Source organism: Mobula birostris, chromosome 2 (genome assembly GCF_030028105.1).
Source record: "Mobula birostris isolate sMobBir1 chromosome 2, sMobBir1.hap1, whole genome shotgun sequence".
NCBI classification, from domain to species: Eukaryota; Metazoa; Chordata; class Chondrichthyes; order Myliobatiformes; family Myliobatidae; genus Mobula; species Mobula birostris.
The window spans coordinates 109,830,634-109,902,722 of NC_092371.1; the positions used below are offsets into that span (position 1 = coordinate 109,830,634).

Sequence of the window (72,089 nt, forward strand, 5' to 3'; positions counted from 1 at the left end):
TTATGAGTCTGATTGAATTATTTGAGGATGTAACAAAACACATTGATGAAGGTAGAGCAGTGTATGTAGTGTATATGGATTTCAGCAAGGCCTTTGATAAGATTCCCCATGCAAGGTTCATTCAGAAAGTAAGGAGGCATGGGATCCATGGAGACATTGCTTTGTGGATCTGGTATTGGCTTGCCCACAGACGGCAAAGGGTGGTTGTAGATGAATCGTATTCTGCATGGAGGTTGGTGACCAGTGATGTTCCACAGGGATCTGTTCTGGGACCCCTTCTTTTTTGTGATTTTTGTAAATGACCTAGATGAGCAAGTAGAAAGGTGTGTTAGTAAGTTTACTGGTGACTCAAAAGTTGGGGGTGTTGTGGATAGTCTGGAGGTTGTCAAAGGTTACAATGAGACATCGATAGGATGCAGAACTGGGCTGAGAAGTGGCAGATGGAGTTCAACCCAGATGAGTGAAGTCTTTCATTTCAGCAGGTCAAATTTGAAGACAGAATATAGTATTAATAGTCAGACTCTGGGCAGTGTGGAGGATCAGAGAGATCTTGGGGTCCATGTTCACAGGACACTCAAAGCTGCTGTGCAGGTTGACAGAGTTAAGAAGGCGTATGGTGTATTGGCATTCATCATCTGTGGGATTGGGTTCAAGAGCAGTGAGGTCATGTTACAGCTATATAAGAATTTAGTTAGAGCCCACTTGGGGTACTGTGCTCAGTTCTGGTCCCCTCACTACAGCAAGGATGTGGATACTACAGAGAAAGTGCAGAGGAGATTTACAAGGATGTTGCCTGGATTGGAGAGTGTGCCTTATGTGAATAAGTTGAGTGAACTTAGCCTTTTCTCCTTGAAGTGACAGAGGATGAGAGGTGACCTGATAGAGATGTACAAGATGACAAGAGGCATTGATCATGTGGATAGCCAGAGGCTTTTTTCCCAGGGCTGAAAAAGCTACCATGAGGGGGCATAGTTTTAAGGTGCTTGGAAGTGGGTACAGGGGGATGTCAGTGACAGAGAAGAAGAGAACTGTCATAAGGTGGGCGTTGATGGAGCAGACCCAAATGCAAGACACAGACACTGAAGTACTAGGAACAGGACTAGGATTATCGAGATAGCAAGGTGAGTCAGGAAGAAACGACACTGGACATTAACACAGGCCCTGGACGAGACTAGGATACAGGGACTGGGCTAGGACTTGGGCTAGAAGCACAGGACCCAGACATGGAACTAGGAACAAGGGACTAGGAGCCTGGACTAGGACAGAGACGGACAGGAACCCAGAATATGGGTCTTGACGCAGGCTTGGAACCCGGATCCAGGCGAGGACACGGCATGGCTACAGGACAGGACGAGGTACCCCAGCACAGGATGAGGAATCTCCAGCACTGGGCTGAGCAAGGAACCAGAACTAGATGAGGACACGAAGCTCAGATTTGTACAGGGCGGAACATGGCACCTGGACTTGGTCTTGGAACACAGGAACACAGAGCCTTGGACTAGAACTCAGGAACACAGAACCTTGGACTTGGAACACAGAGCCAGGACCCCTCCTTGGGAACAGGACGTAGGGCCAGGACTCATTTTAGACACAGACACTAAACACAGGGGCACAAAGAGACAGTTCCAAACTCAATGATAGATAGTTTCTTATCTTGGCGTGGCAAGGCTCCGGTCTCACTCCAGTGGTTGAACTTGACAGGGATATTGATGAGGTTTCAGAAGGAAGGGAGAGGGAAGGGAACAGTCCAGCAAACAATCCCTGGTTTACAGAGATGTGCCAGCCCGAAATGAGAATCAGGTGCCTCAACTGAGGCACCCAGCAGAACAAGGGAGAAAACAGGAAAACCCGGAGCAAGGATCGATGGACCGGACCATGAACTGGAATGCAGACTTCAAGGACCGGACCATGACAGAACAAGGAAGAGAGAGGAAATGGGAGAGTAGGAGAACGAACTTCATAAACTAGTGGAGGGGTGGGACAGGCAACAGGGTTTCTTCGGTGAGGGGTATTTGTCATTAACTCACACGCAGCCACTCCCTCGGCTCGCCCTGGGCTGTAGCCGCCCCCGTTTGCAGAGGATGGGAGGCTCTTAAATCCTGAAGAAGTTTTAACGTGATCCGTGACCATCGCGTCACGGGCTCCCTCTTCATATAAAAATGCTCCCATACACAACTCAACCATTATTTGAGGCGGAGAGCTACCATCGCGTTGAGACCTCTGTTGTCGCGACTACAGCCTGCTCCGGGGGGGGGGGAAACAGAGGAATTACATTTTTAGCCAAAACTCGATCCCACCCACAACAAGATGATTAAATTCTTGATCGTGTTTTTGATGGTTGTTGGAATTGCTGTGACGGAAAACACGGTATGTACAAATTCCCGATCTCTCTGCTCTACATGTCCGTCTGTGAATCACAATGGTACAGTATTGATTTCCGACAGGTTTCAGCAATAGAAAGGACGCGAGGTCGTCTTCGGACTCTAACCCAGCGTACGCGACAAGGTTTCAGAAGTTGGTATGATACCGGCTCATTGTCTTACACAATGATAGCCTGCTTGAATTTCGGAGGGGTCGGCTTCGTGTAATTAACTCTAAATTAACAAGTCTGCTACGATAATGTACCATTGTCCGGAGTTGTTCCCTCCTCGCTTTCTAAATCGGAATTGTTAACTTATCCCAGCCGGACTGACGGGGTTTTGCCCTTCGCTGAGCTGTTCCTGACTTTTGTTGGCGGTGGGGTATAACTTTTCGAGTTTGCCGTGCTCTGATAGTGTTTTAGACGGTGAGTTGTCCTCGCCAGGCGAGGAGGGGAGCTCGCTGCTCCCGAACAGAGCCGAACCTCCAGTGACTTTCCTCCCTGCTCTACTCCGATCTTTCCCACACCGGATAACTCAGATTCCAGGGCCGATCCTGACTGGCGACAAAGGGGATGCTGACCAGCCCAGCGGAGCGGTGGCCGCCTCTCCCGTTTTGTCAATTTTAAAGCAAAATCGGAAGCGATGCGAAGTGAACTAGAAACCCGGCTCTAAGATCACAGCACAGAATTAAAAATCATTGCACCCAGAACCTCGCCCATTCACTTGCACTGATCCAGCAATAAGCATTTGAGGTGGCGGTGCGGGGATACGTCTCTACCAATTTTTTTTAATTTCAAAATATACTTTATTCAAAAATAAATATATACAATAAACCATTCAATAACTTTTCCTCCTTTACATACGTTTCCATTATACTCAGTAAAATATCCGTATTAATAGCCACCCACGTGGTTCAGCTTAGCATATCATTGTTGAGGGGTATACTCCTCGCCCACCGACCCCTCCCGCTCCCACGGGTGGAGAAACCTATACTGTGGTCCTTCCCCACCAAGTTTCAGTGCGTCCCTCAGCACGTACTCCTGCAGCCGAGAGTGTGCCAGTCGGCAGCATTCTCCCACGGACATCTCCATGTGCTGGTAGATCATCAAGTTTCGGGCTGACCAAAGAGCGTCTTTCACCGAGTTGATGATCTGCCAGCAGCACCGGATGTTGGTCTCCGTGTGCGTCCCGGGAACAGCCCGTAGATCAGAGAGTCCTCTGTTACGCAGCTGCTGGGGATAAAACGTGACACTAGCCCGTTCATCCTCCTCCACACCCTCTCTGCGAACTGACAGTGTGCAAAGAGGTGGGTCACAGACTCCTCCTCACTGCAGTCCTCCCGTGGGCAGTGGGGTGCGGGGACGACATTCCGGGCGTACAGGAGGGCTCTGACTGGGAGGGCCCCTCTCACCGCCAGCCAGGCGAGGTCTTGGTGCCTGTTGGTGAGATCTGGCGATGAGGCATTTTGCCAGATGAACTGGACAGTCTGCTCAGGGAACCACCCCACTGTGTCCATCACGTCCTTCTCCTGCAGTGCCTGCAGGACACTTCGTGCCGACCACTGCCTGATGGCCCTGTGGTCAAAGGCGTTCTCCTGGAAGAACTTAGCTACGTAGGACAGGTATGCCGGCAACGACCAGCTGACTGGGGCGTTGCGCGGGAGTGGGGCCAGACCCATCCTTTGTAGCCAGGGCGACAAGTAGAACCTGGGCACATAGTGGTACTTGGTGCCCACATACCTGGGCTCTACACACAACCTGATGCAGCCACATACGAAGCTGGCCATCAGGGTGAGGGCGACATTGGGGACGTTCTTGCTCCCGTTGTCCAGGGACTTGTGCATGACGGTCCGTCTTACCCGCTCCATCTTGGATCCCCAGACGAATCTGAAGACAGCCCGGGTGATTTCCGAGCTGTAGGAGCGGGGGACGGGCCAGACCTGCGCCAAGTACAGCAGCCCTGAGAGCACCTCACACCTGATGACCAGGTTCTTGCCCGTTATCGACAGGGAGCGCCCTCCCCACAGTCCCAGTTTCTGTTTCACCTTGGCAGTCCGCTCCTGCCAGTTCTTGTTGCACGCCTCAGCCCCTCCGAACCAGATCCCCAACACCTTCACGTGGTCAGACCTGATGGTGAAGGGGACGCTGGATCGGTCGGGCCAGTTGCCGAAGAGCGTGGCTTCGCTCTTCGTGCGGTTGACCCTGGCCCCCGACGCTTGCTCGAACTGTTCGCAGGTGCCAATCAACCTGCGAACTGACCTCGGATCAGAGCAGAAGACGGTGACGTCGTCCATGTACAGGGAGGTTTTCACTTGGGTCCCTCCACTGCCTGGCAGCGTCACCCCTCTTATGCCCTCATCCCTCCTGATGGCTTCCGCAAAGGGTTCTATGCAGCAGACAAACAAGACAGGGGAGAGGGGACAACCCTGCCTGACTCCAGACCTGATGGGGAAGCTGTCTGTTTCCCACCCGTTGACCTGGACTGCACTACGGATGTCTGTGTAGAGCAGTCTGATCCAATTCCGGATACCCTCCCCAAATCCCATTTTGGAGAGCACGTCCGCCATGTACGTGTGCGATATCCTGTCGAAGGCTTTCTCCTGGTCCAAGCTGACCAGGCAGGCGTCCACCCCCCTGTCCTGCACGTAGGCGATGGTGTCCCTCAGCAGCGCGAGGCTGTCTGAGATCTTCCTGCCCGGTACAGCACAGGTTTGGTCCGGGTGGATCACCTGTCCCAGAGCAGATTTGACCCTGTTGGCGATAGCCTTGGACAGGATCTTGTAGTCCACATTCAGGAGAGAGATGGGTCTCCAATTTCTAATGTCCTCCCTTTCCCCCTTCTGCTTGTAGATGAGGGTGATGATGCCCTTCCTCATGGACTCAGACATACTGCCGGCCAGAAGCATAGCGTTGTACACTTCCAGCAGGTCTGGGCCCATCCAGTTCCACAGAGCCGAGTACAACTCAGCTGGTAAGCCATCGCTTCCGGGAGTCTTACCCGACCCAAAGGAACAGATGGAGCCTGTCAGCTCGTCCAGGGTCAGTGGCTGATCCAGACTCTCCCGCTTGCCGTCGTCTAAGACCTGCGTGATAGACGACAGGAAGTTGCGGGAGGCTGTGGATTCTGTGGCCTTTTCGTCGTACAGACCGGCATAGAAGGACTTGCAGATCCTCAGTATGTCGGTCTGCGAGGACGCGACTGAGCCGTCCTCTTCCTTAAGGTTGTGGATCACAGAGCTCCCCCTGTGCACCTTTTGGAAGAAGAAGCGTGAGCACGTCTCGTCCTGCTCCACGGTTTGGACCCTTGACCGGAAGATGATCTTGGAGGATTCAGCGGCGAGGTGCTGGGCTTGCCGGCCCTTCACCTCTCGCAATTCCTCCCTGACATCCACCCCCTTCGACTGCAGAAGGAGAAGTTGCTGCAAATCTGTCTGGAGTTTACGCAGTTCCCTCTGCTCCTGCCTTGCCTTCTGGATACCCTTGCGGATGAAGAACCTCTTAATGTTCTCCTTGGTGGCTTCCCACCAGTGAACCGGGGAATCAAAGAAGGCTTTCAAGGTTCTCCAACCTGTGTACTCCCTCTCTAGTTCCTCGATGTTCTCTGGGGTCAGCAGCTTTACGTTCAGCTTCCACGTCCCCCTGCCTGCCTTCTGGTCCTCCCGTAAGCAACAGGTGGCTCTCAGAAGGCAGTGGTCAGGGAAGAACACCGGCGTGACGTCGGTGGACCTGACCGTGAGGGACTCAGACAGGAAGAGGAAGTCGATCCGGGAGCGGGCTGAGCCGTCCGATCGTGTCCAGGTGGCTTGCGGCTGTGCTCCACCTGTGGGGGTGCCAAAGGCGTCGCGCAGCTTGGCTGTCTTCACCGTTTCCCTCAGGAGTCTAAAGGTACTGTCCAGCCTGCCGGGTCCTCCAGCTGCATCAATGGTGCAGTTGAAGTCTCCGGCCAGAACGACCGGCTGGGACGTCACCAGCAGCTGTCGAGCTGTCGGAGCTGCTCGAAGACGGCCAGCCGCTCGCTCCGCACGGGGGAGTTGTACACGTTGATCAGCCGGAGCGGAGTGCCCCGGTACTTGACGTCTGCTACCAGGAGGCGCCCCGCAACCACCTCTTTAACTTGGGTGATTGAGAAGTTGCCTCCCCGCAGCAGAATCCCCAGGCCGGAAGCGCGACAATCGTTGCCCCCCGACCACACAGACAAACCTTTTTTCCCACCACCGTGACCACCTCCGGTAGTTACGGAGATGTGGTAGTCCACACTCCTGGAGGAAGGTCACGTCGGCCTTTACAGTGTCCAGGTACTGGAGCGTGCTGACGCATCGCCCAGTACTCTTCAAACTTCGCACATTCAAGCACGCCAATTTAAGGTCTGCCATCGTTGTAAGTCCTTTATTTTGGCTGCTCTCCGTCCTCACCCTTGCCATCCTGAGCCTTCATTCCCACCGCCTTTGTGAAGTTTTCCACCTCCTGTGGGCTCAGGTACTGCTGGTAGTACTCCTCCGTGTGTGGCCGTTCTGGTTCTGGGCCCAGGGGGTTGTTGACTTCCTGGGCTGCTTCCCCTTCCGGCTGCTGGGTGCCAGCCGTGGCTCTGCTCCCGGATTCCCGGAGCTGTGTCTGTCGGCTGCTCACCGCCTCCTGTACTTGGGGGGTGGCCAGCAGACTTTCTTCCTCCTCTCTCCTCCTCTCCACCTGTTCTGCCAGCCGCTTCTTCCGCTGGGGCTGCTGGCCTCCCCCAACTCCTTCCTCCTCTGAAGAGGACAGGGTACCAGAGGCTGTGTGGTTCCCTGCCCTTTTCTTGCTTTGCTCTGCCTTCTGTTGCTTGGCCGCCGCCTTTTGGGTCTTTTTGCGTTTTACGACCTTCCATTCCGTTTCCACCTCAGCTCTCCCCTCCTCCATGGACTCCTGCTCATCATTTGCCTGGTCCTGGAGGGTCTGCAGTGGGGTGGCAGGTCTTGGGGTGCTTGCACCTTCCTCCCTGGTCTCGTCATCCGTCCTGTCGGGTGCCTCATCTGCAGCGCTGGCGGGTACGTCTGCAGCTGCCTGGGCCCTTTCAGGGCCAGCACCTCCCCTGGTTGCCTGTGCGTAGGTGCCCCCACGCTTCGGGCAGGCTCTGTACAGGTGGCCAGCCTGTCCACAAAGGTTGCAGGACTTGGCCTGCGTGCAGTCTTTGGTCAGGTGGCCTTCCATTTTACAGTTCTTGCACATCACCACCCTGCACTGGGCTGCGATGTGCCCTTCCTTGCCGCAGTTTCGGCACACCCTGGGTTGTCCCGCGTACACCATGTACCCTCGGTTCCCTCCGATGGCGAAGACAGGGGGGGGGGGGTGGATGACGCCGCCATTGGAATCCAACCTCAGCTTCACCTTCACCTGCCGTTTGCTGGTCCAGATTCCCAGTCCGTCCTTCACGTCCGCTGGTGTTCCTACGCTCTCCACATACCAAGCGAGGAATCTACCAATGGACGTGTAAGACGCTCCTTCCCTCTGGTAGTCTGCAGGTCACCCACGGGCAAGGTGTAGCCTCCCCTCCCCTCTCTTCAGGGTCACGGGAGGCCATGGGATCTGGTGGTGGATGGTCGTATGAGCAGCTGGTGCATATCACAGGTCCTGGTTAAGCGACCACTGATGCCAGGCAGACAATCTCTGAAGGGTTTTGATAAAGCTGGTGTTAAAAGTTCATGCAAAGTCACAAATAGAAGGGTTGTGTGTGGTGGTTGTAATCTTCTGAGGTGTGTCTATTTCAATGCAAGGAGTATTGTGGGGAAGGCTGATGAGCTGAGGGCGTGGATTGACACATGGAATTACGACATTATAGCCATTAGTGAAACTTGGCTACAGGAGGGGCAGGACTAGGCAGCTTAATGTTCCAGGGTTCCGATGTTTCAGACGTGACAGAGGCAGAGGAATAAAGGGTGGGGCGGGGGGTGGCATTGCTAGTCAGAGAAAATGTTACAGCAGTGCTCAGGCAGGACAGATTAGAGGGCTTGTCTACTGAGTCCTTATGGGTGGAGCTGGGAAACAAGAAAGGTATGACCACATTAATAGAGTTGTATTATAGACCACCCAATAGTCAGTGAGAATTGGAGGAGCAAATCTGCAGAGAGACAGCAGACAACTGCAGGAAACATAAAGTTGTGATAGTAGGGGATTTTAATTTTCCACATACTGATTGGGACTCCCATACTGTTAAAGGTCTAGACAGGTTAGAGTTTATAAAATGTGTTCAGGAAAGTTTCCTGGATCAATATATAGAGGTACCAACTAGAGAGGATGCAATATTAGATCTCCTATTAGGAAACGAGTTAGGACAGGTGACGGAAGTGTGTGTAGGGGAACACTTAGGCTCCAGTGATCATAACACCATTAGTTTCAACTTGATCATGGATAAAGATAGATCTGGTCCTCGGGTTGAGGTCTGAAACTGGTAAAAGGCCAAATTTGAAGAAATGAGAAAGGATCTAAAAAGCATGAATTGGGACAGGGTGTTCTCTGGCAAGGATGTGATTGGGAAGTGGGAGGCTTTCAAAGGAGAAATTTTGAGAGTGCAGAGTTTGTATGTTTCTGTCAGGATTAAAGGCAAAGCGATTAAGTCCATGGTCCACGTTCCGGTTCACGGTCCGGTCCGTGGACTCCAGACTCCAGGTCTTCTGGCTGTCCCTTGTTTCAGTTGGGCTTAATCATAGGCACCTGATGCTCGTCTTGGGGCTGGGAATGTAAGTGGCCCTGGGATCAAGTGTGGGTGCTGTGTCTTCACAAAGGTACCAGTAGATATAGGTAGGTCACTGTTTGCAGTTGATGGGGCCTTGTGGAAAAGAGGCAGGAACATGGAGCATATAATCAGGAAACTACAAGGAGCAATTGATGAAGTGGTGGAGTGGGGTTATGATTGGGGATGTAGATTTTCAGTAGAAAAAACTCAAATTGTATTTCTCACCAGGAAAAGAATTGAGGTAGGGATGAAGTTAAGGATGTATGAGATTGAATTAGAAAGGGTTGGATCATTTAAATTTCTGGGAGTTATATTTGATTTACGATTAACATGGGCAGACCATAATCGGGAAGGTTGAGCAGAAATGTAAAAAGGTAATAAATGTGATGAGATGTTTGACTGGTATGGAATGGGGAGCAAGTTGTTCGGTGTTGAAGAGAGTGTATGTGGCTTTAGTAAAATTGTGTTGGACTATGGAAATTTGGCATATGGATCAGCAGCTAGGTCTTTTATAAGGAAACTGGATGTGATTCAGGCTCAGGCTTTGAGAGCGTGCAATGGGGCTTTTAAAACATCACCAGTATCAGCCCTACAGGTAGAAATGGGAGTAATGCCTTTGGAACTAAGAAGGATGCAATTGATGGCAAACTACTGGGCTAATTTGCAGGGGCACAATGATTCTCACTCTGCTAAAGGAGTGTTGCAGGAGTGCTGGGAAAATGGGAGGTTTCAGAGGGATGACTTTAGTCGAGTAGGGAATGATATTGCTAAACAATGCAAAGTGTTTTATCTAAGGATAAGTCCTTCAGTAGTTTATCCGGTTGTAGCTCCGTAGAAGCTTATATGGCCTGACATAGACTGGCATTTGTTAGAGGTAAAAAGGAAAGGAAAATATAAAACTGATTTGGTAAGTGCATTTAACTGTCATGTGATGGAAAAGTACAGTGATTATACTCTGATTTATATGGATCAGAGATTTATAAGGAACCTGAAACAGGAGTGACAGGGTTTGGGGTGCCTATACCGGCAAAAGAAATTGGAATCAGCAGAAGAACATCTAATAAGTTAGGGGTGTATACAGTGGAGATGCTGGCAGTGTTGGTTGCGTTGCAATGGGTGCAGAAAGCCGGACAAGTCAAAGTGTTGATATGCTCAGATTCATCCTCAGTTCTAGCAAGTTTAAGGTCTTTTCACTCAAACAGTCGACAAGATGTACTTTATGAAGTCCTTCAGTCAGTCACAAGAATTGCAAATCAGGGAGGTCAGGTAAAATTTCTATGGGTTCCAGCACAAGTTGGGGTGAAGGGGAATGAGAGGGTGGATGAGTTGGCAAAGAGGGCGTTAAAGAAAGAAAATATAGAAATGCACATTAGTATCAGTAAAGCAGAGGTTAAGTGTGTAATCTGAGGAAAAAATCAACCAAATGTGGCAAGAAAGATGGGACGGAGGGGAAAGGGAGGCATTTATATCAAATACAATAAAAGGGTTGCAGGTACTAGGGTAGGTAGTGGATACAGAAGAGAAGAAACTGTGTGGACTAGGTTAAGGCTGGGGCACTCTGCATTAAACAAAACATTGAAAATGATAGGGAAACACCAGACAGGATTGTGTAGGAATGTCAGGAAGATGAGTCAGTAGAACATGTAGTTCTGAGTTGCAGGAAGTATGGGATACAGAGAGAGATGATGAGAATTAATCCAAGGGAATTGGGGGTGCAGGAATTCACATTAAAAGGGTTGCTAGACATGGGTGAGAGAGCACAGGTTAGGGTATTTTTTAGCTGTCTTAAGGGGTACGGGGGTTTTTTATAGGATATGACGGATAAACGGGAATAGGGTACTAGGATGGCCAAAGATGGGAGGATAAAGTGTAGGTTAGGGTATGTGTGGGTGTGTGATTGGGTGAGGGGATTTAGAATGTAAGTCTATTGCACACTCTGGAGCAGAAGGTGGCAGTAATGCACCATTAAGCTGGGTGCCAACCGCTGTAAAACAAGATGGAGAGAGAGAGTGTGGGTGCTGGTTCATCTCGTCAGTATCCCCTTGGAGCAACCCGCCGGTGGAAGGCTAGAGCAGTCCTTCGTGATCTCTAGGCCTGGATGGAAGACCACCCTTTCATGAAGCCTTGTTGTCTCTAGTTGGAGCAGTCATCGTGGTATGGATTCGGCCGTTTCTGGGGCCAGCTAAGTGGCCATCTGCCGCTCCGAGCTGGATAAGGATTCGGCAGTTTCTGTAGCCAAGTTGCTGGCTGCACCGAGACTCGGAGCCACCCCGGATTGAGCTCCCTTCCTGTCCTTTGCCTCCGTTGGGTAAGCCAGGCCATCTTTGCAGTTACCCTGAGGCTGGTCTATGCCCTTCCCCTCTCCATCTGAATCCCTGACAGTTTCCTCTGTGGTTTACCTTGACAGTCATCCCAGTCCCACACCCTAGTAAGCATTTCGGCCCGGTGTCCAAGGAAGGGGTCCGGCCCTGCGAAAGCATCCCGGCCCCGTGTTCCAAGAAGGAGTACCTCGTCTTGCCCAGGAGTGTTGTAGCCAAGCCTTGAAGAACCCAAGCCTCACCCAGTCCTGTAGCCACGTCATGTCCTTGCCTAGTTCTGGGGTCCGAGCCTGAGTCAAGACCCAGGTTCTGGGTCCTTATCCAGTATCTGGTTCAGAGTCCAAGCCCAGGCTCCTAGTTCCCAGTTCCTTGTCCTGGTCCCGCTTTCCCAGCCAAAGTCCTAGCCCAAGTCTGTGTTCCTGTCCCAGCTCCTAGTCTGTGGCCAGTCCCGTCACTAACTCTAGTCCAGTGCAATTCCCAGTTCTTCAGTGTCTGTGTCGTGCATTTGGATACGGCCTTCAACGTCCCCTTATAACAGAACCTTGGTTCTCAAGGGATATTGGAACTCTGATAAAGAAGAAGAGAGAGATGTATGACATGTATAGGAAACAGGGAGCAAATAAGGTGCTTGAGGAGTATAAAAAGTGCAAAAAAATACTTAAGAAAGAAATCAGGAGGGATAAAAGAAGACATGAGGTTGCTTTGGCAGTCAAGGTGAAGGATAATCCAAAGAGCTTTTACAGGTATATTAAGAGCAAAAGGATAGTCCTCAAAAATTGGTCCTCTTGAAGGTCAGAGTGGTCGGCTATGTATGGAACCAAAAGAAACGGGGGAGATCTGAGATGGGTTTTTTGCTTCTGTATTTACTAAGGAAACTGGCATGGAGTCAATGGAAATAAGGCAAACAAGTAGTGAGGTCATGGAACCTATATGGATTGAAGAAGAGGAGGTGCTTGCTATCTTGAGGCAAATCAGAGTAGATAAATCCCCAGGACCTGACAGGGTGTTCCCTCGGACCTTGAAGGAGACTAGTGTTGAAATTGCAGGGGCCCTGGCAGATGTATTTAAAATGTCGGTATCTACGGGTGAGGTGCCGGAGGATTGTTGTTCCGTTGTTTAAAAAAGGCTCTAGAAGTAATCCGGGAAATTATAGGCCGGTAAGTTTGATGTCGGTAGTAGGTAAATTATTGGAAGGAGTACTAAGAGACAGGATCTACAAATATTTGGATAGACAGGGACTTATTAGGGAGAGTCAACATGGCTATGTGCATGTAAGGTCATGTTTAACCAATCTATTGGAGTTGTTCGAGGAGGTTACCAGGATGAAGGGAAGGCAGTGGATATTGTCTACATGGACTTCAGTTAGGCCTTTGACAAGGTCCCGCACGGGAGGTTAGTTAGGAAGATTCAGTTGCTAGGTATACATGGAGAGGTAGTCAATTGGATTCGATATTGGCTCAATGGAAGAAGCCAGAGAGTGGTAGTGGAGGATTGCTTCTCTGAGTAGAGGCCTGTGACTAGTGGTGTGCCACAGGGATCAGTGCTGGGTCCACTGTTATTTGTCATCTATATCAATGATCTGGATGGTAATATGGTAAATTGGATCAGCAAATTTGCTGATGATACAAAGATTGAAGGTGTAGTGGACAGTGAGGAAGGTTTTCAAAGCTTGCAGAGGGTTATGGACCAGCTGGGAAAATGGGCTGAAAAATGGCAGATGGAGTTTAATACAGATAAGTGTGAGGTATTGCACTTTGGAAGGACAAACCAAAGTAGAACATACAAGGTAAACGGCAGGGCACTGAGGAGTGCAGTAGAACAGAGGGATCTGGGAATACAGATACAAAATTCCCTAAAAGTGGCGTCACAGGTAGCTAGGGTTGTAAAGAGAGCTTTTGGTACATTGGCCTTTATAAATCAAAGTATTGAGTATAAGAGTTGGAATGTTATGATGAGGTTGTATAAGGCATTGCTGAGGCCGAATTTGGAGTATTGTCTGCAGTTTTGGTCACCAAATTACAGGAAGGATATTAATAAGGTTGAAAGAGTGCAGAGAAGATTTACAAGGAAGTTGCTGGGACTTGAGAAACTCAGTTACAGAGAAAGGTTGAATAGGTTAGACTTTATTCCCTGGAGCATAGAAGAATGAGGGGAGATTTGATACAGATATATAAAATTATGATGGGTATAGATAGAGTGAATGCAAGCAGGCTTTTTCCACTGAGGCTAGGGGAGAAAAAAAACAGAGGACATGGGTTAAGGGTGAAGGAGGAGAAGTTTAAGCAAACAATAGGAGGGGCTTCTTCACACAGAGGTGGGAGTGTGGAATGAGCTGCCAGATGAAGTGGTAAATGCGGGCTCACTTTTAACATTTCAGAAAAACTTGGACAGGTACATGGATGAGAGGTGTATGAAGGGATATGGTCCAGGTGCAGGTCAGTGACTCCAGGCAGAAAAATGGTTCGGCACAGCCAAGAAGGGCCAAAAGGCCTGTTTCTGTGCTGTAATGTTCTATGGTTCTATGGTTCTATCTGTCTTGTAAAGACACTGCCCAGAAGAAGGTAATGGCAAACCTCTTCTGTCGAAAAATTTATACCCTTGGATAAGACCATGATCGCCCATGTAATACACAGGGCAGATAATGATGATGATGCTGATACTATATAGAACCTTGAGGTTCATCTTTCTACAGGTAGCCACTAAACAAAGAGACCCAAAAGAACCCATTAGAAAAATATCTGGCCACTTTGTGAGGTGTCCATACATTAGTGTGTGTTCCCCATGTGGATTGATTATTTACCTACATCTGCCCATTGTGTGTGTGTGTGTGTGTTTGTGTGTGTGTGTGTGTGTGTGAGAGAGAGAGAGAGAGATTTCCATTTCCCCTTTTAATATCTATTATCCACATGCTATGTGTCACCATAGATATCGGTAGCGTAGTGGTTAGCACAACGCTTTATGGTGCAGGTGATCCGGGTTCAATTCCCACTGCTGCCTGTAAGAAGTTTTGAACATTCTCTCGATGATTGTATTTCTCCCGCAGTCTGAACATGCACTGGTCGGTAGGTTAATTAGTGGTTGTAAATTGTCCTGTGGTTAGGCTAGGGTTAAATTGGAGGTTGCTGATTGGCATGGCTCGAGGGGCCAGGACAGCCTATTTCACACTGTATAAATAAATATGCCTTCTATATACATTTACGTATAACACTGATTCTGTGAATTGAGTACATTCTCCTGTGCAATATTTACATGCTGGTGCCCATTCCCTGCATGGACTGTTTTTTAAATTATTTGTGTCCATTCCCACATAGTTAATGGGGTATGTGTGTTTGTTCTCTTTTGCAGAAGACCACGAGCATGTCCACCACTCAAACACCCACTATGTCCACCCATCAAGCATCCACTATGACCAACACGGGCACCACTAGTGGCACTGGTACAGGAGGCTTCAGACTGCATTCGTTCAACTGGCTGTTCCTCCCCCTCACCATCACTGCCACCATATTCTACCTCTCCTGCTAAAGGCTGCTTTGGCCTCACTTGGCTACGAGGCAGCACATCATTCAAACATCAGCTCAACACCATGGAGCTCATGATGGGTGTACAGCTCAGCAACTGGATTTCAAACGTTATTCTGTTGTTCCTCTCGTTTCCTGAAGACCAAATCATCATTGGTGAATATCACCTTTGAGTTCACTTCGCTGGTGTGAAGTGATCACGTTGAACTGAAATGAATTTGTTAGTCCCTTCTCTCACTCTCTGTCTCTGTTTCTCTCTGCCGCTCTCTGCCTCTCTCTCTCTCTCTCTCTCTCTTTCCTTCTTTATCTCTTTGCTGCTGAACTGAGCTGCCCTGATAGTTACCAGGAAGAATGATTCGAAGAGCTTTCTGTCGACACTCTGCCCATGTACTGCATCTCTCTTTTTGTTCTGTGTAAATAATTTGACTAATTAACCAGCAATTTTCTGTTGAAACGAGGCCTGGTGAGACCTTTAATTCTCCAGGAAGCCACTCATTCGATAATAATAATAATGGACACTTAGAGAAAGCATGCTGAAGATCAGTGGGGCTGTAGAGAGAACCAGACCCGTCAAACTTCAGTGCGAGGATACGCTCCTGGCTGATGCCAAGATTGGATTTTACCAACACACACACACACACACATACAGAGTCACACACACTTACTGCTAGAGAATGTTCAATTCTGTTATAAGTTTAATTTTTTAATATTTTAGGACTTTTAGGGAGGTAATGGATCACATATTTATTGGATATAAATATTTAGAGCTACCTCTTTATCATCTGGTTTTTAAAATTGAAAACTAAAATGATACAGTATTGTGCAAAAGTCTTAGGTACCCATATATAGCTGAGTTGCCCAAAACCTTCGCACAGAACTATAGTAATTTTATGTATTGCACTGTACTACTGCCGCAAAAAAAATTCATGACACATGTGAGTGATGATAAATCTGATTCTGATACGGTCTCTATTGTGTACTGAGATTGAAGGGGGAATCATGGTTGGGAAAAGGAGGAGGGAGTGGGAAGCACCAGAGAGACATTTCATAATGACCAATTGTTTGGAAGCAAATAACCTTGATGGTGTCCCAGGGCTGGGCACGTCTGCAGCTGCACCATTGCCCCCACCGTTTCTGCTCCATGTTGACAGACAGTACTGTGCAAAAGCCTTGGGCACCCTAAGAAAGTGTGTGTTTGTGTGTGAAATTCTGAATTCGTAAGGAAATGAGAACTACAGATTCTGAATGCCACCATCCCTTTAAATGACTGTAGTCAGTGAGTTTGGCTCCTCGGACTGACACGGACCCATGGTTCCATGGTACTGAAATGTCCAAATAAAATTTCTGGTAATGTCTTAAAAGACAACTTTGTTTCATATCTGGTTCATTTTTAGTTGCACTAATGGCATTTGGCAAGTATGGAATTTGCTGATTACACTTCTGATAACATTTACTTCTGCTGTAACCAATTTCTAGATGTGGTAATTCATAGCATTTTGTTTTGGAACAAAATCTACAAGTTTATTGTGTGTATAATTAACTGTTGTGATTGCCGATTTAAAAGTAAATATTGCATTAAAGGGGACTTTAATGATCTCTCTGCTGTATATAAAAGGTACTGGAAATCATTTAAAGAATCAGATATTTAAGCTTTGCCTCAAGCTAATTTGGAAAATTAAAAAAAGGATTCTTGAATTATTTCAATAAACTAATTAATTATAAAAATAAACTATGTGCTGTGAGATGGTGTAGGTCATTATACCGACTGCCTTGACTGGAAAATGCATTCTTCAATTCCAAGATGAGTACGTCAAAAGTAAGGACAGATTCTGAACACCCTGTCATAGAACATAGAATAGTATGGCACAGTACAGGGCCTTTGGCCCACATTGTTGTGCTGACCCTCAAATCCTGCCTCCCATATAAGCCCCCACCTTAAATTCCTCCATATACCTGTCTAGTAGTCTCTTAAACTTCACTAGTGTATCTGCCTCCACCACTGACTCAGGCAGTGCATTCCACGCACCAACCACTCTCTGAGCAAAAAACTTTCCTCTAATATCCCCCTTGAACTTCCCACCCCTTACCTTAAAGCCATGTCCTCTTGTATTGAGCAGTGGTGCCCTGGGGAAGAGGTGCTGGCTATCCACTCTATCTATTCCTCTTAATATCTTGTACACCTCTATCATGTTTCCTCTCATCCTCCTTCTCTCTCTGATCATAATCCATACTCTCTAAACCAGTCAACATCTTGGTAAATCTCCTCTGTACCCTTTCCAATGCTTCCACATCCTTCCTATAGTGAAGCGACTAGAACTGGACACAGTACTCCAAGTGTGGCCTAACCAGAGTTTTATAGAGCTGCATCATTACATCGCGACTCTTAAACTCTATCCCTCAACTTATGAAAGCTAACACCCCATAAGCTTTCTTAACTACCCTATCTACCTGTGAGGCAACTTTCAGGGATCTGTGGACATGTACCCCCAGATCCTTCTGCTCCTCCACACTACCAAGTATCCTGCCATTTACTTTGTACTCTGCCTTGGAGTTTGTCCTTCCAAAGTGTACCACCTCACACTTCTCCGGGTTGAACTCCATCTGCCACTTCTCAGCCCACTTCTGCAACCTATCAATGTCTCTCTGCAATCTTCGACAATCCTCTACACTATCTACAACACCAACAACCTTTGTGTCATCTGCAAACTTGCCAACCCACCCTTCTACCCCCACATCCAGGTCATTAATAAAAATCACGAAAAGTAGAGGTCCCAGTACCGATCCTTGTGGGACACCACTAGTCACGACCCTCCAATCCGAATGTACTCTCTCCACCACAACCCTCTGCCTTCTGCAGGCAGGCTAATTCTGAATCCACCTGGCCAAACTTCCCTGGATCCCATGCCTTCTGACTTTCTGAATAAGCCTACCGTGTGGAACCTTGTCAAATGCCTTACTAAAATGCATATAGATCACATCCACTGCACTACCCTCATCTATATGCCTGGTCACCTCCTCAAAGAACTCTATTAGGCTTGTTAGACACGATCTGCCCTTCACATAGCCATGTTGACTGTCCCCGATCAGACCATGATTCTCTAAATGCCCATAGATCCCATCTCTAAGAATCTTTTCCAACAGCTTTCCCACCACAGATGTAAGGCTCACTGGTCTATAATTACCTGGACTACCCCTACTACCTTTTTTGAACAAGGGGACAACATTCGCCTCCCTCCAATCCTCCGGTATCATTCCCGTAGACAACGAGGACATAAAGATCCTAGCCAGAGGCTCAGCAATCTCTTCCCTCACCTCATGGAGCGACCTGGGGAATATTCCGCCAGGCTCCAGGGACTTATCCGTCTTAATGTATTTTAACAACTCCAACACCCCCTCTCCCTTAATATCAACATGCTCCAGAACATCAACCTCACTCATATTGTCCTCACCATCATCAAGTTCCTTCTCGTTGGTAAATACCGAAGAGAAGTATTCATCAAGGATCTTGCTCACTTCCACAGCCTCCAGGCACATCTTCCCACCTTTATCTCTGATCGGTCCTACTTTCACTCCTATCATCCTTTTTTTCTTCACATAATTGAAGAGTGCCTTGGGGTTTTCCTTTACCCTACTCACCAAGGCTCTCTCATGCCCCCTTCTTGCTCTTCTCAGCCTCTTCTTTAGCTCCTTTCTTGCTACCCTATATTCCTCAATAGACCCATCTGATCCTTGCTTCCTAAACCTCATGTATGCTGCCCTCTTCCACCTGACTAAATTTTCCACCTCACTTGTCACCCATGGTTCCTTCACCCTACCATTCTTCATCTTCCTCACTGGGACAAATTTATCCCTAACATCCTGCCACAGATCTCTAAACATTGACCACATGTCCATAGTACATTTCCCTGCAAGAACATCATCCCAATTCACACCTGCAAGTTCTAGCTTTATAGCCTCATAACTTGCCCTCCCCCAATTAAAAATTTTCCTGTCCTCTTTGATTCTATCCTTTTCCATGTTAATGCTAAAGGCCAGGGAGTGGTGGTCATTGTCCCCCAGATGCTCACCCACTGAGAGATCTGTGACCTGACCCGGTTCGTTACTCAATACTAGATCTAGTATGGCATTCCCTCGAGTCGGCCTGTCAATATACTGTGACAGGAATCCGTCCTGGACACACTTAACAAACTCTGCCCCATCCAAACCCTTGGAACTAATCAGGTGCCAATCAATATTAGGGAAGTTAAAGTCACCCATGATAACAACCCTGTTATTTTTGCGCTCTTCCAAAATCTGCCTCCCAATCTGCCCCTCGGTATCTCTGCTGCTACCAGGGGGCCTATAGAATACCCCCAGTAGAGTAACTGCTCCCTTCCTGTTCCTGACTTCCACCCATACTGACTCAAAAGAGGATCCTGCTACATTACCCACCCTTTCTGTAGCTGTAATAGTATCCCTGACCAGTAATGCCACCCCTCCTCCCCTCCCCCCACTTCTCTATTCTTTTTAAAGCACTGAAATCCAGGAATATTGAGAATCCATTCCTGCCCTGGTGCCAGCCAAGTCTCTGTAATGGCCACTACATCATAATTCCATGTATGTATCCAAGCTCTCAGTTCATCACCTTTGTTCCTGATGCTTCTTGCATTGAAGTACACGCACTTTAGCCCTTCTGCCTTACTACCTTTACACCCTTTATTCTGCTTCAAATAGAGTTCACAGGTATTCGGTTTGATTGTAGTGTAGGAGGCCAGGGATGAACATATCTGTATGGGAAGTAGAATTAAAATGGGTGGCCACTGGGAGATCCCACTTGTTCTGGCTGTTCACTGTCATGGCGAGGCCACACTTAGGCTGGAGGAACACCACCTTATATTCCGTTTGAGTAGTCTCCAAGTTGATGACACGGACATCGATTTCTCAAACTTCCAGTAACAGCCTTGCCCCCTCACCATTTCCCATCCCCGTTCCTCTCCCTCACCTTATCTCCTTGTCCACCCATTACCTCCATCTGGTGCACTTCCCCCCACCCCCCTCACTTTTTCTTTCTTTCATGGCCTTCTGTCTCTTTCACCAATCAACTTCGCAGCTCTTTACTTCATCCCTCCCCCCCCCGCAGGTTACACCTATCACCTGGTGTTTTCTCTCTCCCCTTCCTCAGCTTTTTTTCTCCAGCCCTGCCCAAGCGTTTCGGCCCGTAACATCGACTGTACTTTCTTCCATAGATGCTGCCTGGTCTGCTGAGTTCCTCCAGCATTTTGTGTGCTTTGCTCAGGTTTGCCCTGGTTCCGTTCTTGAACAATGGAACTTTAGCGACTCATTAGTCCTCCAGGACCTCACATGTGGCTACAGAGGACAGTAAGATGTTGGGTCAAGGCCACAACAATCTCTTCTCTTGCCTCTCTTGATAATCTAGGGTATATTCCATCGGGCCCTAGGTACTTCTCTACCTTAATGCCCTTTCAGAGACCCAACATTACCCCCTACTTTACCTTAAAATGCCCTAGAAGATTAATACATTGGACACTGATTTCCCTATCCTCCACATCCTTCTCCTTGGTAAACACTGATGTAAAGTATTCATTCAGGACCTCATCCACATCTACAACCTCCAAGCACACATTCCTTCCTTTATCCTTGAGTGGTCCTACCCTCTCTCTAGTTATCCTCTTGCTCTTGGTGTATGTATAGAATGCGTTGGGATTCCGTTTAAGCCTACTTGCCAAAGACTTTTTATGGCCACTCCTGGCTTTCCTAATAGTTCTTTTCTGGATTCTTTATGATTCCCAAAGGCTCTGTCTCATTCTAACCTCCAAAACTTTACATACCTTTTTTCCTATTTCTTCTTGAACAAGTTCATCACCTCTCTTGAAATCCAAGGTTCTCTTACCTTGCCATCTTTGACCTTCCTTCTGACCAGAACATACCTGTCCTGTACGCTGTGCAGTGGGTTTTTAAACACCCTCCATGTCAGTTGTGGGCTTGCCCAAAGTTCCTGCCTGATACTCTCATAATTTCCACTGCTCCAGTTTAATACCCTCCCTGGAAGGTCCATACTTTCCCTTATCTATTGCTATCTTAAAACTTAAGGAGTTGTGGTCACTGCTCCCAGACTGCTCACTCACTGAAAGATTGGCACCTGGCCAGCCTCATTACCCAACACTGGGTCCACTACAGCCCCTTCTCTTGTTGGACTATCTCCATATTGATTTAAGAGCCCCTCCTGGACGCACCAAGCAAATTCAACCCCATCTAAACCACTTGCACTAAAAAGTTCTCAGTCTATATTAGGGAAGTTGAAGTCTCCCGTGACAACAACCTTATTATTTTTTACACATTTGCTTAATCTGCTTTCATGTCTCTTCCTCAATGTCCTGTTGGCTGTTTGGAAGGGGGAGGTTCTGTCGTACAAAGGAAAGGTACATCGCATCCAGAGTTTCTCTGGTTAGCAGACAATTTCCCTCCACGCCTCTCTGCGTACGAGGCAAGTTATAGCAGTGGTTTGCCATTGCCTTCTGCCGGGTGAGTTTCCAAAGAGATCACCAGCTTGTAACCCAGCACGGATGGAAAGCGTGCAGGGGAGCCGGCTGGATTCGAACTCGGGACCTTTTGTCCCAAAGTCCGGCACTGATGCCACTACGCCACCAGCCATCTGTCGTACAATCCCATCAAAATGATTGCACTCTTCCTGTTTTTGAGTTCTACCCGTATAGACAGGGAATAAGCCCTCCAATTGTCTCCTCTAATTGCAGCTGTGCTATTGTCCCTAATTAGTAGTGCCACTCATCTAACCCCTCTTTTACCCTTTCTCTATCTTTTCTAAAATATCAAAACCCTGGAACATTAACCACCCAGTCCTACCCATCTCAACCAAGGGTGTCTAATGGCCACAACATCATAGTTCCATGTACTAATCCACACTCTAAATTCATCATCTTTACCCATAATACAAGTTGACCACTGATTTTCCAGCACCCTTGGTTCCTGAGCCTTGCTGGAATAAAAGAGGTCATGCAATAATAATGGCAAGAAAATAGAAACTTAAAATAGATTATTAATTAAACAAAAATTAAATGTAAATTTATTAGATTATTAGATTAGATTAAATACTCTGTTTACAAAGAATGTTCTTTTTCATTTTTTAAAATACATTTCATCCAGGCGAATTTGTTTCATGTGTTTTGATCTCTCTCTGTATAATTGTTCTTGCAACAAATTCATTAGCTCTTGTTCTGTCACAAAGATACGTTTCTCTAACCCTTTGATTAAATCACCCAACAACTCCATTAGCTTGTAAATAGGAAATCTTTCAGTTTCATCCATTTCATCACCATTGCTGCCATCTTCATCACCTGCAGTGTTTTTAACAGCATTCTATAATTTATAGACAGTGTCTACAATTTCCCAGTCCGTAAGGTGATGCACAACAGGTGTTTTGTCATCGACAATCATCCACTCACGTAGATTCAGTTTACGCACAGAAACACCTTGGTCCAGTTTTTTCTACATTTCAACCTTCTGTTGGATCGATATGGCCTGATGTTTACAATTGGCACCACCACTGGTACTTGCACTTACCCTAGAAGCCATAGCTAGGGTTACATTTACATAAAATAAGCACCAAATTTTGGGACTAGCGTAAATAATAAAAATAGTGCAGCGTGCTTTTGTCAAAAGAGGTCTCGCCACAGATGGCGCTGCGTGCGCTACACAGCGACATCTGGTGGCCACCCAGTAAACTACGTCTCGTGATTTCATCCGACCGAACCGTCGGATAATCGGTGGTCAACTCCGAGCATTAAAAAATGCACACTTTTCAAACTATCCGGCCCCGTCGTATCTATTACTTTGCTCCACATTCTGACCTGGCGCACTGGTTCCCATCCCTCTTGCCCGAACACCGCCGCCCAGAATATTGGACCCCCTCCAGTTTTAAGTACAACTCGTCCCTTTCGTACAGGTCTCCCTGCCCCAGACCAGGTTCCAATAACCCAGGAACCTTGGTTCAAGGACATTGATAATGAATTTACTTTGTAAACTCTCTTTCTCTCAGATGCTGGTTCGAAGACATATGTTTTCTGTTTTTATAGCTGGCATAATGAAGACAAGTCCCATCCATGATACAGAACACAAACACGAGAAAATCTGCAGATGCTGGAAATTCAAGCAACACGCACAAAATGCTGGTGAAACGCAGCAGCCCAGGCAGCTCGTGTGTGTTGCATGATAGAGAACAACAAACGGGTTTCTAGCATGTTGCCAAATGGTTCGCGATCTTCACATAAACACAATTACAAGCACCAACATGTCTGTTACAGACTTCTTCCTGTGCAGAAGCCGGAGACGGGAGAGTTTGCACCCGGAAGTTAATCTGGTTCATTATTGCTGCAGAGTGCTCGTCCAGAGACGAGACTACAGGGAGGAGGTCACAGGAAGAGAGAAAGTGAGTGTGTTTCATAGTCTGCCGTACGTTAGATTCTGAAATATAATGCATCCTTTGCTCCTGACGTCCGAGTCAGTGGCGACTTGCTGAAACCACTGATCTGTATCCTTCTCTTGCTTCCGCCTGCCGTTGTGGGACTTGTGCAGGACAACCTGCAGGTTTAAAAGTTTATTTTCAGAGACGCCGCCTGTATCGCTGCTCAGGGTGGAGGTTACCTGCTAGTTTTGTTTTCTTCGAAGAATGGAGGTGTAATACTGTATAAAAACAGAAAACGCTGGAGATATTCGGCAGGTCAGGCCGCAGTTGTGGGAAGGAGAACCAACTAACATTTCGGGTTCAAAGACACTTCGTCAGAATCGGAAAGGAGTGAAAAAAAGAGGGTTGAACTGCTGGAAATGTTGGAGGCGGTCACTGAAATGGAGGCAGAAATTAGAGTTCTACGCGCTTTGAGTTTATTTCCAGGTTTTTGAGATGAACTGGCTCCCCATCTTGATCTCTCATTTACCAGCCTGGCTTACTGTGTTTTGCTGGTGAATTCATTTGAATCGTAGGATTCCGTTTAACCCAGTGTGCCCATGGCGGTTTAGTTTTATTATTAGGCGATCCTTTCAGGATTGTTGACTCTGTGTTCTGAGGCTGCAGATGCGGGAACTACAAGCTCTTCCACGGATACATAGAGATGGCTGATGATGTGGGAAGTCTGTAAGCAGGCCTAACCCCAAGGTCTCTGCACAATGCTTGGGTGAATATTTTAGGATCCCTAGCTTACGAAATTATGAACTGGGACTACGGGGCACTAGTCTTCCAAAAGCAAAACGTCCCAATTCAGCATAATTTAAAAACAAAAATTGAATTGTTCAGCACAGAAATGAGCCATTTCAGCCAACCCTCTGGTGCTGACTGTGATGCCTATCTGCGCTAATCTTGTGTTCCTAAGGGATTCTACAGATATGTTAAGAGCAAAAGGTTGACAAGGGACAAATTGGTCCTTTAAAGATCAGACTGGTAATCCATGTGTGAAGCCAAAAGACGCAGGGGAGACAGACCGACACAGAGTCTACAGAAGTGGGGCAAATTGGCAGCAACTTCATGGACCCTATACGTATTAATGAGAAGGTAGTGTTTGCTGTGCTCAGGCAAAATGGGCGGGGGGGGGAGGAGGAGTAAATTCCCAGGGCCAGACAAGGTTTTCCCTCAGACCCGACAGGAGGCATGTGCAGAAATTGCTGGGTCCCTAGCAGAGATTTGTAAATCATCCTTAGCAACAGGAAATGTACCAGAGGATTGGAGAATATCTAATGTTGATCAACACACACAAAAAATGCTGGTGGAATGCAGCAGGCCAGGCAGCATCTATAGGAAGAGGTACAGTCAACGTTTCGGGCCGGGACCCTTCGTGAGAACTGAAAGAAGAGATAGTGAGAGATTTGAAAGTGGGAGGGGAAGGGGGAGATCCGAAATGATAGGAGAAGACAGGAGGGGACGGGTGGAGCCAAGAGCTGGAGAAGGGAGAGGATCATGGGACCGGAAGCCTGGGGAGAAAGAGAAGGGGGGAGGGGAGCCTGGAGGGTGGAAGGGAGCCTGGAGGGTGGAGAGCAGGCAAGGAGTTATAGTGAGAGGGACAGAGAAAAAAGAGAGGGAGAAAAAAGGGGGGAAAATATATAAAATAAATAAGGGATGGGGTGTGAAGGGGAGGAGGGGCATTAACAGAAGTTTGAGAAGTCAATATTCATGCCATCAGGTTGGAGGCTACCCAGACAGAATATAAGGTGTTGTTCCTCCAACCTGAGTGTGGCTTCATCTTGACAGTGGAGGAGTTCGTGGATAGACATATCAGAATGGGAATGGGATGTGGAATTAAAATGTGTGGCCACTGGGAGATCCTGCTTTCTCTGGCGGACAGACTGGAGGCATGAATATTGACTTCTCTAACTTCTGTTAATGCCCCTCGTCCCCTTCACACCCCATCCCTTATTTATTTATTTTATATATTTTTTTTATTTTCCCCCTTTTTTCTCTCTACTTTCTCCCTCTGTCCCTCTCACTATAACTCCTTGCCTGCTCTCCACCCTCCAGGCTCCCCTCCCCCCTTCTCTTTCTCCCCAGGTTTCCCATTCCATGATCCTCTCCCTCCTCCAGCTCTTAGATCCACCCCTCCCCTCCTGTCTTCTCCTATCATTCAGATTTCCCCCTCCCCCTCCCACTTTCAAATATCTCACTATCTCTTCTTTCAGTTAGTCCTCACGAAGGGTCCCGGCCCGAAACGTTGACAGTACCTCTTCCTATAGATGCTGCCTGGCCTGCTGCATTCCACCAGCATTTTTTGTGTGTGTTACTTGAATTTCCAGCATCTGCAGATTTCCTCATGTCTAATGTTGATCTGCTGCTTAAGAAAGACTCTAAACACATACCAAGAAATTACAGGTTGGTGAGTGTGACATTAGCTGTGGGAAAGTTATTGGAAGGTATTCCAAGGGACTGGATATATAAGTATTTGAATAGACATGGACTGATTAAGGATAGTCAACATGGCTTTGTGTGTGGTAGGTCACATCTAATCAATCTTACAGAGTTTTTCAAGAAAGTTGCCAGGAAAGTAGATGAAGGCAAGGTAGAAGATAGTGTGTGCATGGACATTTGACAAGGTCCCACACAAGAAGCTGGTCAACAAGGTTCAGTCACTCAGCATTCAAGATGAGGCAGTAAATTGGATTGGACATTGGCTATGTGGGAGAAGCCAGAGAGTAGTAGTAGAGGGTTGCCTCGCTTACTGGAGGCCTGTGACTTGTGTTGGGTCATTGTTGTTTGTTAAATGTAGCAACAATCTGCATGATAATGTGGTTAACTGGATCAGCAAATTTGCAGATGATACCAAGATTGGGAGTATAGAGGACAGCAAAGTAGGCTATCGTGGCCTGCAGCAGGATCTGGGTCAGCTGGAAAAATGGGCTGAAAAATGGCAGAAGCGATTTAATGCAGACAAGTGTGAGGTGTTGCACTTCAGTAGGACCAATCACAGGATGGGTCTTGCACAGTGAACGGTAAGGCACTGAAGAGTGCTGCAGAACAAAGGGATCTGGGAATATAGGTCCATAATTCCTTGAAAATGGAGTCACAGGTGGATTGCTTCGTTAAAAATTGCTTTGGCACATTGGCCTTCATAGATCAAAGTATTGAGTTCAGGAGTTGGGATGTTGTGTTGAAGTTATATAAGACATTGGTGAGGCATAATTTGGAGTATTGTGTGCAGTTTTGGTCACCTACCTACAGGAAAGATGTAAATGAGGTTGAAAGATTACAAAGAAAATTTAGAAGGATGTTGCTGTATCTTGAAGACCTGAGTTAAAAGGAAAGAAAGACTTTATTGCTTAGAACATAGAAGACTGAGAGGAGATTTGATCGAGGTATACAACATTATGACGGGGTAAATGCAAGCAGGCTTTTTCTACTGAAGTGGGATGGAACTACAGCTAGAGGTAATGGGTTAAGGGTGAAAGGGGAAAGGTTTAAGGGGAATATGAGGGGAAAGTTCTTCACAGAGGGTTGTGAGAGTGTGGGACAAGCTGCCAGCACAGGCAGTGCACACAAGCTTGATTTCAACGTTGAAGTGAAGGTTGGAGAGGTATATGGATGGTAGGGATATGGGGGGGCTATGGTTTCTGTGCAGGTCAATGGGTGTAGACAGTTTAAATAGTTTTGCCATGGACTAGATGGGCCACAGGGCCCATTTTGGTGCTGTATGTTTCTATGACTCAATGCTTATGCAAGGGCTCCATTTCATCTCTCCATTCCTCTCTTGCAATTGCTTAGATGCCTCTGATTTTCTTCCTGACTGTGACCTCCCTCTACTGTAGCGGACGGAGCCTTTGACTGAGCTCAACTATTCCCCACGTGTATGCTCTCACTCTCCTGCTGGGCAGGGTAAGGACAAAATTCCCCAAATCCTTGCCTTCCATCCCTACCAGCCTTTGCATTCAATGGATAATCCTTTCCAATTTCCACTCTCACGAACATGATTCCAAATCCAGACATTTATTTCTGGCCCCTCACTTTTACCATTTCACAGGGATTGCTCCTTTTGCGACTCCCTGCTCTGCTCTTCCTTCACTACCCACCCACCTCTCCCCATTCAACCACAGGAGATGCAACTGTTGTCTTTTTAACTGGTCCCTTCCCCCCCATCCATGGACCCTAGTAGTCTGTGCAGGTGAAGCTGTGATTCACATGACTGTCTTCGTATCTGGTGTATTGTATTTGGTGGTCACACTGTGGTCTTATCTACTCTTGGAGAAACCAAACAACATTTGAATGATCAGTTTGCAGAGCAGCTACACTCAATCTGTGGGAGTGACCCTGAATTTTTCAAAGATTCAAAGCACATATATTATCAAATAATGTATAAAATATATACCTTGAAATTTGTCTGCTTATAGACAGCCTTAAAGCAAGAAGCTCGAATAACCAATTAAAAAATCCAACAAAAGAAACCATCAACCTGTGCGAAGAGGAAGATAAAAAAAACACTTTGTGTAAAACAATAGAATCAAAACAACAGCATTCCCAACCAGATTAGAACAACCGGAGTAGGCCCAAAGCCATTTTCTGGTTGCTAGACATTTTAATTCACTATCCCACTCCCAATCTGGCCTCTCCGTCAGTACCTCCTGTACTGTTTACAATGCAGTCTAACACAAGCATGAGGAGCAATCTCTCATTCTTCCGTATGGAAGCATTGCAGCTTGCAGGCTTCATTTGAGAAAAGTCTCCAACCTTACATAATACTCCCTTTCTTTCTGTCCAATCTCGCCAGTTCTTTTCCAACAGTCTTATCGTTAACAACACATTACTAGAAAAAGCGTGACCTAATCTTAACTGCAGCTAGACGGGCATGTTAGGCCATCTAGTTTCATTGTAGCAGAGGTTTTCCCTCTGCTCTACCCATCTTATTTCTGGTAGCTAAATCACTTCGTTTCTCAGTTCTGATAATGTTTCTCTTTCCACAAATGGTGCCTGAACTGCTTAGTGTTTCCAGCATTTTCTGTTTCAGGTCTCCAGCATCTGCAGGTTGTGATTTTTAAAGCAATACGGTTATCTGTCAAGTTAATTATTTCCCATTCAGGGGGTGTAAATGTTAATTTTTGTCACTGAAGTGGTTCTGGGAATTATGGTAGATCGTTGTAATCCTAACAGACAACAGAAACATACAACGAGAAAAGTTTTTGTCAAGAACTCTACAGTAAATTACTTTATAAGTGGGCATCTAGAAATTGTATCTCATACCTGGAACCTGCACACCAGCTTCATATTTGAGTCACAATGTCATACAACATAGAAACAGGCTTTTCGACCCAACTGCTCCATCTTAAATGTTGCTAATGTGGTACCTGTGGTGCTTTATAATAAATTGCAGAATATATTGCATTACTTGCCCATTGTACTGAATGCACACCGGTGGCCACAGTATTAGGTACAGGAGTGTGTGTAATAACGTGACAACAGAAGTGTATCTGGTGTAGCCTACTGCTGCCGTAGCCCATCCACTTAAAGGTTTGATATGTTGTGCATTCAGAGACGCTCTTCTGCACACCATTGTTGTAACACATGGTTATTTGAGTTACTGTCAGCTTGAACCAGTCCATCCATTCTCCTCGCTCATTATTAAGACCATAAGATACAGGTTCCCCGCGCCCCCCCCCCATCCGAAGGTAGAGCATTCTTATGAAACGGTTCGTTAGCGAAAATGTCGTAAAGCAAAGAAGCAATTACCATTTATTTATATGGGAAAATTTTGTGAGCGTTCGCAGACCCAAAAATAACCTACCAAATTATGCCAAATAACACATAAAAACTAAAATAACAGTAACATATAGTAAAAGCAGGAATGATATGATAAATACACAGCCTATATAAAGTAGAAATACTTTTCCACAATCATTGCCGGCACAGATCTCCATAGCAAAAATCTCAGGCAAGCGCTGTTGGCAAAAACACGGTGCAAGCTCTCTCCAGTAACCTTTAAGCTATGAAGCTGCCAATTCATACCAAATAACACGTAAAAATACACAGCCCATATAAAGTAGAAATAATGTATGTACAGTGTAGTATCACTTACCGGAATTGGGAAGACAGCACAGAGCACACTGATGATGGTGTGTTAGGCTGAGTCGTCGTAGGTTGGGTGGTGCAGTGGCCCCCCACCCTCCAGGCCGCTGAGTGATACATTGCTGCGAAGAATGCAGGGGTCCAGCGGTAGCCGGGATGCACCTAGCACATCTTTAAGAAAAAAGCCGAAATAAACATGCTAATTACATGCTGCCTGACACGTAGTTGTCGTCCCAGATCAGTGCCGATTGCAGATTGCATAGCCTCTGATCTGGGCCAACAATTACGTGTGGGGCGGCACCTAATTAATTAGCATGTTTATTTTGGCTTTTTTCTTAAAGATGTGCTGTGTGCCTCCCGGCTACTGCTGCATTCTCTGCAAATCGGTACAGTATCTGTCCGGGGCCCGGGTGTTGGGGTGGTGGGATATGGGGGTGTCATCTCATCGTCGATCAGGGCAGGCAGCTCATCTTCTCCTATGACTGCCCACCTCGATGTCGAAGGTCGAGGTTCGTCGTCTGCTGTGGCTGATGTGGAAGGCTTGCTCGACTGCTGAGCCTCGCGCATTTTTCTATCATACAGTTCTTTGTAAGGACTCAAAGAATCTTGCAAATATCCCCTAAACCTACGTACCCTTTCAAAATTAAAGTCGTACTTTATCATTACTCATTCGGTTTCGATTGTTATCCTTTCCTCTTCCAATTGCATCAGCTCTTCATCTATCAGTTCTTGGTATGGGATGCCAAAACCTCTTCAACATTATCTTCGTCAGCTTCCACAAGCCAAACTCATGTTGTCCTTGCTTCGTTCACCACGATCGAAACGCTTAATTATGTCTAGTTTTACGCTAAGTGTAACACCCTTACGAGCTCTTTCAGGCTTTTCTGACACCATATAACGCATCTTGCAAACGACTGCTCACAGGCTCGTGTTAAAGCAATGCTGGTGAGAATGCCATTCCGAATCCGGGGAGAGCGGCTGCACGGGGCGCGTGCTGCTTTTTATCGCGCGCTGATTTTTTTCGCGCACTGAATTTTTTTCATAATGGTGAAAACACCTTCTGAAAGTGAAAACAGGGTACTAATGCAGGTCTTTCGTAAGAGTGAGGTCTCGTAAAACGAACGTTGGAAAAATGGGGGACACCTGTATAGGAGCAGAATTAGGCCATTTAGCCCATTGAGTCTTCTCTGCCATTTCATCATGCCTGATCCAATTTTCCTCTCAACCCCAATCTCCCGCCTTCTCCCCCATATCCCTTCATGCCCCGACTAATCAAAAATCTATCAACCTCTGCCTTAAATACACATAAAGACTTGGCCTCCACAGTCATCTGTGACAATGAATTCCACAGATTCACCACTGTCTGGCTGAAGAAATTCCTCCTCATGTCTGTTCTAAAATGCTCTCTCACCACAGGAAACATCTTCTCCACATCTACTCTATCAAGGCCTTTCACCAATCGATAGGTTTCAATAAAGGTGTTGTGACCCACCACCGCTGCTCACTGGATGTGTTTTGTTTTTCACACCGTGCTCTGTAAACTCTAAGAGACCATTGTGTGTGAAAATCCCAGGGAATGAGCAGTTTCTGACTTACTCAAACCATCCCATCTGGCACAAACAATCATTCCACAGTCAAGGTTACTTGGATCACACTTCTTCCCCGTTCTGATGTTCAGTCTGAACAACGACTGAACCTCTCGACCACGTCTCAATGCTCTTGTGCATTGAGTTGCTGCCACGTGATTGGCAGATGAGGTACTTGTATTAATGAGCAGGTGTACAGGTATATCTAATGAAGTGGCCCCTGGGCGTATTGCATATTTAACCAAAGATGTTAAAATCAAGGCTGGAAATCTGTTCAGTGTTGGATTTGGATCAGGATCTTTTTGTTTTGCTGGGATTTACTGATGTGTTCCAAGTGAAAGTTTGAACTGGTCAGCTTCTACTGCCACTGAACTCTGGATACTGGTTATGCTTGGGTGTAGCAACTAGGCTACCACACCAGGTCAGAGGTGATGCTGGGTTGGAGGCCCCGCTGATTTTACTGGTAAAGATGGAGAAAAAAATCAGAGAGCATGTTTCTTATTAAGAATCAGTTTGCTTAAGATTAATTTTTGAAATTTTTTTTGTAATTAACATCTTTAATTACAGGCATTTTTAATGTTTAAAAAATTTGAATTTTTTAGATCTAGATTATGAGAACACTCAGTCCTCGTTTATGGTCATTTAAAAATGCGTGCAATAAGAAATGATACAATGTTCCTCCAGAGTGATATCACAGAAAAACAGGACAAACCAAAGACTAACACTGACAGATCCATATAATTATAACATATAGTTACAGCAGTGCAAAGCAATGCCGTAATTTGATAAAGAACAGACTATGGGCATGGTAAAAAAAAAAGTCTCAAAGTCCCGAATCAATCGACTCCCGAGTCCCCGAAAGCAGGCGGCAAAGGGAGAAACTCCCTGTCATAAACCTCCAGGCACCGACAACTGCTGATGCATTGGAAGCAGCCGACCACAATCAACACTGAATCCGTCCGTCCGAAAACTTCGAGCCTCCGACCAGCCCCTCCGATACAGCCTCCGGAGCGCCATCCTCTGCCGAGTGCCTTCGACCTCGCCCTGGTCGCTGAAACAAGCAAAGCCAAGGATTCGGGGCCTTCCCCTCCGGAGATTCCGGACCACACAGTAACAGCGGCAGCGAAACGGGCATTTCAGAAGTTTCTCCAGATGTTCCTCCGTACTCTCACGTCTGTCTCCATCAAATCAGAATTTCAATCATTAAAAGAGCTCCACCACCAGCTTTGACAGAGCTGGACTTCGGTCTGCACAGGGCCAGCAAGACAAACCATCCTCATATAGCCTTGGACAGGAATTCTGGGCAGAGTACCAAATTCAGCATGAAGTAGCCTATCAAGTTAAACCCCTTTTTTTTTGTCACCATTTATTGAAAACAGTATGGCACGGGAACAGAAGCTTTGGCCCATGGCGTCTATGCCAAGCTTGATGCTGAATTACACTAAATCACATGCCTCTACATGATCTACACCCCTCCATTCCCTGCATGTCCATGTGTCTATCGAAAAGCCTCGATCGCAGGGTTTCCCAACCTTTTTTATGCCATAGACTCCTACCATTTAATCGAGGGGTCCATGGACCCCAGGTTGGGTGTCCCTGTTTCCACTACTGCCCCTGACAATCCACTCTAGACACCTTACACTCTGTATATAAAGAAAAACATTACCCTGGACATCTCCTTTAAACTTGTCCCCTCTGTCCTAAACTGCATGAGTTCCAGTTTTGACATTTCTGCCCAGGGAGAAAGTTTCTGATTGTCTAGCTTGTCTTATAATTTTAACAACTGTCAGCTCTCCCCCTCAGCATCCAATACTCCAGAGAAGACAACTTAAGTTTGTACAACTTCTCCTTGTAGCGCATGCTCGTCTGACGAACCTGCTCTGCACTCTCCCCAAACCCTCCATGTCCTTCCTGTGACGGGGGATGTTGGAATATTTGTTTCAGTTGGTTTGCGTTGCCTTTGCTGTGTGTGTATTTGTTTCTCTCCTATGAGAGGCAGTGTGACGCTGCTGGGTCAATGCAGAGCCAGAGGAGACTGTCGGTGATCGTTCGAAATGCTCTCCTAATACAGATGCAGCATTACGCCATCTGAAAAGCCAACACTTTTTGTAAATCCACAGGGTAGGATAATAATTGCTTTCTTTCAGATGAAGGAAAATCGGAGGCATGAAAATTATTTTTTAAATAATCCTTTATTTTTCAGCATAGTAACTTTTAGGAGGTTTCTTTATTGAATCTCAGATTCCGTTCCCTTAATATTTGTCTCCATTCCACTCTCTGCCAAATGCCTGAGATGGAACAAGTCTGCCTGCAGCCACCTTTTGCTGCCCTATCTGAAAGGCTTTATAAAGTACTGTACTTACGTAATATCACTTGACTTTGACTTGGCCTCAGCTACTCTACTGATGAGACTCTCATTCGTACTACTCTCATTTGCCTGGAAGACTTTATTCTCCTAACTCTTTCCTCAGTATCCTCACTTGTTCTGCCCTGAAATTGAGGTAATCTAAAACTTTTCTGCCCTTCTCCTAACTTGCGTCTAGTTCCATTCATCAATAACACAGGGCAGCAAATTTTTTTTCAAAGTGTTGCTTCTTTAGAAGTGTTTTTTTTTTGTTTATGATAGACTGCTTGAAGCTGAACACAAATATAATTTCCACATTACACGATTTGTACCAGCAGGCCAACCTCCAGAGCAACATATAACATCAAAAGATGTAAGCATTCTGCAGGTTGCTCGGGATTGGAAAATGGACATGAACTTGGAAAAAATGCTTGTGTTTCCCCCAGACATTGTGGCTACAACACTCTGGCCAGACATGGTCCTGTGGTCCACAACAGCCAAGCTGGCATATGTTGTGGAATTGTACCATGGGAAGATGGTGTCAAAGAAGCTTATGAGAGGAAAAAGACCAAGTACTCTGAACTGGCAACTAAAGCTGCCCAGAGTGGCTGGAAGACCAAGATTTTCCCTGTAGAAGTGGGATGCAGGGGATTTGTTGCTACATCTACGACCAGTGTATTGAAGAAGATGGGGGTGAGGGGTCACTCCCTCCAACAAGCAATCAAGTCCTTGTCAAATGCAGCAGAAGAAAGCAGCAATTGGATTTGGATTAAAAGGAAAGACAACAACTGGGCTGCAAGTTGAAGACAGAGGGGTATGGAACTGAGGCAGGGTGCATCTGGGATGCCAGGTAGCACCTTTGAGCCATCTGGAGAAGTTAGAAACATAGAAACATAGAAAATAGGTGTAGGAGTAGGCCATTCGGCCCTTCAAGCCTGCACCGCCATTTATTATGATCATGGCTGATCATCCAACTCAGAACCCTGCCCCTGCCTTCCCTCCATACCCCCTGACCCCCGTAGCCACAAGGGCCATATCTATCTCCTTCTTAAATATAGCCAATGAACTGGCCTCAACTGTTTCCTGTGGCAGAGAATTCCACAGATTCACCACTCTCTGTGTGAAGAAGTTTTTCCTAATCTCGGTCCTAAAAGGCTTCCCCTCTATCCTCAAACTGTGGCCCCTCGTTCTGGACTTCCCCAACATCGGGAACAATCTTCCTGCATCTAGCCTGTCCAATCCCTTTAGGATCTTATACGTTTCAATCAGATCCCCCCTCAATCTTCTAAATTCCAACGTGTACAAGCCCAGTTCATCCAGTCATTCTTCATATGAAAGTCCTGCCATCCCAAGAATCAATCTGGTGAACCTTCTTTGTACTCCCTCTATGGCAAGGATGTCTTTCCTCAGATTAGGGGACCAAAACTGCACACAATACTCCAGGTGTGGTCTCACCAAGGCCTTGTACAACTGCAGTAGTACCTCCCTGCTCCTGTACTCGAATCCTCTCGCTATAAATGCCAGCATACCATTCGCCTTTTTCACCGCCTGCTGTACCTGCATGCCCACTTTCAATGACTGGTGTATAATGACACCCAGGTCTCGTTGCACCTCCCCTTTTCCTAATCAGCCACCATTCAGATAATAATCTGTTTTCCTATTTTTGCCACCAAAGTGGACAACTTCACATTTATCCACATTAAATTGCATCTGCCATGAATTTGCCCACTCACCCAACCTATCCAAGTCACCCTGCATCCTCTTAGCATCCTCCTCACAGCTAACACTGCCGCCCAGCTTCGTGTCATCCGCAAACTTGGAGATGCTGCATTTAATTCCCTCATCCAAGTCATTAATATATATTGTAAACAACTGGGGTCCCAGCACTGAGCCTTACAGTACCCCACTAGTCACCGCCTGCCATTCTGAAAAGGTCCCGTTTATTCCCACTCTTTGCTTCCTGTCTGCTAACCAATTCTCCACCCACACCAATACCTTACCCCCAATACCATGTGCTTTAAGTTTGCACACTAATCTCCTGTGTGGGACCTTGTCAAAAGCCTTTTGAAAATCCAAATATACCACATCCACTGGTTCTCCCCTATCCACTCTACTAGTTACATCCTCAAAAAATTCTGTGAGATTCATCAGACATGATTTTCCTTTCACAAATCCATGCTGACTTTGTCCGATGATTTCACTGCTTTCCAAATGTGCTGTTATCACATCCTTGATAACTGACTCCAGCAGTTTCCCCACCACCGACGTTAGGCTAACCGGTCTATAATTCCCCAGTTTCTCTCTCCCTCCTTTTTTAAAAAGTGGAGTTACATTAGCCACCCTCCAATCCTCAGGAACTAGTCCAGAATCTAACGAGTTTTGAAAAATTATCACTAATGCATCCACTATTTCTTGGGCTACTTCCTTAAGCACTCTAGGATGCAGACCATCTGGCCCTGGGGATTTATCTGCCTTCAGATAAGTTCAGATAAGTTGTGGGCTTATCAACGAAGTGTCAAAGAAGGAGGGTGCCCACCTGATGACCCCAATTACGTACCTACCCTCCCTCCTTGTCACCACTCCAAACCCACTGCCACCATCGAGAGTGTCAACTTACCATAGGGATTGAAACATCAAGTCCTAGTAGCTCTACTATTCAGATTACTGTATCACACAGGAATTTGGAGAAACACGAAATTAACTTTTATAGAGTATAATATGTTTAATTGCATAACGGTGCGGACACTTTGCGATAGTTGAACAAAACTAAAACGTGTTTTGTTGATGACTTTCGTTTGTACTCAGTATGTGAGGCTTCTCTTAAGTGCCCAACAATAATCAGCCAGCATTGATGGATTCCAGTTGCCCTGACACCATTTCCCCATGACTGCAATGTCCTGGTGAAACCTTTCACCATGCTCCTCACTGACAATGACAAGATTTGCAGGGAGGTAGTCTAAATGGGAATGCAGAAAATGAATCTTTAGTGATATGTTGCACTTCATTGATTTGTATGCTTGAAGCATGTTGTCTACCAGCTGCAGGCAGTTTGGTGCTCTGTAGTTGCCAAAAAATTTTTCAACAACATCCCTTGAACGCCTTCCATGCGATTTTTCTCCAGTCCCACGAGAAGTTCTTTGAATTGTCTGTCATTGAGGTGACCTTTTTGATTTGTAGACCAACAGGCCTTTTTATTCTGACCTAAATAACAAACATAGGCTATTTCAAAAAATATGCATGATAGGGAAATTTCATGGCGATTTCCATGATCGGTAGCCCAAAATCCATAAGATACACCTAAAAGTACTCAGGAAGCTAAAAACTTATTGTCCACGGTAATTACTTGCTGACCTACAAACAAGCTTGATTTACAATAATTTGATTTTAAGACTCTCTTAAATTCCCACTGAATTTTCCTATCTCTATCACCCCCTTCTATGCAGTACTCTCATAGAATTTCTGGCTTTATTGATCATTCCCAACGTTAATTATTATCGATGTCTGGGTTTTTACTCTGGTATTTGTACCCCTTTCAAGGTGACACAAGAACTTAACTGTTTGATCAAGCTTTTCATCACTTGCTCTCGTAATTCAATTATATTGTGCTACAATAAAGCCAATAATGCTTTTCTCTGATTGAGGCGTCGAACAAGGTGGAAGTCGATGAGAACGAGAGCGGAGGATGGGCTTGTCTTCACAGGCAGATGACACCATTCCTCTCCCTCTTGCTAGCTGCGGTTGGAGGAAAGTGTGGGAGTCTTGGGATCCGCGTTGCAAAGATTGATTGGAGAGGCTGGTTTGGGGGACGTTGGGGTTGCATGTGTTCCTGGATTCTGGTTACTCTTTGTTGTTTTTGAGTGGTTCAGTCGGGGTGATCGACACGGTCTGGGCTCTTCAGTGAGGAATGCTTTGCCCTGCGGCTTGCAGTGTGTTAGCGGTGTGACACGGAACTGAACAAAACTGAATACTACTGGGCTCCCGATTTGATGTTTGATATTCTATGTGTTATAGAACATAGAAATCTACTGCACATTAAAGGCCCTTTGGCCCACAATGTGCCGACCATACAAACTACTCTAGAAACTGCCTAGAATTACCCTACCGCATAGCCCTCTATTCTCCTAAGCTCTGGCTATCCACACGATCAATGCCTCTCATCATCTTATACACCTCTATCAGGTCACCTCTCATCCTCCATCACTCCAAGGAGAAAAGGCCAAGTTCACTCAACCTATTCTCATAATCCAGGCAACATCCTTGTAAGTCTCCTCCGCACTCTCTGTATAGTATCCACATCCTTCCCATAGTGAGGGGACCAGAACTGAGCGTAGTACACCAAGTGGGGACTGGCCAAGGTCTTATATAGCTGTGACCGCTTGCCTTTTGGCGTTTGCACAAAGTTTGTTCTTTTTTCGCGTGTTGAGTGTTTGATATTTTCTTAAACGCGTGCTGTGGTGTTTCTTTGTTTTGTAGCTGCCTGTGGGAGGGTGAAGCTCAAAGTTCTATTCTGTATACATACTTTGATGATAAATACACTTTGAATCTGAATCTTGGAAAATGGAAGTCGGCATGTTTTTGTTGTTAGCCCAGAAGGGTGAACTTGCTCCCCATCAGTATGACAAGTGAATGTGTGGAAAGTCTATAAAGCAGTCTGTGCTGTATTCACAGGCCAACATGACTGCCCTCACCCCGGATCATTGAGAACAGTTATAGGATGCTGCCCTTGCTAAACAGTGTAAACAATAGCCATTTCTGATGTGAGTAAAATCACTTGTACTACTATTTTTTAAAGTTTAAGTTTTGTTATTACTTTTATTGAAAGGGTTTTATAAATAATATAAGCATTTAAGTGCTCTATATTTATTGAAATTCTGGAAATCCAAGTGCTATGCCTGTAACAAATGCTGCATATGACTCTCCTTAACTAATTAAGTATTCATCAATATTATCTGAAATTAAGGGTTTCCAGCAAGTTGGCATTAGACTGGAGTGCTGTGTTGGCCACCCTCAGTCCTTTTGCTGAAATAGTTTTGGAGTGGCGTAATTAGCCAGAGTCTCTACAGTCTTTCAACAGCCCAGCCTCTGAGCTGTGAGCCACAGGGGCTAGTTATCGTTTCCATCCCGAGTTCTATTTATTTTTCAGAAGTGGGTCTAGAGTCATCTTGGTTAAGTGGGCCATCTAGTAATATAGGTCAGCCATTTGAAAGCCAGTTGAGTGGGCAGTCTTAGAATTAACTCATCATGTAAAATGGAGTTAAAAAGGATTTGGAAATGTGTTGATTATTTGAACTCCAGCATCAAATTGTATAATTTCTTAATGCATGTATGCATTTCTAAATGACAATAAAAGAGGACTGAGTGTTCTCATAATCTAAATACAAGTTGTATGTCACTAAGCCTTTCATATTTTTGAAAGCGTGATTTAGGTTGTTGATATTTCCCAAGTTTTTCTCCTTCCAGTCTACTTATTTATTTCTGAGGGCATTTCGGTGGCATAGTGGTTAGCGCAATGCTTTAAAGTGACAGCGACCTGGATTCAATTCCCGCCTCTGCCTGTAAGGAGCGACTGTGTGGGTTTCCTCCGGGTGCTCTGGTTTCCTCTCTCAGTTCAAAGACGTAGGTTAATTGGCCAATGCAAGTTGTCCCATGGTTAGACTAGGGTTAAATTGGGGGATTGCCAGGCAGCTCTGAGGGCCAGAAGGGCTTGTCTCAATAAATAAATGAATATATTGGGCCAGTTTATTTTTCAAACAGATGCAGAGATGGCCTGACCTGACCCAGGCCACGTTGCTTCTCTGATTGCACCCAATCATCTTATTTCCAGTTTCCTTGGCAAGAGATAAGAACTGCCTTTTACTGCTGCCCCGTCATGCCTTCATAGTTTCTCCAAACCAGTGTGGGACAGTGGCACATCCAGTAGAGCAGCCTCCCCCACAGCTCTGGTGACCCGGGTTCAATGCTGACCTCGGGTGCTGTCTGCGTGGAATCTGCTCGCTCCTCTCCCTGTGACTGTTTGGGCTTTCCCAACGTGCTCTAGTTTCATCCCGTGTCTCAGAAACATGCGGGTTGTTAGGTTGACTAGCCTTTCAATTTGCCCCTCGTATGGAAATAGAACAGGGTAATTGAGGGGAATGTCCAGACAGTAAAATGGGATGAATGTATTTTAAGCCGTGCCTGGTAGTCAACACAGACTTGTTTCTGAGCCTATGGCTTGATCATGGTTATCACAGTTCTCATTGGGTAGGAGATACGGAAGGATGGAGTTCCACACCATCAAGTTCAAGAACAGGAACTTCAACCAGGGATTCCCAAACCTTTTTATGCCATGGGGCCCCTACCATTAACTGAGGGGTGTGTTGACCCCAGGTTGGGAACCCCTGCTCAACCATTTGGCTGTTCAGCCAACCAGTAGGACTCTAATCACTTCCTCAGTATTGCAACATTATGATAGCTTTGCATAAAATGGACCTCCTTTGGTTCTAATTGTGCTCTTTCTTGTGTGCTTTTGTATGACTTGTGTGGTGGAGAGTATATATGGAGACACCAACGCCCTTGAACGGAAAATCCTACATAAAGTGGGAGGTACAGCCCAGTCCATCACGGGTAAAACCCTCCCAACCATTGAGCACATCCACACAAAGTGCTGTCACAGAAAAGCATCCGTCATCAGGGATCACCACCACCCAGCTCATGCTGTTTTTTTGCTGCTGCCATCAGGAAGAAGATGCAGGAGCCTCAGGACCCATACCACCAGGTTCAGGAATAGTTACTACTCCTGAACCATCAGCTCTTAAACCAAAATGGATAACTTCACTCAACTTCACTAGCCCCATCATTGAAATGTTCCCACAACCCATGGACTCCCTTTCAAGGACTCTTCATCTCATGTTCCTGATGTTTATTGCTTATTTATTAATTATTAGTTTTTCCTTTCCTTTTGTATTTTGCAGAGTTTGTTGTCTTTTGCACCTGGTTGTCCACTCTGTTAGAGAGGTATTTTGTTGATTCTGTTATGGTTATTGGATTTATTAAATGCGCCCACAAGGAAATGAATCTCAGGGTTGTTATATGGTGACACATACAGTACTGTGCAAAAGTCTTAGGCACGTTTATATAGCTAGGGTGCCTAACACTTTTGCACAGTACTGTAGTAATTTTATGTATTGCTGTACTGCTGCCACAAAAATGTCAAGTTTCATGACATGTGAGTGATGATAAACCTGATTCTGATGTGGGTCTCTATTGTGGACTGAGAGTGGGAAGGGGGCAGGGAGAAGGGAATCAAGGTTGGGGAAAGGGGAAGGGAGAGGGAAGCACCAGAAAGGCGTTCTGAAATGATCAGTAAACCGATTGTTTGAAATCAATTGACCTTGCCTGCTGTCTCACACCCCCCTCTCACGGCAACCCACCCTCGATATTCCTAACATCCTCCCGCCCGATTTACAAAGTCGCTGTCCACTCCACATTGACAAATACAGTACTGTGCAAAAGTCTTGGGCACACAGGCTGTATATACTGTATGTGCCTGAGACTTGCACAGAACTGTATGTACTTCAATAATAAATTTACTTTGATCTTTTCATGTATGTTTCTTGTAAATAATGTGTAACTGGTGCTATTTGTTGGTGATACTGCTGCTAGTAAATTTTTTGTTGCACCTATGTATATATGTATTTGTGCATAAGACAATTAACAAGTTTCATTTTTTAACCTTATTAAGGTAGATTGACTTAATGATAACCCCACCAAAGGATTTACTTTTTGATTTAATCTTTTTCAGGCAATATGAACAAATTAATCTTCCCAGCTCATATCCTAAAGAGTTTAAGCACCAATGCGGTGTTCTGGAGGAAGTGTGCATCGCGTGAAGTGTGCAGGGCGAAAGGTGTGCCCGCAATCTGTGCCCATTTCACTCTGAACTTAAACACCGTTGAGCAGAGGTCCAAAAGACAGCAGGTGCTATCTGTGCTCCGGGAGAAGCCTTTTGTTATATTCGTAAGGCACAAAGGCTCGAGAAAGCGGAACAGGAGAATGGTACAACAGGACCTGGAGGAGGATGAGGAGAGTGACGATCCTGAGAAAAGTGATTATGAGACTGAATCGGAGGAAGAGAAGGACGATGGCACGCAGCCTAAAACTTACAAGGACCTCGAGAAAGTAGTGGCGTCTTTTAGGTTTGACCTCATCATGAAAGCTGGTCTGGACATGGCCAGGAAGTAAGTGTTAAATCTTTGACCTGTTTAAAAACAAGCTGCCGCTGTCTGTAAGGAGTTTGTACGTCCTCCCCGTGACCATGTGGGTTTCTTCCGGGTGCTCTGGTTTCCTCCCACAGCCCAAAGACGCACCGGTTGGTAGGTTAATTGGCATCGTAAATTGTCCTGTGTGATTAGGCTAGGGGTAAATCGGGGGGGGGGGGGGGTTGTGAATCTCAATAAACAAATTAGCCCTGTAACAGAGAGCACTCTGTATATTCTCCTAATTAACCCACTGTTTTCCCTTGTAAGGCATGAAACACAGGCCTCTCATGGTCTGGTCTGAGTCGACGTTCCCTTTCCCTCCGTATTGCTATGTCAGACACCAAAGTTTAGTTTCATCTTATTTTTTATTTATACTTAGCTGTAAGCATGTAAATTGTGTTGAGCATTCGTTCTGCTGTTCTACACTGTCATTTCTCGGCAGTCACATGGCAGCCGCCGCGTCCTGAACCAAGCCGACGTGCTCAGGTTGGGTTTGTGGTGCTTCTCCTGACATACACGATCCTATTTCTCCAGTAATGGGGATGTGTAAAGGTGTGTATGCTGTCTGCATACTGTATTTAAGATGGATACCTGTTCATTTTGTAATATGATTGTAACTAGCTAGTGGGGTGCATCATATTCTAATTCATGTGTAGCCTTAAACAACTTTGTTGGTAACTAATGATAGTGTCCCCACATTTTCCTTCGCCCTGGGCCTCCTGTCCCATGATCCTCTCATATCCCCTTTGCCAATCACCTGTCCAGCTCTTGGCTCCATCCCTCCCCCTCCTGTCTTCTCCTATCATTTTGGATCTCCCCCTCCCCCTCCCACTTTCAAATCTCTTACTAACTCTTCCTTCAGTTAGTCCTGACGAAGAACCTGGGCCCGAAACGTCGACTGTACCTCTTCCTAGAGATGCTGCCTGGCCTGCTGCGTTCACCAACAACTTTGATGTATGTGTCCTAGTGTCCTCTTTGCCCTCAATATGAGAGAGAGAGAGAGAGGGAGTGGTCAGCAGGATTTCACACTGGACAGAGCTATTATTGTGTTTTCTTATAGATAACATTTCGTGAATATTAGCAGTTTTCTTTTCACTATTTTCACTCATTTTTGTAAGTTTGATTTTAGATGCACGAATAAACACCCTGGCACTAAAGTGCTAAGGGAACCCAACCATTTTTTTCCTTCAGTCTTAACCCATGCTTCTAAGAAGCTTCGTCCTTTTTCAATGCTTCAGTGCAAATTCTGGGATCCAAACTGGAGATGTGGCACAGAACACTGTGCGTTTATTCATTTCACACCTGCCAGCTCATTTCTTTTATTTCCCTAAGAGTGTGACACATATAAAATACGACCCACCTCTAGGCCGTACGGCCACCTGGGCCTTCAAGCCTGCTCTGCCATTCATCAAGATCGTCACTGATTTCCACCTCAAAGCTGTCTTTCTGCTCCATTGCCGTGTCCCGCATTTCCCTTCAATATCCAGAAATCTATCAGTCCCTTCCTTGTCTGAACTTGGCTTAAGTTCACAGATTTTAAACACAGGGAATTCCAAGGCGGCACAGTGGTGCAAAATTGCTTTAAACTCACACATTAAATTCAGTTGTTTAAGGTGTTTCTCATACCAGGGCCAGGAAGATTATTCTTATTGTACTAAATATTTTCAGGCTGATATTCCATTTTCCTCAGTGAAAAAGCCAGTTGCAGGTCAGTGCAATAACAGACAGTTACCATCCTGACCTGCACCAACCTGCTGTGGTTTATCACTGTTAAAATCCCCCTGAGATTGTAAGATTATGAACAGTGCTAAGTAGCATTTTCACAATACAGCCTGTTTAATTGAAGGGGTATTATTGCTTTGTTAGATATTCTAGCTCCATTTTCTATTCTTTCTAACTTAACTGTTTTTGTTTTCAGACAACAACACTTATTTGTTCAGTTGGTTGATCTACCATTTACTTAAGGATTTCCAACTTAATGCTTTTCACTTCCATGATTGTTGGCTGTTTTCTCCACAAAATGGGTGGTTATCTGATTGCTGCCTTTATGCCAACACTTTCAACCATCAGCCCAATGGTCACTGACCACCTTCGGGTTAAACCACTCCACCACTGGCTAGAACGTGCCTTACCCATAACACTTGCAACTCTTTTTTTTCATTCATTTACGGGATGTGGGCGTTGCCAGCTAAGCCAGCATTTATTGCCCATCCCTAGTTGCCCTTGAGAAGGCGGTGATGAGCTGTCATCTTGAACGGCTGCACTCCCTGAGGTGTAGGTACACCCACAGTGCTGTTAGCGAGGGAATTCCATGACCTAGACCCAGCGACAATGAAGGAACGGCGATAGGTTTCCAAGTCAGGATGGTGAGTGACTTGGAGGGGGACTTCACAGACTGTCCATTTAGTGACTGCCCATTACTTCACCTTATTACAGACATTCCCTTTGTTCCACGCATTGCCCTCCCAACCTTCTCTGATACTTAGACTAACTTGCTTTCTCTCTTCCTCAGCTTTGATGAAGGATCTTCAACCTGCAGTGTTAACTGGTTTCTCTTTCCACAGATGCAGTTTGACTGGCTGAGTTCTTCCAACATTTCTGTTTTGGTTCAGGTTCCAGTATCTACAGCTTTGTTTTTGATCGATTTCCAGCCCTTCGACCCAGACTGTTCAGTTCCTCCATCGTAGGTGCACAGTGTGTGCCGTTACTTGATCGTGCTACTCTTGACACCAACATACAAACTCCTTTCAGGCAGCATCAGGAATTGAACCTAGGTCGCCTGTACTGTGAAGCACTGTGCTAACCACTACACTACTGTGACGCCCTGCTTGACTCTGACTCTAATATAAGCTCATGCTTTATTCCGCAGCAAAGTGGAAGATGCCTTCTACGGCAACAAACTAAGGCTGAATGGAGAAAGGTTGCAGAAAAAAAGTAAAGTGGTGCGTTTTATGTTTTCACTCTACTTCAAATGCACGCAGTCATCTAATAGCTGTCTACATACGTATGTCTTTAGCCAGTGGGAGGGAGAGTTTACATTTTCTGCAAGACTTATCTTCCTTGTCGGTTATACTGTACTGGGTATAACAGAGGCACCAAGTGTTTCGGTTTTGGGCCTGTTCCCTGGAGTTCTTCCTGAACCATTAGACAAAATAGCAATTCCATTTCCCTTCACTGCACTTCCACCCCACCCCATTGCTGTTCTTTGTTAGTCATAGTCATTGTTATTTGTACTGGTAAGGCTGAGTCCTCTCCGCTCCCAGACGTTCTCACAGAGTCTCCCAAAGGTGGCGCTGGCTTTGGCAATCCACGTTGAAGGTCTACTGTGCAGTGGTCCTTACCACCCTCCTTTACGCCAGCGAGACCTGGACTGTCTACAGCAGACACGCCAAACAGCTCAACCACTTTCACCTGAGCTGTCTCCGCAGACTCCTCCACATCAGGTGGCAGGACAAAGTTCCCGACATGGAAATCCTGGAACGAGCTGGGCTCTGCAGCGTCTACACCCTCCTGCTGAAAGCCCAAGCCAGGTGGGCTGGACATGTGGTCAGAATGCCAGACAGCCAATTGCCTAAGCAGCTGCTGTACGGAGAACTGTGTCAGGGCAAGCGCTCAGTCGGGGGGGCAGAAGACACGTTACAAAGACTGCCTCAAAGCGTCCCTCAAAGGCCTGGGTGTCGACATCAACACATGGGAGACGCTTGCCCTCGACCGTTCAGCTTGGCACAGCAAGATCACCACAGGAGCCTGTGCAGCTGAAGTCAGGCGCATCATTGAGGCGCAACGAAAGCGTGCTGTGCGCAAGGCCCGAGCAGCATCCACTGCCACGACAGCACCTACCCACTTGTGTCCCACATGTGGGCGAGCCTTCAGGGCCCGGATTGGCCTCATCAGTCACCTCTGGACCCACAGCCACCAATCTCCCATTTGACTTTGAAGCCATGGTCTTCTTCGACTACGAAGGACGAACAACAATATTTGTACTAAGGGTTACACTGCAGCTACACTGTGATCGTTTAAGTAATCCAGGCTACTGGGTAGTGGAGCCAGGAGATAAGCCAGATTTAACTCTCAGGTACCTGGAAAATGTGTCTTACCTTGAGAGAGTAACTATATCTGAGGCTGTTTTTGTCTTATCTAAAATGCTATTAAGCAGAAAATCAATAATTAAGTTTTGAAAGTCCAAACCAGGCGTCAAAACATTTGCCTCTTCCTTGATTGTGGGTGTAGACAGTGGGTTATGTTATATAAATTATATAAATGTTACGCTTATCCAGTATGTTGTATGGCTCAGAATGTTGGACAATATCTGGTAACATAAGGAAATGAATTGAAGCAGCAGAGATGTGGTTTTTGAGGAGGATGGAAAGAATATCATGGACGAAACGAATATCTAATGAGGATGTCATGAACAGAGCAAGCACAAGAAGAGAAATAATGTATGAGATCATGAAAAGGCAACGTAATTTCATTGGACGTGATTAGGAAAGAGGAGTTAGAAATCATGGTAATTATGGGAAAGATTGAAGGGAAGAAAGCAAGAGGAAGGCAAAGACAAATGATGATGGAGACAGCAGCCAGAGAACTGGAAATGAATACCAATGAATTGATCCACTTGACCCGAAACAGGAGTGTGTGGGCCCTGGCAGTCAAAGCTCAAACTGGGCATGGCACCTGATGATGATAAGAGATTGGGTGGTAGTGTCACTAACTGAAACCACCTGTCTGCTGATAAGACTGCTCTGTCACTCTCGACGAGCATTAGTTGCTCCCACTGATGGGAATATGGAGCATTTTCGGTAACGAGTTTGGGAAAGCCCACTATCCACAAGAGGTGACAAGAGGATTGCATACTGTGCCCTACAGTCAGTGCCAAACAGGCAAGGATTGTCTTCCAGTGACACAGGTTCACAAGTAGATAAATTGGATAAGTGTTTTCTGTGTCTTGGGTCATGTGATGGATAAAGATTTAAAAATGGAATACAGGGCAGGAAACAAAAATTACTAAGTTTCTGAAAATCCATAAAGCACCTTGAAAAGCTAGAAATAAACAGGATCAGCAAATTTGCAGATGACACCAGGATTGGGGGTGTAGTGGACAGCAAGGAAGGCTATCATGACTTGCAGTGGGATCTGCACCAGCTGGAAAATGGCAGGTGGGATTTAATGCAGACAAGCGTGAGGTATTGCACTTTAGGAGGACTGACCAGGGTAGATCTTACACAGTACATGGTAGGGCACTGAGGAGTGTTTAGAACAGAGGGATCTGGGAATACAGATCCATTATTCCTTCAAAGTGGCGGCACAGGTAGGTAGGGTCATTGAGAGCTTTTGGCACGTTGGCCTTCATAAATCAGAGTATTTAGTACTGGAGTTGGGATATTATGTTGAAATTGTATAAGACATTGCTGGAGCCTAATTTGGAGTATTGTGTCCAGTTCTGGTTACTGACCTGCAGGAAAGATATTAATAAGATTGGAACAGTACAAAGAAAACTTTACAAGGATGTTGCCAGGACTCGAGGACCTGAGTTATAGGAAAAGGCTGAACAGGTTCGGACTTTATTCCCTGGAACATAGGAGAATGAGTGGAGATTTGATAGAGGTATACAAAATAATGAGGGGTATAACTAAGGTAAATGCAAGCAGGCTTTTTCTGCTGACGATGGATGTGACTAGAACTAGAGGTCATAGTTTAAGGGTGAAAGGTGAAGTGTTTAAGGGGACCTGAGGGGGAGCTTCCTCACTCAGAGGGTGGTGTGAGTGTGGAACGAGATGCCAGCGGAAGTGGTGGACGTGGGTTCAATTTCAACACTTAAGAGAAATTTGGATAAATGCATGGACAGGCGAGGAATGGAGAGCTATGGTCCAGGTGTGTATCACTGGTACTAGGCAGAGCAACAATTCAACATGGACTAGATGGGCCGAAGGGCCTGCTTCTGACCTGTAATGTTCTATAACTGTAAGTACAGAAAGCTGCATCACAGAAGCACAAAGATCATTTGATGTATTGTGAAATAGAGTAGTCTTCATCCAGCATGTTGACATCCAGAGATGGAAGAAAATTTGCAGCTTCATCTCAGTTGGTGTCCATCGCTCCTCTGAATCTACAGGTTGTGAGTTCCACCACACTCTTGAAATTTGAGTGTCAGGACCCCCTCCGATGCATTGGTACACTGCTGTGGAGGTGCAGCCCTGTTGGGTGTAGGATATTTCATTGAAATGTGAGCACTGTGTGGTTTGCTGCATTGTCATAAAAGACCCACCGCTGTTAATCCTAACAAGAATAAACAAATTCACTGTGGTGCTTTGGACAATACTTATTCCCCAATGTCAATAATTTTAAGAATGATCTGGTCTTTTTCACAGTACAAAATGTAATTGGAACATTCTATGGTTCTGAAAAGCAGAAGAGAAAACACATTTCTTTTTTTTCCTAGGGACTGTGTCCAGGTATTTGTTCTGGTGTAGTTGAGTTTGCTCATAGCCCACTCAGGCACCAGCTCATCCTAGGGAGAAGGTTTTACAGCAGAACTTGGTGCTATTAGAACAAAAAGGTATTCTAAGGGACCGGACTTTTGAGTCTTTGGATATACAGGACTGATTAAGGATAGTCAACATTGGTTTTCTGCATAGTAGGTCATGTTCAATCAATCTTTATAAGTTTTTTGGGAAAGTTACCAGGAAAGTTAATGAAGGCAAGGCAGTGATTTTGTCTACATGGACTTTGACAAGGTCCCACATGAGAGGTTGGTCAAAAAGGTTCAGTTGCTCGGCATTCAAGATGAGGTGGTAAATTGGATTAATGTGGGAGGAGCCAGAGAATAGTAGTAGAGGGTGGCCTCTCTGACTGGAGGCCTGTGACTAGTGGAGTACTGCAGGGATCAGTGCTGGCTCCATTGTTGTTTGTCATAGATGTCAACAATCTGGATGATAATGTGGTAAACTGGATCAGCAAATTTGTGGATGTCACCCAGATTAGGGGTGTAGTGCATAGCGAGGAAGATCATCAAATCTTGTAGAGGGATCTGGACCAGCTGGGAAAATGGGCTGAAAAATAAAAGGTGGATTCTATGACTAAATCTATGCAGTCAAAACAAATTAGAATTTTGTAGGAAACTTGAAAAATCAAAAAGGTTTCACATGCTAGAAATCTGAAACAAAAGCAGAAAGTGCTGGGAACGTTCAGCAGTCTGGCAGCATCTATTAAGGAAAAACCTTTGACCTGATATTAATATCAGGTCACAGACTCTTCCTCAGAATTGAGAGTGAGTGGGAACTATTTGATCTGAGTAGCAGAGTGGGCAGAGAGAGCAATGGTACTACCAAGACAATGTGAATAATAGGGTGTGATGGTTGACAGCCCAAGAAATGAAGATTTAAGCTTGTCTATCTGTGTAATGGGCCAGCTGGTGGTGCAGTGGCATCAGCACTGGACTTCAACGTAGATTAGATTAGATTATGAGGACACGAAGTCCTCTTTTATTGTCATTTAGTAATGCATGCATTAAGAAATGATAAATGTTCCTCCAGAATGATATCACAGAAACACAAGACAAACCAATATTAAAAAACTGATAAAAATCACATAATTATAACATATAGTTACAACAGTGCAAAGCAATTCTGTAATTTGATAAGAGCAGACCATGGGCATGGTAAAAAAAAAAAGTCTCAAAGTCTCTCCAAAGTCCCATCATCTCACACAGACTGTAGAAGGAAGAAAAACTCTCCCTGCCATGAGCTTCCGGCGCCACAAACTGGAAGCACCCGACCACAGCCGACTCAAGTCCATCCGAAAACTTCGAGCCTCCGATACCGAGCACCATCTCTGCCAGGCGTTTCGACCCCGGCCCGGGCAACAGGCAATAGGCAAAGCCGAGGATTTGGGGCCTTCCCCTCCGGAGATTCTCGATCGCACAGTAGCAGCGGCAGCAAAGCGGGCATTTCAGAAGTTTCTCCAGGTGTTCCTCCGTGCTTCTCACGTCTGTCTCCATCAAATCAGGATTGTGCACGGCATCCTACTTACAAATACAATATCATTTCAGAGTGGCCGCGCGCGCTGCGTTGAGCCGCCATCTTCTTCCCTCCCCTCAGATGGTACTGAGTTCAAACTCAGCCAGGTCCTAACCTGGACAACAGCAGTATCTGCGCAGAAAAATGACCTAGCAATCTACTTCTGTATCTTGTGATGAAAACCCTATGGTCCATGAGGTCACGAAGAGTCAGACTCGACTTGACGAATGGACAACAACAACAACAACAATCTGTGTCATGGGTTGCTAATAGTGAGAAGTCAGGGAGATGCTAGCAGAATATACAAGTGAAGGAAAACAATGGGAAGGAATGGCATGTAGATATGGCCAGCCCTAATCCAATGAGAAAAGAAGTGCAAGTTATCTGAAGCTGCAGAACTCAATATTGAGACCTGTAGGCTGCAGCGTGCCCAGATGAAAAATGAAGGGGTACTCATCAAGCTTAAGCTGTGCAGGAGACCACAGACAGAGAACTCAGAGCTTGCTAAGCACATCCCTGTACTCGAGACCAAACAACATCACCCACAGCACTGGCCGCATGTTATACGGGAAAGGAAGCTTAACTGCCAGTACAAAGGCTGTCCATCATTTCACTCTTTTTCACGTCATTTCTGTTAGTTCTCCCCTTTGCTCTTTCCCACCTTGTCTGCTGCATAGATCAATTTACTTCCTCTCTTTCTCGTTCTGATGAATTTCTTTTAATCTGAAGAGTTAAATGTCCCACTTTCCACATCTACTGCTGAGTTGTGCCAGCATTTTCAATTTTTAACGACCTTCAGAATAAAAACCTTGTAGGCTAAGATTTTAGGTGGCATATTTTTCTCTGAATGCTGCGGGAGCTAAAGGACCACAGTTATAAGGAAGGATTGAATAGGTTAGAACTTTACTCCCTAGAACGTAGAAATTGAAGGGAGGTTTGATAAAGGAGTACAGAATTATGAGGGACATAGATAGAGTAAATGCAAGGAGGCTTTTTCCCACTAAGGTTGGGTGAGACTGCAACTAGATATCAGAGGCAAGGATGAAAGGTGAAAAGTTTAGGGGGAACCTGAGGGGAAACTTCTTCACTCCGACAGTGGTGAGAGTGTGGAATAAGCTGCCAGCACAAGTGGTGGATGTGAATGTTATTTTATTTGGGGCATAAACCTAAAAGGGGGGGATAAAAGAAACTGTGTTAGAATGTCCTGATACATAATAATAGAGGATATCTGAGGGCCTTCTGCTGATCTTCTGAAGTTATAAGATGGACCGACATGATTTCTTACACTTTGGATGTCAGAAATGATGTAAATTTTTCAGCGGCTGAACTGGCTTTGGATCTGAGGGTGTTTGTGTTTCTCCTGTATTTGCAGGTGAAGGCGGGTGATGTCCTTGATCTCATTATTGGGGATAATAAAGAAGAAGAAGTGGCTGTCGTGATGAGGGTTGTGCTTCGAAACATTGCTGAGGAAATGACAGACACTGACAAATACAGGGTAACTCTGAGACGCTGGAAAAGTCTAAAGCTACCCAGAGCAGAAGTGTTCAAGTAAGGCTGCCCTGCTCGCGGCCATTCACTTGTGAAGTGCGAGTCATCAGTTTCCAGAATTGGGCGTGAAAACTTCTATTTTCTAAAATGTCTCTGTGGCAACATGAGGTGTTCATGACTCTTTGCATTTCTATAAATGTGCCCAGAGTCGTCATGGAAATGCAATGTAATGTGAGTTTTTACATTTTTGTTTACAACACTTCACGTGAGGATCATTCCCCAGAGCTTCCTGAGGGGATATACCAGTGTCAAGGAGCAAGCAGAGGATTTGGTAGGGGCAGTTGAGAGCTGAATGAAGGAAAAGGAGGTGTTGACAAAGACTCTGTGGAGAGAGCAAGGCAGGGTTTGTTATGGAAATCAAGTCTGTATGGCAAATGAGTTCAAAAGTTCAGGAGGTTAAAAAATGGAGAAGCAGCAAGGATAACTAAGATGGTACAAGATTAGAGTCTGGGGAAACGCTCTCCCTGCATTCTAGAACCCAGGATTTTTGTAGACTTCGATGAGATCTCTTACTCCACTTAACTTGAAATAATACAAATCTGACCTAATTGCTCTCTCCACATATTGCAAACCAGCCAAACCCGGAACCAATCTGATGATTCTTTGAAATATTCAATTGGTAATTACATCTTTTTATGGAAGGAGACTAAAACTGTACACAATATTCCTGATGTGGTCTCATTAGGATTGCAAGAGAGTATTCTTACTCAAATCCTCCAATAATAAAGGGTTAACATACTATTTGTGTTTCTGATGGTTTCTTGTGTCTTTCCCATTGGTTTTCGATGATTTGTGTACAAGGGTGTATACTTCCTTTGACTGTTAACATTGTGCAGTCTTTCACCATTTATAAAAACTCTTTAGTTTTGTACACCAAAGTGGATACGTAACTTCACATCATTCCACACTATGTACGCAGTGTTTTCACCCTTGCATTCAGTGTTTGTATCTTCCATCCTCAAACCCTGTTTATAATCCCAACTGGTATCATCAGCAAAATTGGGAAAGTGACATCAGAATCAGGTTTAATATCACTGGCGTATGTTGTGAAATTTGTTGTTCAGCAGCAGCAGCATATTGTAATACTTAATTTAAAAACTAAATTAGAGTAAGTGTGTGTGTATATATTAGAGAGAGATGTGTATCTATCTATATGTAGATAGTTATAGATATATATATGTAAACCTATATAAAAGTGGTGAGGTCATGTTCATGGGTTCATTGTCCATTCGGAATTCTGATGGCAGAAGGGAGAAGCTGTTCCTGAATCACCCTAAATGTCTGTCTTCAGGCTCCTGTACCTACCTCCTGATTGTAGCAATGAGAAGAGGGCGTGCCCTGCGTGATGGGGGTCTTTGATGATAGACATCGCCTTCTTAAGGCATCATCATGAAGGACCCATATCACCTAGGACATGCCCTCTTCTCATTGCTGTCATCAGGGAGGAGGTACAGGATCCTGAAGGCATTGGCTGGTCTCAGCCAAACTGCTGATATAGATTGTGAACGTTGATCTTTGCATCACCCCATTAGTTGGAGCCTGCCAGCCTGGGGAGAAAAAAAATCAGCTCATACCTACCTGCATTTTGTCTGCTAACAAATTCTCAATCCACATCAGTACATGCCAGCAATCCTACGTACACTATATCGACCTTTCCAGAAACCCACATAGAGCTCATCCATCGGCTCCCCCTCATGCTGCTCGTCACTTCCTTCATGAGTTCCAGTCATATATGATTTTCTTTCTTTCATGAATCCATGCTTACTCTGGTCAATCCAAGGTGTTCTGATATTCCATCCTGAGTTGGAATTAACAAGTGAGCTGCAATGGATGCAGTGGTGAAGAAATAAGGGTTACAGAGTATCATGTAATTCATGTAAATGGGAGGGAAAGGAGATGGTGGGGGGGGGGGGGGTCTATGGTCCGGGTGCAGATTGATGGAACTAGGCAGTTTTAAATAGTTTAGCACAGTCTAGATGGGCTGAAGGGCCTTTTTCTGTGCTGTACCTAATTTTAAAGTGCCCCTGTTTAATGGCAGAACAAGAAATTGTACAGTATAAATCATTATAACATGATATACTGCATTTTGTGACTGAGAACATGATTTTTAGGGTATGTGAAGTCAATGTGATTAAATGAGGCTATGATCTAGATCTGACAGTATGAATTATATTAAAGAAATTGAGCAAACTAGAAAATATACTTTGTTTTAGATGTGTAAACCCACTAGTTTTACAAACAGGTAAATCCCATGTCAGCTACATGTAAGATAATCGTGTGGCGAGCAATGCCCCTCACAGATCTCAGTAAACCAAATCACAAAACTCTGGTGAGCTGCAGCAGATGTGATTTTTAATGCAACGTGCACATTGCTCTTGTCGAGGTGCGTGATACTTCTTACTGACTGACTGACTGACTGGTCTGTTTGTTTCATGCGTATCTCTGATTATCCGGGAAGGAACCATTCCTAGGTATCGATAAAGATGAGGGGATGGGGGTGACCAAATCTTGTGATCAAGTTTTTGTCCACCTCTACTGGTATCTCCAACTGTCAGAAACATTTTATTGATGATGTTCTGAAGTGCCTGGGAGCATTTTACCCCATTAAATGGTATAAAAAGTCACTTACTCTATACTTAATGGCATCTCTCATGGCCTTAGATTTCTCTCAGAACCTTTCCAGTCACTGAAGGGCTTAATGAAGTGTGGACATTATTATATTATAATCCAGTAGCCAACATAAAATCCCACAAACTAATGACATACTTACTTACTTACTGCCCATTATGCTGCTGGTGTTTGGGGCAGCAATGAAGGTCCTCCATCTCTGGTGGTGTTCAGAGCTTCTTTCATCACGCCAGTAATTCCCTCTCAGTTTTCACTACTGTCATTCATGCAAGTCCAGGATGGAGACTCAGGAATACTGTCACAATCGAAAGTAGAATGATTCTTTATCACTGTTTCCGTAACAATTGTGTTTTACCAGTCAGATTGAACTGGACAGGGTGAATGGCCTACCTCTGCTCTTATTTTCATGTTTATACGTTGCTGAAGGTGGACCTGCATGGCAAGGTGTGAAGGATATTTATGCACCTCCATTCCTTTGACTTGTATTGGGGATCATAATGATGCAAGATCTTTATGAAATCAACTCTCTGTTAGGGAGACCCCAACATACTGCCAAAGCCTACCTTCTTCCTTCATCTGGGAGATGAAAATGACTGCTGAGCAGTAATGCCTCCCTGCCCAGACACATTTCATCCTGCAGACACAGGAGACTGCAGATGCTGAAATTTGGAGCGACACACAAAGTGCAAGGGGAACTCAGCAGGTGAGGCAGCATCAGATAAAGGGTCTCAACTCGAAGCGCCAACTTTCCCTTTCCCTCCACCGGTGCTGTGTGGTTCTATATTTCACCCAGGTACTCTCGCTGCTGTAGCTCGATATGATCAGCTTCACAGGCCTAGGTCCTCTTACAGCCATTTTAGATCAGTACAGGTTGTGCAGAATGTAGCATAGGACAATGATGAACGTTCCCTGGATACTTGGTGTGTGCTCAGGATGCCACTCCAAATGCTGCAGGCAATAGTGGCCCATCTTTAGATCAAGGCTAGTGTTCAATAATGTCCTGGTTTTTCTGTCTGTGATTAATTACTGTAGATTGAGCATACAGATGAGACTAGCTAGGACCAGAAGGCAGCCTCCAACTCCAGGGTTCATTCACGTGGGCAGCTCTGATCAACAGAAGTGCCTGGTTGTGCAAACTCCCCGAGGAAATGGGTGCTTCTCAGAAATGCGGCGTTAACCATTACCTCGAGAGATCCACTACCACCTCACTTTGAGGGAGTAAAAATCTTCCCTATTCATAGAGAAGTTTAGCTCCTTAATGAGGTCCTGCAGAGAGACATGAGTGGAGCCCATGGCTGCCTATCCACTTGGGAAGCAAGCAATGGTAGGAAACCTCAGTGCCAGAGGTGCGCCTGTTCCTCAGCTCGTGTGATCTCTCATACAGCACTGACAAGGAGACATGGCTGAGTCTGTAATCACTTGGACAGACCTTATGACAATGAAGTTCAGGGTCATTGCAATCTTGGCCTTCATGTGAAGGCAGTCTCGGGCCTTGAGAAGCTGCAGGGCTTTCCACAGAATGTCACATATCTCTGTCTTGAAAATCCTGAGCCAACGAACATATTCTGCATCAGAGAGTTGTAGGCAGGATGTAGAGAAACTCTACTGAGATAGGCATGTAGAGAAACTCTACTGACATGGGCATGTCTTTCCCCTTGCCACAGGCACCCCCTACTCGGGCCTCCAGTGGCAGAAAGCTATCACCAGTAAATGGCCTCCTCTACAGCTAAATGTTGGGAGAGACACAGTTAGTTTAGTCGTACAACAGTGTGCTTAAGCCTCATTACTGTGTGAGTCCTGATGCAGGGCCTCAACCCGAAATGTCAGCCATCGCTTTCCTCCACAGATGCTGCTTAAATGGCTAACGTCTTCCAGCAGTTTGGTTTTCGCTCTACATTCCAGTCTCTCTTGTCTCCAGCTTAAGCATACTCTGTATACTTTGGGAGGCATCTGAGCTATCCGGTCAGTTCTGAAACTATCCAGTTACATCTCCCAACACAGTAGACTGCTGTTTTACCAGGCAAAGTTCAAAAAAAAACTAGCACAATGTGCTCTTTGTCAGAGAGATAATTCCATGATAGTCATAACGTGGAGCTTCGCATTCCAAATTTGCAATGAGGTGGAAAGAATTGGAGATTTCATGACCAATGACCTTATAGGAATGTCTGGAGGAAGTGCATCACAATCTGGTGAACTTTCAGAATAATTAAATTGAAATTGAACTGTAGCATTGGTTACTCTGGTCAGATTCATTTTTGATTCACATTCTGCTTAAAAATTATTACTGCTGCAAGATGCTCATTCAGGGCTCTCACCTACTGCTTCACTGGCACTACTATTACGTTGCTTTGACAGCTGCTGATTTAGGCATCACACAACACAGTATGACACACTGTGTGCTGCCCTGCTAAATTGTTAGGTTTCCTATTTGGGAGAGATAATGACCGTGGTCAGTCTTTAGCAGCTCATGGAACAACACAAGAACAATTACATTTCAACAATGGCCCCCCTGGGTACAAGTGCATCTTCAGAAGTTTGGGGTTGCAGGGGTTGGTGGTGGAAGGAGTCTTGCTACAGAGAATTAAACACAAAAATCTAAAGTGACTCCCCAGTTTAGCACCGCAGGGTTGAGGGAATACTGCACTGCTGTCTTTGGGACCAGATGTTACACAGTTTCTGCAGATTACACAAAAGATCCAGCAGCACATTGTGCAAAACCCTGAAGGCCTGCCATTCTGTATCTTCCAATTAACACGTTAGCTCATTATAATTTCCTCCAAGAGGACCATAACCTTGTTGTGGTTTGGAGGCTGACGTGCCTTAGTGACTCGGAGAGCTCTGCTGGCTGGAGTCAGGGCTTTATGCTTTGGCACTTGATAGGGTCACCCATGCCAATCAGGTCAAAGAGTAGAGGCCACACTAAGTTGTCCACTGGCAACGTTCCCTCTAATTTGTAATGACCAGTGTGCGCAAAAATCTTGTGCTGTGCCATTTTTTGCCCAGTGACAACAACATGTGCACACTGAATTTTATATAAAGAGATATTCGTGTCAACAGCTAGAAAAACACTGTCAATAAGAAATTTGATCTCTTCTGGGTTTGATCGTTCATCTGCACTCTCACAAAACATACGTGGCAGGCTTGTAGCGGGTAATGAAGGATTTTCTCACTGGAGCTTTTGCACACCATCCATATGTGATTTGCTTGCCAAATGATGCTTTAAAATGTCAAATTTCCAAATATCACTCCACTTCTTCCCACTTACAAACTCTCCAGCAACTTGTGCATGGCAAAACATGCCGATAACACCAGTTTCTACCTTGTGTATAAATATTTCTCATAGCTGCACGTTCCTGACCTCATGAGCTTTCGGTGCAGCAGTTTCTACTGATTCATTAAGCCATTCTGCTTTTAATGAACTAGCTGTTCTTTTACGCTTCTTTGGAATTCGACATAGTGAATCAACAATGTCTTCAATAAAAACAGTATAAATCAGCCAGTTCTAAAACCTGCAGACAAATCATCACAAACTCCTTGTCGTCAACACCATCCGCATCAGAAAAGGAAATGTGATTGTGTACGATCGTGAAATATACTTAAAGTGCCAATGAGATAGAAGGCGACAAACCTTTTGTTTAAATTCCTTTGTGCGCTAGTAGCAAAAGAAGTGTGCATGCACACACCTTAGAGGCAACATTGTCCGCCGGTCCTCCAGGCAAAAGGAAGCAAGAGTATTCAGAACGAAAGCGAGTCCATAGTCCCGAAGCAAGGGGCAGCCGGAGTAGGCCCATGGCCTCGGCCTCAATTCATCACGCAGCAGGGCAAATCCCCGCGAAGCTCGCAGACACGGAGCGCAGAGGAGCCAGAGCAACCTCACAGCCTCAGCGTCGCGGAAGAGCGAGCAGAATCAGCCCAACCCTTGCCCCCGGTCCTGATACTTCCCCTTTTCAGTCTATCTGGGCTTGGTGCTTAAATGGCCCAAACACCAGGTCGTGCCCTGAAATAGGACCCAGGCCTCGCCGCAGCGATACGCTCTGGACCTGCCCATTCTCGACGTTTCCAAATTGGCCCCTGAATACTCCTATGTATTTGCCCAATCATTCAATCTGCCTAAATCACTCTAAATATCCTCTATACCTTTCTCAAGGCTCACTCTCTGTGTCATCTGCTAACATGGAGAAATTGCACGTAGTTCCCTCATGTAGAATCCAGCACCGATCACTGTGTTCTCCCTGCCACTGCTGGTCACTTGGGGAAAAAAATACTCATCTACTGCAACTCCTTGTTTCCTTTCTGGCAATCAGCTCTCTTTCCATGTCAGCACCTTATCCCTAAACCCATGTGCCTTAATTCTTATGTGGGACCTTACCAAACTCTTTCTAAAACTCAAAATTCACTACCTCCACCAATTGCCCCCTCCCTCATCCATTCTGAATTTACATTCTCAGTTGTGATTTTTCTTTTTCAAGTCCGTATTGACTTTATCCAATTCCTACCATTCTTCAAGTGCTCTGCTATTAAATCTTTTATAATGGATCTTCCATTTTCCCCATGATTAGTATCAGTCCAGAAAAACTACAACACACACAAAATGCTGCAGGAACTCAACTGGTCAGGCAGCGTCCTGTTTTCAACCTATCTCTTTGCTTGTAAATATTTGGGTTATATTAACCACTCTTAAATCCATTGGAATTACTCCAGAGTCCAAAAGTACATTGGAAGATGATCATGATTTCATTCAATATCTCTAGGACGATGTCCTTAAGTACTTTGGGAAATCATCTGTCTTTCAAATATGTGGAAACAATTGCAAGCTCTTACAATTGTGGAAACAATTACAAAGCTAGCATCAGTCCCAATCTGCAAGGTCTAAACACTTGTTCAGTATCGAACCCTTCAGATCCTGCTTGGTTCTTGGTGTATCTGTGCTCAGCTGATGCAGTCAGAGAGCATATGCATGTGAACAGTAAAAGAACTGGTAGATAACCTTGGTACACCCACCAGAATGCAGACCTAGAAGTGAGGGTGTTTATCAGGGAGTTTAAACAGGGAGTGTGACGATAGGGGAGCATGTTTATCAGAGCAGCACACAAATAATGGGACTGCGCCTTAAGAGGAGTGTGTCTTAAGGAGAATGTGTTGAAAAGGGGAGTGTGTGGTATGGGGTGTTGATTAGGGAATGAATCATTGAATGATGCATGTTTCTACGCCAGGGTTCCCCAATTAGTTTTCCACAAGGGCAAAATTATGTCAAGCATGCCAAGCCAAGGGCCAAACGTCCAGGGTTTTTTTTAATTGCGCCAGTAAGTTGTTTTATGGGCAGATGTTGTTGTTGCTGCTATTACCATTATTATTATTATTATTAGTAGTAGTAGTAGTAGTAGTAGTAGTAGTAGTAATTTAGGCCTGGGATTCTCAAAGCCTGTGTTGTGGGTCACAAAGGAAAAAAAATGCACTCTTGAAACAAAAAAGTCCTAAACCAACCATTTAATTATGACTCTAGCTACCACAACTGTCAGCTGTCACATTGAGAACTCATCTGGGACTTAAAATACACACACACACACACACACACACACACACACACACACACACACACACACACACACACACACTGTAAACATGGTAGTCTTCACCACTTCTCTTCCACACAAAGAGTTTGAGTAGTACTACCATTTCCACTGTTTCTGTTCTCTCATTTAATCTATTTGTTCTTTTTAATTAAGCTATGTAGCATTTGAATTATGAAGTGTAGCTATAAATGAAATGATCAATACTATTGTTGTTGTAATATTATTATACTACAATAAGATTGCCAAATGGACAAAAATAAATTGATTTACTCTCCAATCAGTGAGAGAGGTGACAGCGACGGGATGAGGCAATCCTTCTGATGTCGGGCCTCTATTCTGTTGTGGCAATCCTGAGGCACTGGCGAGTCTGTTTCTGTCCTGGTTCTTGATAGAGTTCATTGAAGAAAACGATGACTCACGTATGTACCTGGAGGGGAACAGTGTGAGTGGGAGCATTGCAATAACTCTCCTGTTCTTGAATTGAGCTTGGGGAACCACACTGATCCAACAGTCACTCAGCCCAACGTCTTTGTGTCGTGCTTTAAGCAAATCAGATGTTCCCATTTCCAAGACCTCCATCTGAAGAGTTGCCTCATCTGTGGAAGGCACCAGCCTTTTGGCCTCTGCAGTCCACTGGCCAAGAGCCGAAATGGAGAACGGCTGTCTCAGGAAGAGGAGGATGGCACCTGTGAGTTTAGGGGAGCTTTCAAATCGTTCCCTGAAGTTTTCTGCCAGGCTCGTCACGAAATCCTTCATCACTGGATCCTCCCGCATTTCATTCTTCTCCCAATGCTCCCTCAGATGTGGAAAGTGCAACTTTCTCCCATGAATGTCTGTCTCCAAAAGGTTCAGCTTTGACCGGAAAGCTTCAATCGCCTCGCACAGTGTGGTTGTTGCCTTGTAATTGCAGATTAAGTTGGTTTAGATGAGACATGATGTCACACAAAAAAAGAACATGTGCCATCACCTTGTTGTCAGTTGAAAACCTCTTACATCCCTGGGCTTTTTGGCTCTACAGGCTGGATAAAAATGCCACAAGCTCATCGCGCAGGTCGCACACCCTCTCCAACACACGGCCTTTGCTCAGCCAGCAGACATTATTATGCAGCAAAAGATCTTTGTGTTCCGCTGACATTTCCTCCAGCAATGCTCTGAAAAGGCGATGTTGCAGACTAGGACTCTCACGAACGAAATTTACCAGTCTTGTCACAGTATCCATCGCCTCTTTCATTTCCCCCACACAGTTTAGAGAACAACACTGATTTGTGAATAATGCAATAAAATGCCAAGAGTGCTGGGTTAACAGCGGCAAACCTGCTTACCAAGCTCGGCCCGAAATGTCGACTGTACCTCTTCCTATAGATGCTTGCCGCAATTTTTGTGTGTGTTACCAAGCCCTTGTGTTGTCCCACCATCGACGGAGCCTCATCGGTGACAACGGACACAATTTTGATCACATCCAAGCCATTCTTCTCAAAGAACTGTGTCAATGCGTTTAAAATTATTTCCCCAGTTGTGCGCTCAGGCTGTAGAAGCAAACAAAGTAGCTCTTCCCGAAAGGTCTTCCCATCTTGCGAACACAGATAGCTCTTCCATATCGGTTCGGTCCCAGGCCGAGTCTTTGGCTAGTGATATGGCTTCTGCTTTCTCCAAATCGGTGAGTAGATTGGAAAAACACTCCTCCGCTAAATCTTCTACTCTTCCTGTTGCCGTGTTTGCCGACAATGGCACTGTCTTTAATAGCTCCACAACCGTTCTCTTGGTTTTCTCATCAAGACTTAAAACTTCGCCAACCATATCAATTGCACACGTTTTAATCAACTCGGCATCGTGCGCTCTACGGGGACGTAGTTCAAGTGTACGGTGTGGGCTGAGGTTAAAATCAATTAGAGCAGCATGCGCTTTATCTTCATGTTACGACAGGTGCGTTCACGTAAGTGCCAATGGGTCGGCGCGGTCCGGACCTGGCCCGCGGTCCGCTTCTTGGGGTTGTCTGCTCTATACGCAGTGCACTTATCAAGGGAAGATGTCCATAAAAGGGAGTGACACACACGCAGTTCTGGAGGAACTCAGCAGGCCGGGCAATATCTATGAAAAAAAGTACAGTCAACATTTCGGGCCAAAACCCCTTTGGCAGAACTGGAGGAAAAAAAAGCTGGAGTAGATTTAAAAGGTGGAGGGGGGGGGGCGGGGGGAGAGAGAAACACCGGGTGACAGGTGGAACCTGGAGGGGGAGGGGTGAAGTAAAGAGCGGAGAAGTTGATTGGTGAAAGACACAGGAGGCCATGGAAGAAAGAAAAGGGGGACGGAGCACCAGGGGAGGCGATGGGCGGGTAAGGACATAAGGTGAAAGAAGGAAAAGGGGATGGAAAACGGTGAAGGGGGAGGGGTGTGGGCTATTACCGGAAATTTGAGAAATCGATATTCATGCCATTAAGTTGGAGACCACCCAAACAGAATACAAGGTCCTCCAACCTAAGTGCGGCCTCATCACAACGGCAGAGGAGGCCATGAATGGAAATATTGGAATGGGATTGGGAAGTGGAATTAAAATGGGTGGCCACTGGGAGATTCCACCTCTTCTGGCGGACAGAGCCTAGATACATGGCGAAGCAGTCTCCCAATCTACGTCGGGTCTCACCGATATACAGGAGGCCACACCGGGAGCACCGGACACAGTAAATGACCTCAACAGACTCACAGGTGAAGTGTCACCTCACCTGGAAGGACTGTTCAGGGCCCTGGATGGTAGTGAGGGAGGAGGTGTAGCACTTGTTCCGTTTGCAAGGATAAGTGCCAGGAGGGAGATCAGTGGCAAGGGATGAATGGACAAGGGGGTTGCGTAGGGAGCGATCCCTGCGGAAAGCAGAAAATCGGGGGGGGGGTGGGAGGAGGGAAAGGTGTGCTTGGTGGTGGGATCCCGTTGGAGGTGCTGGAAGTTTCGAAGGATTATGTGCTGGATGCGGAGGCTGATGGGGTGGTAGGTGAGGACAAGAGGAACCCTATCCCTGGTAGGATGACGGGGTAAGAGTAGACATGCGTGAAATAGAAGAGATGTATTTGAGGGCAGCGTTGATGGCGAAGGAAAGGAAGCCCCTTTCTTTGAAAAAGGAGGATGTCTCCTTCATTCTGGAATGAAAAGCCTCATTCTGAGAGCAGGTGCAGTGGAGACGGAGGAATTGAGAGAAGGGGATGGCATTTTTACACGTAGCAGGGTGCGACGAGGTGTAGTCCAGGTAGCCGTGAGCTGTCCGTGGGTTTGTAATAGACATCGGTGGATCAGCTGTCTCCAGAGATAGAGACGGTGAGATTGAGAAAGGGAAGGGAGGTGTTGAAAATGGACCAGGTGAATTTGAGGGCAGGGTGGAAGTCGGAGGCAGAGCGGATGAGGTCGGCGAGTTCAGCGCGGGTGCAGGAAGCAGCACCAATGCAGTAGACAATGCACCGATGTCTGGCCTGCTGAGTTCCTCCGGCATTTTGTGTGTGTTGCTCGGATTTCCAGCATCTGCAGATTTTACCTTGTTTGTGACAGGGAGGAGTGTGTCTATCAAGGGAATGTGCTGATAAGGGTAGTGTGTCTGCCAGGGAAGCGAGTCTGTTGGGAAGTATTGAGTAAGGGAAGAGTATCAGTAAGTGGAGGGCGTCCACAAAATATGATGTGCTTTCAGCAAATTGTTGACAGCCACACCAAATCAAACACAGTCCCAATGAGAAATCCACCAGTCCAGATTTGGTGCTTCTTTCTAGACCGGGGGTTCCCAAACTCGGGTCCACAGGCTCCTTGGTTAATGGTAGGGATGCATGGCAGAAAAAGGGTTGGGAATTCCTGTACTAGATGAATATCGTTTATACATTGGCTTTACTGTTAAATGGAACAATATATTTTACTCCATTAGTAAGTGAAATCCAATTTCCAGGAGAAAGTAAATCACGTTGTCACTTTGAAAGCGGATCTGTGAAGTGTTAGGTCCCTTTTTATTTAATCAATTTCCTCAGCCCCAACTCCTGGTTACAAGAGCCATTAAGCTGCATGTGTTTCTTCCTGGTGCATTTCACGCTTCCCATTTGACTACTTGATCCATTGTTGCTACAGAATTGACGTCATGGGTACAGTTAATATCCTAAACATGAGGAATTCTGCAGATGCTGGAAATTCAAGCAACACACATCAAAGTTGCTGGTGAACGCAGCAGGCCAGGCAGCATCTCTAGGAAGAGGTACAGTCGACGTTTCGGGCCGAGACCCAAGGGCCTGGCCTGCTGCGTTCACCAGCAATTTTGATGTGTGCGAGAGTTAATATCAGCTGGCCGGTGGTGTAGTGGCATCAGCCCCGGACTCTCAGGCAGGTGGTCTAGCGTTCAAATCCAGCTGGCTTCCAAGCACAATTTTCATCCGTGTGTCAAGCTAGCAACTCGGCCTTGTAAACAAACTAAATGCTAAAGGAATGGTAAGGTTGCTGAGAGGAATAACAACAGCTAATAAATGTTACCATGCAACTTTCTAAAAGAGCTTTTTTTCCCAGATGTAGTTTATCCAAATATTTGTTTTGTCTAAACCACAGCGCCATGTTTAATACAGTATTGGCGTACTTCCCTTTTAGGTGCCCTCTGGGACAAGCCGAGGGTGCTGGTTCTTTGTTGTACAAAAGCTCTGCAGCTTAATTCATCAACATTATCAACATTAACTCTGTTTCTCTCCTCATAGACCAAGGGTTCCCAACCTTACCAATAACTGAGGGCTCCGTGGACGAATGAAACCTGATGTTTAGTATAAGGTATTTTCATCTATCAGTTTTTTTATGTTGAGTATTACATATTCAAAGTTCAAAGTAAATTTATTATCAAAGTGCAGTCTTCTACAGATGTACAGTGGAGAGCATTCTGACTGGCTGTATCACTGTCTGGTATGGGGGGCGTGGTGGGTGCTAATTCACAGGACTGAAGTAAACTGCAGAGATTTGTAAAATTAGTCATCTTCATTATGGGTACTAGCCTCTGTGGTATCCAAGACATTTTCAAGGAGCGCTGCCTCAGAAAGGCGGTGTCCATTATTGAGGACCCGCATCACCCAGAACATGCCCTCTTCTCATTGTTACCATCAGGAAGGAGATGCACACTCTACAATTCAGGAACAGCTTCTTCCCCTCAGCCATCTGATTTCTAAATGGAAACTGAACCCATGAACACTACCTCACTACTCCTTTTAAAATTTCTGTTTTTGCACTATTGATTTTAATTTAGCTATTTGATATACATATATACTTACTGTAATTGTTTATTTTTCTATGGTTATCATGTACAGCATTATACTGCTACCGCAAAGTTAACAAATTTCACGACATATGCCTGGTGATATTAAACTTGATTCTAATTCTGATATATCACCATATGCAACCTGGAGACTCATTGTCTTGCAAACACGCTCAATAAATCCATAGAATAATAACCATAACGGAATCAGTGAAAGACCACGCCTACTTGGGCGTTCAACCAGTGTGCAAAAGACGACAAACCGTGCAAATACAAAAATGAAGAAATAATAACAATACAAAAATAAGCAATAAATACCGAGGAGATGAGTCGAAGAGTCCTATAAAATGTGTCCATAGGTTGTGGGAACATTTCAAGGGTGGGGCGAGCGAAGTGAAGTTGGTGTGTGCAACAACCTGGCAAAATCTGGACAATGTGGAGACAGTGAAGTGATACAGTGATGATTGAAGGACTTTCATTCTCAGTGGTAGCAGTACTGTATTAGTAACTATGGCAACCTCATGCATTACTTTTACAACTTACTCTAAATCTCATTCATGACAAAGCATCGAACACCAACACTCCCAAGAGATGATGTTGAGTGAGATAGTTGCACATAATTTCCATAAACTTCCACTGTCCCTTTAACTTTTCACAGAAAATCAAAACAACCTGGTGAGTTTTCTTTCTGCTAATCACTTTCACTCCTTTGCCCTCTCTCTCCAGCCACCTTTATACTTTTCCTCAGTCTCCATATTTTCCCCTCATTTTCAGACCAATATTCCTTATTTCCTCCCCCTTGCATTCTCCTCCCTGGTATTTAATCCACGTCATTATCTATTAACGCTGTTTGACGTCAACGCTGATCTACCCCAGCTATCTAGGAGCAGAAGGAGGCTATTTAGACCTTTGAGATTGCTCCACTTTCAATAGAATCTTTGCAGATGACCCAAATTCAGTTCCCTATTCCAGCTTTCTACTCATATCGCTCAATACCTCGAGCCCTCAGAACACCTTGCACCTGCAACAGAAATTTCTTTCTTTCTCCTGAATCCTGCATGATTTACTTGCTCCTGCTGCTACTGGGACTTCCTTCCTCCTCACGTCTCCTGACCCATATTCCTCTGGTCCATTGATGGCTCCCACTCATACTTGGACAAATTTTCTCCTGTTGCCTGTTTCAAAGGATGTGGTCTGATTATAAGTGTAACACTCGCTTCGCCTAGCGGCTTACTATAGGGGGTGATAACCCCCTGCCTGGCCAAACTTAAGAAATCTCATTTGGCTGGATGCTGTGTGATGTGTCCCGTTACAAAACAGTACCCTGAAATAACAAACCGTACACAGTATGCGATTAAACGATTAAGCTTTATAACTCTTACTTTGACTACATGGTTAGTAGAGAAACAAAATATATTTTAAAGGGCCCAAATCTTATTAAACAGTCCGTGCACAAAGTTGGAGCTCACTCATCGGCAGATTGGTCCCCATCAACCTCCTCCTATTGTCACTGCCCTTCGGACCCTCGCTCCGAGTCCACCCTGTCCGGCGCTCTACCAAATCTCTCCATTCGCGTCTTCTCTCTTCATCTCCTTCTCTCTCTGGCAAAAGCCCATGAAATCAACTGCTTCCAGAATCACAAGACAGGGCAACAAAATCCTGATTGGCTAACATTCATCCACGGTCCTGTTATCTGCAGCCATAACCCAAACATTGCTGCTACAGAGAAACCGTTACTTCAGCGGTGAACATTACAAAAAAACCATTACATTAGCAGTGAAACTTTACAGCACGTTACATAAGATTTTCCTCCCCTTGTTACACAAAGTGATCATCACCGTCCGACCTTCACCAGTTTTCTCTTAGTACCTTCCTAAATGCAGCTGAGAAGGAACAGATTCTTCGCTATGAGGTGATTTCCCAGAGTGCTCTCCCACCCTCATCTCCAAATAATAAGCAAACAGTACAAGAATATTTACAAAAGAATTTATAATTCATTTGTCCTGGTAATCTAGGGTGGTGCACAGTGGCAACGTTTATTTAGTTATTTTGCGATACAGTAAGGAGTAGGCACTTCAGGCCCTTGGAGCCACGTCGCCCCAGCAACCACGATTTAACCCTAGCCTAAGCATGGAAAGATTTACAATGGCCAATAGCCTACCACGTTCGGACTGTGGGTGGAAACAGGAGCACCCGGGGGAAACCCACACATTCCACGGGGAAGGAATACGGAATACAGAGTAGGCCGGAATTGAAATCCAAACCCCGACCCCTCAAGCTGTACTAGTGTCACGCTACGATACCGTGGTGCCCGGAGATCAGTTTTCAAGTTCAAGAGTCATTTTTGGAGGACTAGACATCCCACTGCAGCAATACTTTGGAATACATGGGATTGAGGGACTGCGGCCGTTCAGAATGAGTAGCTGCAGACTGGGCGTCTGGCAGGAATCAGCGGGGTGCTTTTCTTCTTTTCCTAATTCTCAGCGTCGATGCATGATTTATTTGCTCCCGCCGCTGCAGGGACTTCCTTCCTCCCCGTCCCTTGAGACATGTGTCACCCTGCGACTGTGGCTTGCTGATCAGCCGCTGCAGGCCCAGCTGCTGGCTACTCAAACGGCACAATCTGTCGCTGCAATCTGCACGTCCGCAACTGAGCGGAACTAAAGGGAGTTTTCGGAGCAGGATGACTAAAGGGACAAAGACAGGGTATGTCGTTGGTTCAGGGAAAGTACGCCAAGTGTTTTCCGTGCTCTTCCGCTGCCGCTGCAGCCCCGACACTTCAAGGTCCGATTTGTTGTGCATTCGGAGATGCTCTACTGCACACCACTGTTGTGACACGTGGTTATTTGAGTTCTGTCGCCTTCCTGTCAGCTCGAACCAGACTGGTCATTCTCCTCTCCGCTCTTTCATTGACAAGACATTTTCCCCCATAGAACTGCTACTCACTGGATGTTTATTTGTTGTTCGCAACAGTCTCTGTAAACGCTAGAGCAGTGGTTCCTAATCCGGGGTCCGGGGACTCCTCGGTTAACGGTAGGGGTCCGAGGCATATTAAAGGCAGGAAACCCTGCTCTAGAGACTGTTTTGCATGAAAACCCCAGAAGATCAGCAGTTTCAGAGACACTCAAACCACCTCATTTGGCATCAACAATCCTTCCACGGTCAGAGTCACTTAGATCACAATCCTTACCCATTCTGATATTTGGTCTGAACAGCAGCTGAAGCACTTGACCATGTCTGAGTTGCTGCCACGTGTCTGGCTGAATAATAAGCAGGTGTAAAGGTGAACCAAATAAAGAGCCACACAGTGTCTCCGAACAGCCTTAAAATGTTTTATTTTAGACAGCAAAACCTATTAGGGATTTTTAGGAAGAGTTGGTATTTAGAAATACAGAAAATCTGCAGCACAATGCAGGCTCTTCAACCCACAATGCTGTGCCAAACATGTCCTTACTTTAGAAATTACCTAGGGTTACCCATAGCCCTCTATTTTTCTAAGCTCCATATACCTATCCAGGAATCTCTTAAAAGACCCTATCATATCTGCCTCCACCACTGTCACTGGCAGCCCATTCCACACACCCACCACTCTCTGCGTAAAAACCCTACCCCTGACATCTCCTCTGTACCTACTTCCAAGCACCTTAAAACTGTGCCCTCTCGTGCTAGCCATTTCAGCCCTGCGGAAAAAAAGCCCCTGACTATCCACACGATCAATGCCTCTCATCATCTTATACAATGATTCATCTGCAATTCTTCAGTCTATAACACAATGTGAAAGAATGGGGAAGCACCAATTTCAGATCCAACTGTCACCGGACACTTAAGGGCTGGGCCCTGTGTAACATCGTCTCAAACATTTCATGGGTGTATTGTTGAAAGAGGACAAACAGTGTCATTGATGCATTGTACATAGAACGTACTGCTTTAATGTAAAGAGAAATATGTACTGATTGTATTTGCATTTCCAGTATGTATTTTATAAATAAACTTTATTTTTGAAATTAAAAAGGAGGAAGTGTTTTATCTTGCTGCAAGGCAGATTGCAGAGTTGAGTGCACCCACTTTAATTTTGTTCCTGCAGCACTGCCGGAGATGTACATGTTGTGGAATGGATAAGCTCATGCCATTCAGTATTGTGTCCTCTCCAGCAGCCTGCTCGAAGCAGCCACTTGGTGCATTAGAGGGGAAGCTTCACCCTTGGAAGGAAGATGCAGCAGAGACAAGGCAGCATGGATAGTGAGTAAGCACACGCTGTAATGTGGAAATGATGAGTGTGTTAACACTTGGATGATTTCCTCACCCAGTGCGTGTAGTGGTGCCGTGGTGGGTCCTAAACTGCTGATTTATCTTGTGCCAGGGAGCCAGCAGATTTGTAGAGACAACAGCCCTGCACATTAGGTGAATTAACAGCAGAATTCAGGAAAAGTATATTCTTATGATGATCGGCTGACTATTGTTAAAGCTTACTTCCCCGCCTAAGCTATCCGCCATACCTTTCAATTCACTGTTATTAACCCTAATCTTAAAACAAGACCTCTTGTCCCCTCAGTCCTTGCAAACTATGATCACCAATCTCACCTTCCTTTGCAAAGTCTTCCACTGGATTTCAGACTCCCAAAGTTTTACCTAGTTTTCCAGGAACTGTTTATTTGAATGAAACAGTTCTTATCAATGTCATAAATGATACCAAATATGTCTTTATAGGTCTCATTCATTCCAAGCTCTAAACAAGCAATATCAAACAAGTACTCCATAAAACAAAAGCAAATGTGTGATCAAAGATTGGAAATTGCCTAAGAGGAAAGAAAAATCATTTTATAGACTGGAGGTTAAAATGTGGTGGAGTTCCCATGGGTTCAGCTCTGTTCTTTAATTCCCTGAGCTGATCTTGGGTGTTCAGGGCACAATTTTCAAATTTACAGGTGTCATATACCCCGTGACAGGTTAAAGAACCAGCAGAAATAGAAAACACTTTGGAGTCCGGTATTGCTATGAACTAATGGTATTTATTAGTAACTACGCAATACAGTAATATAAATGCAGATAAGGATGTCTCTGATCGATTGCATGACATTCTGAAGTGGGAGAGTGACCAGCCAGATGTCGTGGTGCACATCGGTACCAATGACATAGCAAGGAAGAGTGAGGAGGTCCTGGAGAGTGAGTATAGAGAGCTTGGTAGGAAGTTGAAAAGCAGGACCTCAAGGGTGGTAATCTCAGGATTGCTACCTGTGCTAGGTGCCAGTGAGGGTAGGAATAGGATGCTCTGGAGGAGGAACAAGTGGCTGAGGAACTGGTGTAAGGGGCAGGGTTTCAGATTTCAGGATCATTGGGACCTCTTCTGGGGCAGGTGGGACCTGTACAAGAGAGACGGGTTACACTTGAACCACAGGGGGACCAATATCCTTTCAGGGAGGTTTCTTAGTGCCATTGGGGTGGCTTTAAACTAGATTTGCAGGGGGATGGGAACCAGAGTGCCAGAGCTGACAGTGTGGCTGGGGTGAAAATAAATGATATTGAAAGTTTAAGCAAATCCGCTGATAGAAAGGTTGTGAGTGGTGGTAAAAATCTTCTGAGGTGTATATATTTCAATGCTAGGAGTATTGCGGGGAAGGCGAATGAGTTGACGGCGTGGATTGACACGTGGAATTATGATGTTGTAGCAATTAGTGAAGCTTGGCTACAGGAGGGGCAGGACTGGCAGCTTAATATTCCAGGGTTCCAATGTTTCAGATGTGATCGAGACAGAGGAATGAAAGGTGGGGGAGTAGCATTGCTTGTTAGGGAAAATATTACAGCAGTGCTCAGGCAGGACAGATTAGAGGGCTTGTCTACTGAGTCCTTATGGGTGGAGCTGAGAAACAGGAAAGGTATGGCCACATTAGTGGGATTGTATTACAGACCACCCAATAGTCAACGAGACTTGGAAGAGCAAATCTGCAGAGAGATAGCAGGCAACTGCAGGAAACATAAAGTTGTGGTGGTAGGGTATTTTAATTTCCCATACATTGATTGGGACTCCCATACTGTTAGGGGTCTAGATGGTTTAGAGTTTGTAAAATGTGTTCAGGAAAGTTTTCTAAATCAGTATATAGATGGACCAACTAGAGGGGATGCAATATTGGATCTCCTGTTAGGAAACGAATTAGGGCAAGTGACAGAAGTCTGTGTAGGGGAGCACTTTGGTTCCAGTGATCATAACACCATTAGTTTCAATTTGATCATGGACAAGGATAGATCTGGTCCTAGGGTTGAGGTTCTGAACTGGAAGAAGACCAAATTTGAAGAAATGAGAAAGGATCTAAAAAGCGTGGATTGGGACAGGTTGTTCTCTGGCAAAGATGTGATTGGTAGGTGGGAAGCCTTCAAAGGGGAAATTTTGAGAGTGCAGAGTTTGTATGTTCCTGTCAGGATTAAAGGCAAATTGAATAGGAATAAGGAACCTTCGTTCTCAAGGGATATTGCAACTCTGATAAAGAAGAAGAGGGAGTTGTATGAAATGTATAGGAAGCAGGGGGTAAATCAGGTGCTTGAGGAGTATAAGAAGTGCAAGAAAATACTTAAGAAAGAAATCAGGAGGGCTAAAAGAAGACATGAGGTTGCCTTGGCAGTCAAAGTGAAGGATAATCCAAAGAGCTTTTACAAGTATATTAAAAGGATTGTAAGGGATAAAATTGGTCCTCTTGAAGATCAGAGTGGTCGGCTTTGTGCGGAACCAAAGGAAATGGGGGAGATTTAAATAGGTTTTTTGCGTCTGTATTTACTAAGGAAGCTGGCATGAAACCTACGGAATTGAGGGAATCAAGTAGTGAGACCATGGAAACTGTACAGATTGAAAAAGAGGAGGTGTTTGCTGTCTTGAGGAAAATTAAAGTGGATAAATCCCCGGGACCTGACAGAGTGTTCCCTCGGACCTTGAAGGAGACTAGTGTTGAAATTGCGGGGGCCCTGGCAGAAATATTTAAAATGTCGCTATCTACGGGTGAAGTGCCGGAGGATTGGAGAGTGGCTCATGTTGTTCCATTGTTTAAAAAAGGATCGAAAAGTAATCCGGGAAATTATAGGCTGGTGAGTTTAACGTCAGTAGTAGGTAAGTTATTGGAGGGAGTACTAAGAGACAGGATCTACAAGCATTTGGATAGACAGGGGCTTATTAGGGAGAGTCAACATGGCTTTGTGCGTGGTAGGTCATGTTTGACCAATCTGTTGGAGTTTTTCGAGGAGGTTACCAAGAAAGTGGATGAAGGGAAGGCAGTGGATATTGTCTACATGGACTTCAGTAAGGCCTTTGACAAGGTCCCGCATGGGAGGTTAGTTAGGAAAATTCAGTCACTAGGTATACATGGAGAGGTGGTAAATTGGATTAGACATTGGCTCGATGGAAGAAGCCAGAGAGTGGTGGTAGAGAATTGCTTCTGAGTGGAGGCCTGTGACTAGTGGTCTGCCACAGGGATCAGTGC

At 45.4% G+C, this 72,089-nt stretch overlaps 1 protein-coding gene and 1 long non-coding RNA gene across 2 annotated transcripts; both read left to right on the forward strand.

Annotated features, from left to right (window-relative positions):
* Positions 1-6,104: 6,104 nt before the first annotated feature.
* On the forward strand, positions 6,105-16,630 carry LOC140208875 (uncharacterized). Its single transcript, XR_011888966.1, has 2 exons — positions 6,105-6,244; positions 14,729-16,630. It is a non-coding gene; the product is annotated as an uncharacterized lncRNA (long non-coding RNA).
* A 6,647-nt stretch (positions 16,631-23,277) lies between these two features.
* Positions 23,278-51,924, forward strand: mtres1 (mitochondrial transcription rescue factor 1). Its single transcript, XM_072246131.1, has 4 exons — positions 23,278-23,344; positions 41,157-41,592; positions 44,483-44,555; positions 51,001-51,924. Exons 2-4 carry the CDS (start codon positions 41,162-41,164, stop codon positions 51,178-51,180), a joined length of 684 nt encoding a protein of 227 aa, XP_072102232.1. The 5' UTR covers positions 23,278-23,344; positions 41,157-41,161; the 3' UTR covers positions 51,181-51,924.
* Positions 51,925-72,089: the final 20,165 nt, after the last annotated feature.

Coding starts and splice junctions, on each gene's coding strand:
- mtres1 (XM_072246131.1), top strand. CDS start 41,162: ATGAACAAATTAATCTTCCCAGCTCATATCCTAAAGAGTTTAAGCACC. Junction 41,593..44,482: donor GGTCTGGACATGGCCAGGAA/GTAAGTGTTAAA, acceptor TTTATTCCGCAG/CAAAGTGGAAGATGCCTTCT. Junction 44,556..51,000: donor TGCAGAAAAAAAGTAAAGTG/GTGCGTTTTATG, acceptor CTGTATTTGCAG/GTGAAGGCGGGTGATGTCCT.